Here is a 72,089-nt window from a genome sequence, read left to right as displayed (position 1 = left end):
GGCAGCAGAGCAGTTTGAAGGAAACGTTCGCTTTGTGTTTTAGACGGAGTTTTCCAGGTATTTTTTCAATGCTTGGATTCGGCCGGGAAAATGCTTTTTCCGCTTTTTCACAGAAAGGGTTTACAAACTCCTGCAAACACACATCAGCTTAACTCTCTAAGTTGATCGAACACATTGAAGAGCGTTCTGTTAGGCAGCTCCGTTTTGGTTTTAGAAGCAGATATTTCTCAATACAGCGTTTACTCCCATTCACTCTGGAAATCCAAAACGCAGCTCCTGGAAGAAACTGCTTCTCACTCTCTGCGTCTAAACGCGGATTCAACTCCCTTAGTTAGGCGAACACGCAGCAGAGCAGTTTGAAGGAAACGTTCTTTTTGTGTTTTAGACGGAGATTTCCAGCTATTTCTTAAATGCTTTGATTTGACCGGGAAAATGCTTTTTCCGCTTCTTCACAGAAAAATTTACAAACTCCTGCAAACACACATCAGCTTAACTCTCTAAGTTGAACGCACACATTGAAGAGCGTTCTGTTAAGTAGCTCCGTTTTGGTTTTAGAAGCAGATATTTCTCAATACAGCGTTTACTCCCATTCACTCTGGAATACCAAAACGCAGCTCCTGGAAGAAACTGCTTCTCACTCTCTGCGTCTAAACGCGGATTCAACTCCCTTAGTTAGGCGAACACGCAGCAGAGCAGTTTGAAGGAAACGTTCCTTTTGTGTTTTAGACGGAGATTTCCAGCTATTTCTTCAATGCTTGGATTTGGCCGGGAAAATGCTTTTTCCGCTTCTTCACAGAAAGGGTTTACAAACTCCTGCAAACACAGATCAGCTTAACTCTGTAAGGTGAACGCACACATTGAAGAGCGTTCTGTTAGGTAGCTCCGTTTTGGTTTTAGAAGCAGATATTTCTCAATACAGCGTTTACTCCCATTCACTCTGGAATACCAAAACGCAGCTCCTGGAAGAAACTGCTTCTCACTCTCTGCGTCTAAACGCGGATTCAACTCCCTTAGTTAGGCGAACACGCAGCAGAGCAGTTTGAAGGAAACGTTCGTTTTGTGTTTTAGACGGAGATCTCCAGCTATTTCTTCAATGCTTGGATTTGGCCGGGAAAATGCTTTTTCCGCTTCTTCACAGAAAGGGTTTACAAACTCCTGCAAACACACATGAGCTTACCTCTCTAAGTTGAACGCACACATTGAAGAGCGTTCTGTTAGGTAGCTCCGTTTTGGTTTTAGAAGCAGATATTTCTCAATACAGCGTTTACTCCCATTCACTCTGGAATACCAAAACGCAGCTCCTGGAAGAAACTGCTTCTCACTCTCTGCGTCTAAACGCGGATTCAACTCCCTTAGTTAGGCGAACACGCAGCAGAGCAGTTTGAAGGAAACGTTCGTTTTGTGTTTTAGACGCAGATTTCCAGCTATTTCTTCAATGCTTGGATTTGGCCGGGAAAATGCTTTTGCCGCTTCTTCACAGAAAGGGTTTACAAACTCCTGCAAACACACATCAGCTTAACTCTCTAAGTTGAACGCACACATTGAAGAGCGTTCTGTTAGGTAGCTCCGTTTTGGTTTTAGAAGCAGATATTTCTCAATACAGCGTTTACTCCCATTCACTCTGGAATACCAAAACGCAGCTCCTGGAAGAAACTGCTTCTCACTCTCTGCGTCTAAACGCGGATTCAACTCCCTTAGTTAGGCGAACACGCAGCAGAGCAGTTTGAAGGAAACGTTCGTTTTGTGTTTTAGACGGAGATTTCCAGCAATTTCTTAAATGCTTGGATTTGGCTGGGAAAATGCTTTTTCCTCTTCTTCACAGAAAGGGTTTACAAACTCCTGCAAACACACATCAGCTTAACTCTGTAAGGTGAACGCAAACATTGAAGAGCGTTCTGTTAAGTAGCTCCGTTTTGGTTTTAGAAGCAGATATTTCTCAATACAGCGTTTACGCCCATTCACTCTGGAATACCAAAACGCAGCTCCTAGAAGAAACTGCTTCTCCTCTCTGCGTCTAAACACGGATTCAACTCCCTTAGTTAGGCGAACACGCATAAGGGCACTTTGAAAGAAACGTTCGTTTTGTGTTTTAGACGAAGATTTCCAGCTATTTCTTATATGCTTTGATTTGGCCGGGAAAATGCTGTTTCTGCTTCTTCACAGAAAGGGTTTACAAACTCCTGCAAACACACATCAGCTTAACTCTGTAAGTTGAACTCACACATTGAAGACCGTTCTGTTAGGTAGCTCCGTTTTGGTTTTAGAAGCAGATATTTCTCAATACAGAGTTTACTCCCATTCACTCTGGAATACCAAAACGCAGCTCCTGGAAGAAACTGCTTCTCCTCTCTGCGTCTAAACGCGGATTCAACTCCCTTAGTTAGGCCAACACACAGCAGAGCAGTTTGAAGGAAACGTTCGTTTTGTGTTTTAGACGGAGATTTCCAGCAATTTCTTAAATGCATGGATTTTGCCAAGAAAATGCTTTTTCCCCTTCTTCACAGAAAGGTTTTAAGAACTCCTGCAAACACACATCAGCTTAACTCTGTAAGTTGAACGCACACATTGAAGACCGTTGTGTTATGTAGCTCCGTTTTGGTTTTAGAAGCAGATATTTCTCAATACAGCGTTTACTCCCATTCACTCTGGAATACCAAAGCGCAGCTCCTGGAAGAAAGTGCTTCTCACTCTCTGCGTCTATACGCAAATTCACCTCCCTTAGTTAGGCGAACACGCAGCAGAGCACTTTGAAGGAAACGTTCGTTTTGTGTTTTAGACGGAGATTTCCAGCTATTTCTTAAATGCTTGGATTTGGCCGGGAAAATGCTTTTTCCGCTTCTTCCCAGAAAGCGTTTACAAACTCCTGCAACCACACATCAGCTTACCTCTGTAAGTTGAACGCACACATTGAAGACCGTTCTGTTAGGTAGCTCCGTTTTGGTTTTAGAGACAGATATTTCTCAATACAGCCTTTACTCCAATTCACTCTGGAATACCAAAACGCAGCTCCTGGAAGAAACTGCTTCTCACTCTCTGCGTCTAAACGGGGATTCAACTCTTTTAGTTAAGCGAACACGCAGCAGAGCAGTTTGAAGGAAACGTTCGTTTTGTGTTTTAGACGGAGATTTCCAGATATTTCTTAAATGCTTGGATTTGTCCGGGAAAATGCTTTTTCCGCTTATTTACAGAAAGGGTTTACAAACTCCTGCAAACACACATCAGCTTAACTCTCTAAGTTGAACGCACACATTGAAGAGCGTTCTGTTAGGTAGTTTTGTTTTGGTTTTAGAAGCAGATATTTCTCAATACGGCGTTTACTTCCATTCACTCTGGAATACCAAAACGCGGCTCCTGGAAGAAAGTGCTTCTCACTCTCTGCGTCTAAACGCGGATTCAACTCCCTTGGTTAGGCGAACACGCAGCAGAGCAGTTTGAAGGAAACGTTCGTTTTGTGTTTTAGACGGAATTTCCAGCTATGTCTTAAATGCCTGGATTTGGCCGGGAAAATGCTTTTTCCGCTTCTTCACAGAAAGAGCTTACAAACTCCTGCAAACACACATCACCTTAACTCTCTAAGTTGAACGCACACATTGAAGACCGTTCTGTTAGGTAGCTCCGTTTTAATTTTAAAGACAGATATTTCTAAATACAGCGTTTATTCTTATTCACTCTGGAATACCAAAACGCAGCTCCTGGAAGAAACTGCTTCTCACTCTGTGCGTATTAGCGCGTGTTCAACTCCCTTAGTTAGGCAAACACGCAGAAGAGCAGTTTGAAGGAAACGTTCGTTTTGTGTTTTAGACGGAGATTTTCAGCTATTTCTTAAATGCTTGAATTTGGCTGGGAAAATGCTTTTTCCGCTTCTTCACAGAAAGGGTTTAAAAACTCCTGCAAGCACAGATCTGCTTAACTCTCTAAGTTGAAAGCACACATTGAGGACCGTTGTGTTAGGTAGCTCCGTTTTGGTTTTAGAAGCAGACATTTCTCAATACAGCGTCTAACCCCATTCACTCCGGAATACCAAAACGCAGCTCCTGGAAGAAACTGCTTCTCACTCTCTGCGTCTAAACGCGGATTCAACTCCCTTAGTTAGGTGAACAGGCAGCAGAGCAGTTTGAAGGAAACGTTCGTTTTGTGTTTTAGACATAGATTTCCAGCTATTTCTTAAATGCTTGGATTTGGCTGGGAAAATGCTTTTTCCGCTTCTTCAGAGAAAGGTTTTACACACCCCTGCAAACACACACCAGCTTAACTCTCTAAGGTGAATGTACACATTGAAGACCGTTCTGTTAGGTAGCTTTGTTTTGGTTTTACAAGCAGATATTTCTCAATACAGCGTTTACTCCCATTCACTCTGGAATATCAAAACGCAGCTCCTGGAAGAAACTGCTTCTCAGTCTCTGCGTCTAAACGCGGATTTAACTCCCTTAGTTAGGCGAACCCGCAGCAGAGCAGTTTGAAGGAAACGTTCATTTTGTGTTTTAGACGGAGATTTCCAGCTATTTCATAAATGCTTGGATTTGGCCGGGAAATTGCTTTTTCCGCTTCTTCAAAGAAAGGGTTTAAAACTTCTGCAAACACACATCAGCTTAACTCTGTAAGTTGAACGCACATATTGAAGACCGTTCTGTTAGGTAGCTCCGTTTTGGTTTTAGAAGCAGATATTTCTCAATACAGCGTTTACTCCCATTCACTCTGGAATACCAAAATGCAGCTCCTGGAAGAAACTGTTTCTCACTCTCTGCGTCTAAACGCGGATTCAACTCCCTTAGTTAGGCGAACACGCAGCAGAGCAGTTTGAAGGAAACGTTCGTCTTGTGTTTTAGACGAAATTTCCAGCTATTTCTTAAATGCTTGGATTTGGCCTGGAAAATGCTGTTTCCGCTTATTCACAGAAAGCGTTTAAAAACTCCTGGAAACAAACATCAGCTTAACTCTGTAAGTTAAACGCACACATGTAAGACCGTTCTGTTAAGTAGCTCCGTTTTGGTTTTAGAAGCACATATTTCTCAATACAGCGTTTACTCCCATTAACTCTGGAATACCAAAACGCAGCTCCTCGAAGAAACTGCTTCTCACTCTCTGCGTCTAAACGGGGATTCAACTCCCTTACTTAAGCGAACACGCAGCACAGCAGTTTGAAGGAAACGTTTGTTTTGTTTTTTAGACGGAGATTTCCAGATATTTCTTAAATGCTTGGATTTGTCCGGGAAAATACATTTTCTTCTTCTTTAAGAAAGAATTTACAAACTCCTGCAAACACACATCAGCTTAACTCTCTAAGTTGAACGCACACATTGAAGAGCGTTCTGTTAGGTAGCTCCGTTTTGGTTTTCAAAGCAGATATTTCTCAATACAGCGTTTACTCCCATTCACTCTGTAATACCAAAACGCAGCTCCTGGAAGAAACTGCTTCTCACTCTCTGCGTCTAAACGCGGATTCAGCTCCTTTAGTTAGGCGAACATGCAGCAGAGAAGTTTGAAGGAAACGTTCGTTTTGTGTTTTAGACGGAGATTTCCAGCTATGTCTTAAATGCTTGGATTTGGCCGGTAAAATGCTTTTTCCGCTTCTTCACAGAAAAAGTTTACACACTCCTGCAAACACACGTCAGCTAAACTCTGTAAGTTGAACGCACACATTAAAGACCGTTCTGTTAGGTAGCTCCGTTTTGGTTTTAGAAGCAGATATTTCTCAATACAGCGTTCACTCCCATTCACTTTAAAATACCAAAACGCAGCTCCTGGAAGAAACTGCTTCTCACTCTCTGCGTCTAAATGCGAATTCAACTCCCTTAGTTAGGCGAACACGCAGCAGAGCAGTTTGAAGGAAACGTTCGTTTTGTGTTTTAGTCGGAGATTTCCAGCTATTTCTTAAATGCTTTGATTTGGCCGGGAAAATGCTTTTTCCGCTCCTTCACAGAAAGGGTTTACAAACTCCTGCAAACACACATCAGCTTAACTCAATAAGTTGAACGCACACATTGCAGACCGTTCTGTTAGGTAGCTCCGTTTTGGTTTTAGAAGCAGATATTTTTTAATACATCGTTTATTCCCGTTAACTCTGGAATACCAAAACGTAGCTCCTGGAAGAAACTGCTTCTCACTCTCTGCGTCTAAACCCGGATTCAACTCCCTTAGTTAGGCGAACACGCAACAGAGCACTTTGAAGGAAACGCTCGTTTTGTGTTTTAGACGGAGATTTCCAGCTATGTCTTAAATGCCTGGATTTGGCCGGGAAAATGCTTTTTCCGCTTCTTCACAGAAAGTGTTTACAAACTCCTGCAAACACACAGCACCTTAAGTCTCTAAGTTGAACGCACACACTGAAGACCGTTCTGTTAGGTAGCTCCATTTTAATTTTAGAGACAGATATTTCTAAATACAGCGTTTACTCTCATTCACTCTGGAAAACCAAAACGCAGCTCCTGGAAGAAACTGCTTCTTTCTCTCTGCGTCTAAACGCGGATTCAACTCCCTTAGTTAGGCGAACACGCAACAGAGCAGTCTGAAGGAAACGTTCGTTTTGTGTTTTAGACGGAGATTTCCAGCTTCTTCTTAAATGCTTGGATTTGGCTGGGAAAATGCTTTTTCCGCTTGTTCACAGAAAGGGTTTAAAAACTCCTGCAAACACAGATCTGCTTAACTCTCTAAGTTGAACGCACACATTGAGGACCGTTGTGTTAGGTAGCTCCGTTTTGGTTTTAGAAGCAGATATTTCTCAATACAGCGTCTACTCCCATTCACTCTGGAATACCAAAACGCAGCTCCTGGAAGTAACTGCTTCTCACTCTCTGCATCTAAACGCGGATTCAACTTTCTTAGTTAGGTGAACAGGCAGCAGAGCAGTTTGAAGGAAACGTTCGTTTTGTGTTTTAGACAGAGATTTCCAGCTATTTCTTAAATGCTTGGATGTGGCCGGGAAAATGCTTTTTTTGCTTCTTCACATAAGGGGTTTACAAACTCCTGCGAACACACATCAGCTTAACTGTGTACGTTGAACGAACACATTGAAGACCGTTCTGTTAGGTAGCTCCATTTCGGTTGTAGAAGCAGATATTTCTCAATACAGCGTTTACTCATATTCACTCTGGAATACCAAAACGCAACTCATGGAAGAAACTGCTTCTCACTCTCTGCGTCTAAACGCGGATTCAACTTCCTTAGGCAAACACGCAGCAGAGCAGTTTAAAGGAAACGTTCGTTTTGTGTTTTAGACCCAGATTTCCAGCTATTTCTTCAATGCTTGGATTTGGCCGGGAAAATGCTTTTTCCGCTTCTTCACAGAAAGGGTTTAAAAACTTCTGGAAACACACATCAGCTTAACTCTCTAAGTTGAACGCACACATTGAAGAGCGTTCTGTTAGGCAGCTCCGTTTTGGTTTTAGAAGCAGATATTTCTCAATACAGCGTTTACACCCATTCACTCTGGAATACCAAAACGCAGCTCCTGGAAGAAACTGCGTCTCACTCTCTGCGTCTAAACGCTTATTCAACTCCCTTAGTTAGGCGAACACACAGCAGAGCAGTTTGAAGGAACCGTTCGTTTTGTGTTATAGACGGAGATTTCCAGCTATTTCTTAAATGCTTAAATTTGACCGGGAAAATGCTTTTTCCGCTTCTTCACAGAAAGGGTTTACAAACTCTTGCAAACACACATCAGTTAACTTTGTAAGGTGAACGCAAACATTGAAGAGCGTTCTGTTAGGTAGCTCCGTTTTGCTTTTAGAAGCAGATATTTCTCAATACAGCGTTTACTCCCATTCACTCTGGAATACCAAAACGCAGCTCCTAAAAGAAACTGCTTCACACTCTGCGTCTAAACGCGGATTCAACTCCCTTAGTTAGGCGAACACGCAGCAGAGCAGTTTGAAGGAAACGTTCGTTTTGTGTTTTAGACCGAGATTTCCAGCTATTTCTTAAATGCTTGGATTTGGCCGGGAAAATGCTTTTTCCGCTTTTTCACAAAAAAGTTTACAAACTCCTGCAAACACACGTCAGCTTAACTCTCTAAGTTGAACCCACACATTGAAGAGCGTTCTGTTAGGTAGCTCCGTTTTGGTTTTAGAAGCAGATATTTCTCAATACAGCGTTTACTCCCATTCACTCTGGAATACCAAAACGCAGCTCCTGGAAGAAACTGCTTCTCACTCTCTGCGTCTAAACGCGGATTCAACTCCCTTAGTTAGGCGAACACGCAGCAGAGCAGTTTGAAAGAAACGTTCGTTTTGTGTTTTAGACGGAGATTCCCAGCTATTTCTTCAATGCTTGGATTTGTCCGGGAAAATGCTTTTTCCGCTTCTTCACAGAAAGGGTTTACAAACTCCTGGAAACACACATCAGCTTAACTCTGTAAGGTGAACGCACACATTGAAGAGCGTTCTGTTAGGTAGCTCCGTTTTGGTTTTAGAAGCAGATATTTCTCAATACAGCGTTTACTCTCATTCACTCTGGAATACCAAAACGCAGCTCCTGGAAGAAACTGCTTCTCACTCTCTGCGTCTAAACGCAAATTCAACTCCCTTATTTCGGCGAACACGCAGCAGAGCAGGTTGAAGGAAAGGTTCGTTTTTTGTTTTAGACGGAGATTTCCAGCTATTTCTTCAGTGCTTGGATTTGGCCGAAAAAATGCTTTTTCCGCTTCTTCGTAGAAAGGGTTTAACAACTCCTGAAAACACACATCAGCTTAACTTTGTAAGGTGAACGCACACATTGAGGAGCGTTCTGTTAGGTAGCTCCGTTTTGGTTTTAGAAGCAGATATTTCTCAATAGAGCGTTTACTCCCATTCACTCTGGAATACCAAAACGCAGCTCCTGGAAGAAACTGCTTCTCACTCTCTGCGTCTAAACGCGGATTCAACTCCCTTAGTTAGGCGAACACGCAGCAGAGCAGTTTGAAGGAAACGTTCGTTTTCTGTTTTAGACGGAGATTTCCAGCTATTTCTTAAATGCTTGGATTTGGCCGGGAAAATGCTTTTTCCGCTTCTTCACAGAAAGGGTTTACAAACTCCTGCAAACACACATCAGCTTAACTCTCTAAGGTGAACGCACACATTGAAGAGCGTTCTGTTAGGTAGCTCCGTTTTGGTTTAAGAAGCAGATATATCTCAATACAGCGTTTACTCCCATTCACTCTGGAATACCAAAACGCAGCTCCTGGAAGAAACTGCTTCTCACTCTCTGCGTCTAATCGCGGATTCAACTCCCTTAGTTAGGCGAACACGCAGCAGAGCAGTTTGAATGAAACGTTCGTTTTGTGTTTTAGACGGAGATTTCCAGCTATTTCTTAAATGCTTGGATTTGGCCGAGAAAATGCTTTTCCCGCTTCTTCACAGAAAAGGTTTACAAACTCCTGCAAACACACATCAGGTTAACTCTGTAAGTTGAACGCACATATTGAAGAGCGTTCTGTTAGGTAGCTCCGTTTTGGTTTCAGAAGCAGATATTTCTCAATACAGCGTTTACTCCCATTCCCTATAGAATACCAAATCGCAGCTCCTGGAAGAAACTGCTTCTCACTCTCTGCGTCTAAACGCGGATTCAACTCCCTTAGTTAGGCGAACACGCAGCAGAGCAGTTTGAAGGAAACGTTCGTTTTGTGTTTTAGACGGAGATTTCCAGCTATTTCTTAAATGCTTGGATTTGGCCGGGAAAATGCTTTTTCCGCTTCTGCACAGAAAGGGTTTACAAACTCCTGTAAACACACATCAGCCTAACTCTCTAAGTTGAACGCACACATTGAAGAGCGTTCTGTTAGGTAGCTCCGTTTTGGTTTTAGAAGCAGATATTTCTCAATACAGCGTTTACTCCCATTCACTCTGGAATACCAAAACGCAGCTCCTGGAAGAAACTGCTTCTCACTCTCTGCGTCTAAACGCGGATTCAACTCCCTTAGTCAGGCGAACACGCAACAGAGCAGCTTGGAGGAAACGTTCGTTATCTGTTTTAGACAAAGATTTCCAGCTATTTCTTAAATGCTTAAATTTGGCTGGGAAAATGCTTTTTCTGCTTCTTCACAGAGAGGGTTTACAAACTCCTGCAAACACACATCAGCTTAACTCTCTACGTTGAACGCACACATTGGAGAGCGTTCTGTTAGGTAGCTCCGTTTTGGTTTTAGAAGCAGATATTTCTCAATACAGCGTTTACTCCCATTCACTCTGGAATACCAAAACGCAGCTCCTGGAAGAAACTGCTTCTCACTCTCTGCGTCTAAACGCGGATTCACCTCCCTTAGTTAGGCGAACACGCAGCAGAGCAGTTTGAAGGAAACGTTCGTTTTGTGTTTTAGACGGAGATTTCCAGCTATTTCTTCAATGCTTGGATTTGGCCGGAAGAATGCTTTTTCCGCTTCTTCACAGAAAGGGTTTACAAACTCCTGCAAACACACATCATCTTAACTCTCTAAGTTGAACGCACACATTGAAGAGCGTTCTGTTAGGTAGCTCCGTTTTGCTTTTAGAAGCAGATATTTCTCAATACAGCGTTTACTCCCATTCACTCTGGAATACCAAAACGCAGCTCCTGGAAGAAACTGCTTCTCACTCTCTGCGTCTAAACGCGGATTCAACTCCCTTAGTTAGGCGAACCCGCAGCAGAGCAGTTTGAAGGAAACGTTCGTTTTGTGTTTTAGACGGAGATTTCCAGCTATTTCTTCAATGCTTGGATTTTGCCGGGAAAATGCTTTTTCCGCTTCTTCACAGAAAAAGTTTACAAACTCCTGCAAACACACATCAGCTTAACTCTCTAAGTTGAACGAACACATTGAAGAGCGTTCTGTTAGGTAGCTCCATTTTGGTTTTAGAAACAGATATTTCTCAATACAGCGTTTACTCCCATTCACTCTGGAATACCAAAACGCAGCTCCTGGAAGAAACTGCTTCTCACTCTCTGCGTCTAAACGCGGATTCAACTCCCTTAGTTAGGCGAACACGCAGCAGAGCAGTTTGAAGGAAACGTTCGTTTTGTGTTTTAGACGGAGATTTCCAGCTATTTCTTAAATGCTTGGATTTTGCCGGGAATATGATTTTTCCACTTCTTCACAGAAAGGGTTTAAAAACTCCTGCAAACACACATCAGCTTAACTCTCTAAGTTGAACGCACACATTGAAGAGCGTTCTGTTAGGTAGCTCCGTTTTGCTTTTAGAAGCAGATATTTCTCAATACAGCGTTTACTCGCATTCACTCTGGAATACCAAAACGCAGCTCCTGGAAGAAACTGCTTCTCACTCTCTGCGTTTAAACGCGGATTCAACTCCCTTAGTTAAGCGAACACGCAGCAGAGCAGTTTGAAGGAAACGTTCGTTTTGTGTTTTAGACGGAGATTTCCAGCTATTTCTTCAATGCTTGGATTTGTCCGGGAAAATGCTTTTTCCGCTTCTTCACAGAAAGGGTTTACAAACTCCTGCAAACACACATCAGCTTAACTCTCTAAGTTGAACGCACACATTGAAGAGCGTTCTGTTAGGTAGCTCCGTTTTGGTTTTAGAAGCAGATATTTCTCAATACAGCGTTTACTCCCATTCACTCTGGAATACCAAAACGCAGCTCCTGGAAGAAACTGCTTCTCACTCTCTGCGTCTAAACGCGGATTCAACTCCCTTAGTTAGGCGAACACGCAGCAGAGCAGTTTGAAGGAAACGTTCGTTTTGTGTTTTAGACGGAGATTTCCAGCTATTTCTTCAATGCTTGGATTTGGCCCAGAAAATGCTTTTTCCACTTCTTCACAGAAAGGGTTTACAAACTCCTGTAAACACACATCAGCTTAACTCTGTAAGGTGAACGCACACATTGAAGAGCGTTCTGTTAGGTAGCTCCGTTATGGTTTTAGAAGCAGATATTTCTCAATACAGCATTTACTCCCATTCACTCTGGAATACCAAAACGCAGCTCCTGGAAGAAACTGCTTCTCACTCTCTGCGACTCAACGCGGATTCAACTCCCTTAGTTAGGCGAACACGCAGCAGAGCAGTTTGGAGGAAACGTTCGTTTTGTGTTGTAGACGGAGATTTCCAACTATTTCTTAAATGCTTGGATTTGGCTGGAAAATGCTTTTTTCTCTTCTCCACAGAAAGGGTTTACAAAATTCTGCAAACACACATCAGCTTAACTCTCTAAGTTGAACGCACACATTGAAGAGCGTTCTGTTAGGTAGCTCCGTTTTGGTTTTAGAAGCAGATATTTCTCAATACAGCGTTTACTCCCATTCACTCTGGAATATCAAATCGCAGCTCCTGGAAGAAACTGCTTCTCACTCTCTGCGTCTAAACGCGGATTCAACTCCCTTAGGCGAACACGCAGCAGAGCAGTTTGAAAAAAACGTTCGTTTTTTGTTTTAGACGGAGATTTCCAGCTATTTCTTTAATGCTTGGATTTGGCCGGGAAATTGCTTTATCCGCTTCTTCACAGAAAGGGTTTTGAAACTCCTGCAAACACACATCAGCTTAACTCTCTAAGTTGAACGCACACATTGAAGAGCGTTTTGTTAGGTAGCTCCGTTTTGGTTTTAGAAGCAGATATTTCTCAATACAGCGTTTACTCCCATTCACTCTGGAATACCAAAACGCAGCTCCTGGAAGAAACTGCTTCTCACTCTCTGCGTCTAAACGCGGATTCAACTCCCTTAGTTAGGCGAACACGCAGCAGAGCAGTTTGAAGGAAACTTTCGTTTTGTGTTATAGACGGAGATTTCCAGCTATTTCTTAAATGCTTGGATTTGGCCGGGAAAATGCTTTTTCCGCTCCTTCACAGAAAGGGTTTACAAACTCCTGCAAACACACATCAGCTTAACTCTCTAAGTTAAACGCACACATTGAAGAGCGTCCTGTTAGGTAGCTCCGTTTTGGTTTTAGAAGCAGATATTTCTCAATACAGCGTTTACTCCCATTCACTCTGGAATACCAAAACGCAGCTCCTGGAAGAAACTGCTTCTCACTCTCTGCGTCTAAACGCGGATCCAACTCCCTTAGTTAGGCGAACACGCAGCAGAGCAGTTTGAAGGAAACGTTCGCTTTGTGTTTTAGACGGAGTTTTCCAGCTATTTTTTCAATGCTTGGATTCGGCCGGGAAAATGCTTTTTCCGCTTCTTCACAGAAAGGGTTTACAAACTCCTGCAAACACACATCAGCTTAACTCTCTAAGTTGATCGAACACATTGAAGAGCGTTCTGTTAGGTAGCTCCGTTATGGTTTTAGAAGCAGATATTTCTCAATACAGCGTTTACTCCCATTCACTCTGGAATACCAAAACGCAGCTCCTGGAAGAAACTGCTTCTCACTCTCTGCGTCTAAACGCGGATTCAACTCCCTTAGTTAGGCGAACACGCAGCAGAGCAGTTTGAAGGAAACGTTCGTTTTGTGTTTTAGACGGAGATTTCCAGCTATTTCTTCAATGCTTGGATTTGGCCGGGAAAATGCTTTTTCCGCTTCTTCACAGAAAGGGTTTACCAACTCCTGCAAACACAAATCAGCTTAACTCTCTAAGTTGAACGCACACATTGAAGAGCGTTCTGTTAGGTAGCTCCGTTTTGGTTTTAGAAGCAGATATTTCTCAATACAGCGTTTACTCGCATTCACTCTGGAATACCAAAACGCAGCTCCTGGAAGAAACTGCTTCTCACTCTCTGCGTTTAAACGCGGATTCAACTCCCTTAGTTAAGCGAACACGCAGCAGAGCAGTTTGAAGGAAACGTTCGTTTTGTGTTTTAGACGGAGATTTCCAGCTATTTCTTCAATGCTTGGATTTGTCCGGGAAAATGCTTTTTCCGCTTCTTCACAGAAAGGGTTTACAAACTCCTGCAAACACACATCAGCTTAACTCTCTAAGTTGAACGCACACATTGAAGAGCGTTCTGTTAGGTAGCTCCGTTTTGGTTTTAGAAGCAGATATTTCTCAATACAGCGTTTACTCCCATTCACTCTGGAATACCAAAACGCAGCTCCTGGAAGAAACTGCTTCTCACTCTCTGCGTCTAAACGCGGATTCAACTCCCTTAGTTAGGCGAACACGCAGCAGAGCAGTTTGAAGGAAACGTTCGTTTTGTGTTTTAGACGGAGATTTCCAGCTATTTCTTCAATGCTTGGATTTGGCCCAGAAAATGCTTTTTCCACTTCTTCACAGAAAGGGTTTACAAACTCCTGTAAACACACATCAGCTTAACTCTGTAAGGTGAACGCACACATTGAAGAGCGTTCTGTTAGGTAGCTCCGTTATGGTTTTAGAAGCAGGTATTTCTCAATACAGCATTTACTCCCATTCACTCTGGAATACCAAAACGCAGCTCCTGGAAGAAACTGCTTCTCACTCTCTGCGTCTCAACGCGGATTCAACTCCCTTAGTTAGGCGAACACGCAGCAGAGCAGTTTGGAGGTAACGTTCATTTTGTGTTTTAGACGGAGATTTCCAGCTATTTCTTAAATGCTTGGATTTGGCTGGAAAAAGCTTTTTCCTCTTCTCCACAGATAGGGTTTACAAAATTCTGCAAACACACATCAGCTTAACTCTCTAAGTTGAACGCACACATTGAAGAGCGTTCTGTTAGGTAGCTCCGTTTTGGTTTTAGAAGCAGATATTTCTCAATACAGCGTTTACTCCCATTCACTCTGGAATATCAAATCGCAGCTCCTGGAAGAAACTGCTTCTCACTCTCTGCGTCTAAACGCGGATTCAACTCCCTTAGGCGAACACGCAGCAGAGCAGTTTGAAAAAAACGTTCGTTTTTTGTTTTAGACGGAGATTTCCAGCTATTTCTTTAATGCTTGGATTTGGCCGGGAAATTGCTTTTTCCGCTTCTTCACAGAAAGGGTTTAGCAACTCCTGCAAACACACATCAGCTTAACTCTCTAAGTTGAACGCACACATTGAAGAGCGTTCTGTTAGGTAGCTCCGTTTTGGTTTTAGAAGCAGATATTTCTCAATACAGCGTTTACTCCCATTCACTCTGGAATACCAAAACGCAGCTCCCGGAAGAAACTGCTTCTCACTCTCTGCGTCTAAACGCGGATTCAACTCCCTTAGTTAGGCGAACACGCAGCAGAGCAGTTTGAAGGAAACTTTCGTTTTGTGTTATAGACGGAGATTTCCAGCTATTTCTTAAATGCTTGGATTTGGCCGGGAAAATGCTTTTTCCGCTCCTTCACAGAAAGGGTTTACAAACTCCTGCAAACACACATCAGCTTAACTCTCTAAGTTAAACGCACACATTGAAGAGCGTCCTGTTAGGTAGCTCCGTTTTGGTTTTAGAAGCAGATATTTCTCAATACAGCGTTTACTCCCATTCACTCTGGAATACCAAAACGCAGCTCCTGGAAGAAACTGCTTCTCACTCTCTGCGTCTAAACGCGGATCCAACTCCCTTAGTTAGGCGAACACGCAGCAGAGCAGTTTGAAGGAAACGTTCGCTTTGTGTTTTAGACGGAGTTTTCCAGCTATTTTTTCAATGCTTGGATTCGGCCGGGAAAATGCTTTTTCCGCTTCTTCACAGAAAGGGTTTACAAACTCCTGCAAACACACATCAGCTTAACTCTCTAAGTTGATCGAACACATTAAAGAGCGTTCTGTTAGGTAGCTCCGTTTTGGTTTTAGAAGCAGATATTTCTCAATACAGCGTTTACTCCCATTCACTCTGGAATACCAAAACGCAGCTCCTGGAAGAAACTGCTTCTCACTCTCTGCGTCTAAACGCGGATTCACCTCCCTTAGTTAGGCGAACACGCAGCAGAGCAGTTTGAAGGAAACGTTCGTTTTGTGTTCTAGACGGAGATTTCCAGCTATTTCTTCAATGCTTGGATTCGGCCGGAAGAATGCTTTTTCCGCTTCTTCACAGAAAGGGTTTACAAACTCCTGCAAACACACATCAGCTTAACTCTCTAAGTTGAACGCACACATTGAAGAGCGTTCTGTTAGGCAGCTCCGTTTTGCTTTTAGAAGCAGATATTTCTCAATACAGCGTTTACTCCCATTCACTCTGGAATACCAAAACGCAGCTCCTGGAAGAAACTGCTTCTCACTCTCTGCGTCTAAACGCGGATTCAACTCCCTTAGTTAGGCGAACACGCAGCAGAGCAGTTTGAAGGAAACGTTCGTTTTGTGTTTTAGACGGAGATTTCCAGCTATTTCTTCAATGCTTGGATTTGGCCCAGAAAATGCTTTTTCCACTTCTTCACAGAAAGGGTTTACAAACTCCTGTAAACACACATCAGCTTAACTCTGTAAGGTGAACGCACACATTGAAGAGCGTTCTGTTAGGTAGCTCCGTTATGGTTTTAGAAGCAGATATTTCTCAATACAGCATTTACTCCCATTCACTCTGGAATACCAAAACGCAGCTCCTGGAAGAAACTGCTTCTCACTCTCTGCGTCTCAACGCGGATTCAACTCCCTTAGTTAGGCGAACACGCAGCAGAGCAGTTTGGAGGAAACGTTCGTTTTGTGTTTTAGACGGAGATTTCCAGCTATTTCTTAAACGCTTGGATTTGGCTGGAAAATGCTTTTTCCTCTTCTCCACAGAAAGGGTTTACAAAATTCTGCAAACACACATCAGCTTAACTCTCTAAGTTTAACGCACACATTGAAGAGCGTTCTGTTAGGTAGCTCCGTTTTGGTTTTAGAAGCAGATATTTCTCAATACAGCGTTTACTCCCATTCACTCTGGAATATAAAATCGCAGCTCCTGGAAGAAACTGCTTCTCACTCTCTGCGTCTAAACGCGGATTCAACTCCCTTAGGCGAACACGCAGCAGAGCAGTTTGAAAAAAACGTTCGTTTTTTGTTTTAGACGGAGATTTCCAGCTATTTCTTTAATGCTTGGATTTGGCCGGGAAATTGCTTTTTCCGCTTCTTCACAGAAAGGGTTTAGAAACTCCTGCAAACACACATCAGCTTAAATCTCTAAGTTGAACGCACACATTGAAGAGCGTTTTGTTAGGTAGCTCCGTTTTGGTTTTAGAAGCAGATATTTCTCAATACAGCGTTTACTCCCATTCACTCTGGAATACCAAAACGCAGCTCCTGGAAGAAACTGCTTCTCACTCTCTGCGTCTAAACGCGGATTCAACTCCCTTAGTTAGGCGAACACGCAGCAGAGCAGTTTGAAGGAAACTTTCGTTTTGTGTTATAGACGGAGATTTCCAGCTATTTCTTAAATGCTTGGATTTGGCCGGGAAAATGCTTTTTCCGCTCCTTCACAGAAAGGGTTTACAAACTCCTGCAAACACACATCAGCTTAACTCTCTAAGTTAAACGCACACATTGAAGAGCGTCCTGTTAGGTAGCTCCGTTTTGGTTTTAGAAGCAGATATTTCTCAATACAGCGTTTACTCCCATTCACTCTGGAATACCAAAACGCAGCTCCTGGAAGAAACTGCTTCTCACTCTCTGCGTCTAAACGCGGATCCAACTCCCTTAGTTAGGCGAACACGCAGCAGAGCAGTTTGAAGGAAACGTTCGCTTTGTGTTTTAGACGGAGTTTTCCAGCTATTTTTTCAATGCTTGGATTCGGCCGGGAAAATGCTTTTTCCGCTTCTTCACAGAAAGGGTTTACAAACTCCTGCAAACACACATCAGCTTAACTCTCTAAGTTGATCGAACACATTGAAGAGCGTTCTGTTAGGTAGCTCCGTTTTGGTTTTAGAAGCAGATATTTCTCAATACAGCGTTTACTCCCATTCACTCTGGAATACCAAAACGCAGCTCCTGGAAGAAACTGCTTCTCACTCTCTGCGTCTAAACGCGGATTCAACTCCCTTAGTTAGGCGAACACGCAGCAGAGCAGTTTGAAGGAAACGTTCGTTTTGTGTTTTAGACGGAGATTTCCAGCTATTTCTTCAATGCTTGGATTTGGCCGGGAAAATGCTTTTTCCGCTTCTGCACAGAAAGGGTTTACCAACTCCTGCAAACACAAATCAGCTTAACTCTCTAAGTTGAACGCACACATTGAAGAGCGTTCTGTTAGGTAGCTCCGTTTTGGTTTTAGAAGCAGATATTTCTCAATACAGCGTTTACTCGCATTCACTCTGGAATACCAAAACGCAGCTCCTGGAAGAAACTGCTTCTCACTCTCTGCGTCTAAACGCGGATTCAACTCCCTTAGTTAGACGAACACGCAGCAGAGCAGTTTGAAGGAAACGTTCGTTTTTTGTTTTAGACGGAGATTTCCAGCTATTTCTTCAATGCTTGGATTTGGCCCAGAAAATGCTTTTTCCACTTCTTCACAGAAAGGGTTTACAAACTCCTGTAAACACACATCAGCTTAACTCTGTAAGGTGAACGCACACATTGAAGAGCGTTCTGTTAGGTAGCTCCATTATGGTTTTAGAAGCAGATATTTCTCAATACAGCATTTACTCCCATTCACTCTGGAATACCAAAACGCAGCTCCTGGAAGAAACTGCTTCTCACTCTCTGCGTCTCAACGCGGATTCAACTCCCTTAGTTAGGCGAACACGCAGCAGAGCAGTTTGGAGGAAACGTTCGTTTTGTGTTTTAGACGGAGATTTCCAGCTATTTCTTAAATGCTTGGATTTGGCTGGAAAAAGCTTTTTCCTCTTCTCCACAGAAAGGGTTTACAAAATTCTGCAAACACACATCAGCTTAACTCTCTAAGTTGAACGCACACATTGAAGAGCGTTCTGTTAGGTAGCTCCGTTTTGGTTTTAGAAGCAGATATTTCTCAATACAGCGTTTACTCCCATTCACTCTGGAATATCAAATCGCAGCTCCTGGAAGAAACTGCTTCTCACTCTCTGCGTCTAAACGCGGATTCAACTCCCTTAGGCGAACACGCAGCAGAGCAGTTTGAAAAAAACGTTCGTTTTTTGTTTTAGACGGAGATTTCCAGCTATTTCTTTAATGCTTGGATTTGGCCGGGAAATTGCTTTTTCCGCTTCTTCACAGAAAGGGTTTAGCAACTCCTGCAAACACACATCAGCTTAACTCTCTAAGTTGAACGCACACATTGAAGAGCGTTCTGTTAGGTAGCTCCGTTTTGGTTTTAGAAGCAGATATTTCTCAATACAGCGTTTACTCCCATTCACTCTGGAATACCAAAACGCAGCTCCCGGAAGAAACTGCTTCTCACTCTCTGCGTCTAAACGCGGATTCAACTCCCTTAGTTAGGCGAACACGCAGCAGAGCAGTTTGAAGGAAACTTTCGTTTTGTGTTATAGACGGAGATTTCCAGCTATTTCTTAAATGCTTGGATTTGGCCGGGAAAATGCTTTTTCCGCTCCTTCACAGAAAGGGTTTACAAACTCCTGCAAACACACATCAGCTTAACTCTCTAAGTTAAACGCACACATTGAAGAGCGTCCTGTTAGGTAGCTCCGTTTTGGTTTTAGAAGCAGATATTTCTCAATACAGCGTTTACTCCCATTCACTCTGGAATACCAAAACGCAGCTCCTGGAAGAAACTGCTTCTCACTCTCTGCGTCTAAACGCGGATCCAACTCCCTTAGTTAGGCGAACACGCAGCAGAGCAGTTTGAAGGAAACGTTCGCTTTGTGTTTTAGACGGAGTTTTCCAGCTATTTTTTCAATGCTTGGATTCGGCCGGGAAAATGCTTTTTCCGCTTCTTCACAGAAAGGGTTTACAAACTCCTGCAAACACACATCAGCTTAACTCTCTAAGTTGATCGAACACATTAAAGAGCGTTCTGTTAGGTAGCTCCGTTTTGGTTTTAGAAGCAGATATTTCTCAATACAGCGTTTACTCCCATTCACTCTGGAATACCAAAACGCAGCTCCTGGAAGAAACTGCTTCTCACTCTCTGCGTCTAAACGCGGATTCACCTCCCTTAGTTAGGCGAACACGCAGCAGAGCAGTTTGAAGGAAACGTTCGTTTTGTGTTCTAGACGGAGATTTCCAGCTATTTCTTCAATGCTTGGATTTGGCCGGAAGAATGCTTTTTCCGCTTCTTCACAGAAAGGGTTTACAAACTCCTGCAAACACACATCAGCTTAACTCTCTAAGTTGAACGCACACATTGAAGAGCGTTCTGTTAGGCAGCTCCGTTTTGCTTTTAGAAGCAGATATTTCTCAATACAGCGTTTACTCCCATTCACTCTGGAATACCAAAACGCAGCTCCTGGAAGAAACTGCTTCTCACTCTCTGCGTCTAAACGCGGATTCAACTCCCTTAGTTAGGCGAACACGCAGCAGAGCAGTTTGAAGGAAACGTTCGTTTTGTGTTTTAGACGGAGATTTCCAGCTATTTCTTCAATGCTTGGATTTGGCCCAGAAAATGCTTTTTCCACTTCTTCACAGAAAGGGTTTACAAACTCCTGTAAACACACATCAGCTTAACTCTGTAAGGTGAACGCACACATTGAAGAGCGTTCTGTTAGGTAGCTCCGTTTTGGTTTTAGAAGCAGATATTTCTCAATACAGCGTTTACTCCCATTCACTCTGGAATACCAAAACGCAGCTCCTGGAAGAAACTGCTTCTCACTCTCTGCGTCTAAACGCGGATTCAACTCCCTTAGTTAGGCGAACACGCAGCAGAGCCGTTTGAAGGAAACTTTCGTTTTGTGTTATAGACGGAGATTTCCAGCTATTTCTTAAATGCTTGGATTTGGCCGGGAAAATGCTTCTTCCGCTCTTTCACAGAAAGGGTTTACAAACTCCTGCAAACACACATCAGCTTAACTCTCTAAGTTAAACGCACACATTGAAGAGCGTCCTGTTAGGTAGCTCCGTTTTGGTTTTAGAAGCAGATATTTCTCAATACAGCGTTCACTCCCATTCACTTTAAAATACCAAAACGCAGCTCCTGGAAGAAACTGCTTCTCACTCTCTGCGTCTAAACGCGGATCCAACTCCCTTAGTTAGGCGAACAGGCAGCAGAGCAGTTTGAAGGAAACGTTCGCTTTGTGTTTTAGACGGAGTTTTCCAGGTATTTTTTCAATGCTTGGATTCGGCCGGGAAAATGCTTTTTCCGCTTTTTCACAGAAAGGGTTTACAAACTCCTGCAAACACACATCAGCTTAACTCTCTAAGTTGATCGAACACATTGAAGAGCGTTCTGTTAGGCAGCTCCGTTTTGGTTTTAGAAGCAGATATTTCTCACTACAGCGTTTACTCCCATTCACTCTGGAATACCAAAACGCAGCTCCTGGAAGAAACTGCTTCTCACTCTCTGCGTCTAAACGCGGATTCAACTCCCTTAGTTAGGCGAACACGCAGCAGAGCAGTTTGAAGGAAACGTTCGTTTTGTGTTTTAGACGGAGATTTCCAGCTATTTCTTCAATGCTTGGATTTGGCCGGGAAAATGCTTTTTCCGCTTCTTCACAGAAAGGGTTTACAAACTCCTGCAAACACAGATCAGCTTAACTCTGTAAGGTGAACGCACACATTGAAGAGCGTTCTGTTAGGTATCTCCGTTTTGGTTTTAGAAGCAGATATTTCTCAATACAGCGTTTACTCCCATTCACTCTGGAATACCAAAACGCAGCTCCTGGAAGAAACTGCTTCTCACTCTCTGCGTCTAAACGCGGATTCAACTCCCTTAGTTAGGCGAACACGAGGCAGAGCAGTTTGAAGGAAACGTTCGTTTTGTGTTTTAGACGGAGATCTCCAGCTATTTCTTCAATGCTTGGATTTGGCCGGGAAAATGCTTTTTCCGCTTCTTCACAGAAAGGGTTTACAAACTTCTGCAAACACACATGAGCTTACCTCTCTAAGTTGAACGCACACATTGAAGAGCGTTCTGTTAGGTAGCTCCGTTTTGGTTTTAGAAGCAGATATTTCTCAATAAAGCGTTTACTCCCATTCACTCTGGAATACCAAAACGCAGCTCCTGGAAGAAACTGCTTCTCACTCTCTGCGTCTAAACGCGGATTCAACTCCCTTAGTTAGGCGAACACGCAGCAGAGCAGTTTGAAGGAAACGTTCGTTTTGTGTTTTAGACGGAGATTTCCAGCTATTTCTTCAATGCTTGGATTTGGCCGGAAAAATGCTTTTGCCGCTTCTTCACAGAAAGTGTTTACACACTCCTGCAAACACACATCAGCTTAACTCTCTAAGTTGAACGCACACATTGAAGAGCGTTCTGTTAGGTAGCTCCGTTTTGGTTTTAGAAGCAGATATTTCTCAATACAGCGTTTACTCCCATTCACTCTGGAATACCAAAACGCAGCTCCTCGAAGAAACTGCTTCTCACTCTCTGCGTCTAAACGCGGATTCAACTCCCTTAGTTAGGCGAACACGTAGCAGAGCAGTTTGAAGGAAACGATCGTTTTGTGTTATAGACCGAGATTTCCAGCTATGTCTTAAATGCTTGGATTTGGCCGGGAAAATGCTTTTTCCGCTTCTTCACAGAAAGTGTTTACAAACTCCTGCAAACACACATCAGCTTAACTCTCTAAGTTGAACGAACACATTGAAGAGCGTTCTGTTAGGTAGCTCCGTTTTGGTTTTAGAAGCAGATATTTCTCAATACAGCGTTTACTCCCATTCACTCTGGAATACCAAAACGCAGCTCCTGGAAGAAACTGCTTCTCACTCTCTGCGTCTAAACGCGGATTCAACTCCCTTAGTTAGGCGAACACGAGGCAGAGCAGTTTGAAGGAAACGTTCGTTTTGTGTTTTAGACGGAGATCTCCAGCTATTTCTTCAATGCTTGGATTTGGCCGGGAAAATGCTTTTTCCGCTTCTTCACAGAAAGGGTTTACAAACTTCTGCAAACACACATGAGCTTACCTCTCTAAGTTGAACGCACACATTGAAGAGCGTTCTGTTAGGTAGCTCCGTTTTGGTTTTAGAAGCAGATATTTCTCAATAAAGCGTTTACTACCATTCACTCTGGAATACCAAAACGCAGCTCCTGGAAGAAACTGCTTCTCACTCTCTGCGTCTAAACGCGGATTCAACTCCCTTAGTTAGGCGAACACGCAGCAGAGCAGTTTGAAGGAAACGTTCGTTTTGTGTTTTAGACGGAGATCTCCAGCTATTTCTTCAATGCTTGGATTTGGCCGGAAAAATGCTTTTGCCGCTTCTTCACAGAAAGTGTTTACAAACTCCTGCAAACACACATCAGCTTAACTCTCTAAGTTGAACGCACACATTGAAGAGCGTTCTGTTAGGTAGCTCCGTTTTGGTTTTAGAAGCAGATATTTCTCAATACAGCGTTTACTCCCATTCACTCTGGAATACCAAAACGCAGCTCCTCGAAGAAACTGCTTCTCACTCTCTGCGTCTAAACGCGGATTCAACTCCCTTAGTTAGGCGAACACGTAGCAGAGCAGTTTGAAGGAAACGTTCGTTTTGTGTTATAGACGGAGATTTCCAGCTATGTCTTAAATGCTTGGATTTGGCCGGGAAAATGCTTTTTCCGCTTCTTCACAGAAAGTGTTTACAAACTCCTGCAAACACACATCAGCTTAACTCTCTAAGTTGAACGAACACATTGAAGAGCGTTCTGTTAGGTAGCTCCGTTTTGGTTTTAGAAGCAGATATTTCTCAATACAGCGTTTACTCCCATTCACTCTGGAATACCAAAACGCAGCTCCTGGAAGAAACTGCTTCTCACTCTCTGCGTCTAAACGCGGATTCAACTCCCTTAGGTAGGCGAACACGCAGCAGAGCAGTTTGAAGCAAACGTTCGTTTTGTGTTTTAGACCGAGATTTCCAGCTATTTCTTAAATGCTTGGATTTGGCTGGGAACATGCTTTTTCCGCTTCTTCACAGAAAGGGTTTACAATCTCCTGCAAACACACATCAGCTTAACTCTCAAAGTTGAACGCATACATTGAAGAGCGTTCTGTTAGGTAGCTCCGTTTTGTTTTAGAAGCAGATATTTCTCAATACAGCGTTTACTCCCATTCACTCTGGAAATCCAAAACGCAGCTCCTGGAAGAAACTGCTTCTCACTCTCTGCGTCTAAACGCGGATTCAACTCCCTTAGTTAGGCGAACACGCAGCAGAGCAGTTTGAAGGAAACGTTCTTTTTGTGTTTTAGACGGAGATTTCCAGCTATTTCTTAAATGCTTTGATTTGACCGGGAAAATGCTTTTTCCGCTTCTTCACAGAAAAATTTACAAACTCCTGCAAACACACATCAGCTTAACTCTCTAAGTTGAACGCACACATTGAAGAGCGTTCTGTTAAGTAGCTCCGTTTTGGTTTTAGAAGCAGATATTTCTCAATACAGCGTTTACTCCCATTCACTCTGGAATACCAAAACGCAGCTCCTGGAAGAAACTGCTTCTCACTCTCTGGGTCTAAACGCGGATTCAACTCCCTTAGTTAGGCGAACACGCAGCAGAGCAGTTTGAAGGAAACGTTCCTTTTGTGTTTTAGACGGAGATTTCCAGCTATTTCTTCAATGCTTGGATTTGGCCGGGAAAATGCTTTTTCCGCTTCTTCACAGAAAGGGTTTACAAACTCCTGCAAACACAGATCAGCTTAACTCTGTAAGGTGAACGCACACATTGAAGAGCGTTCTGTTAGGTAGCTCCGTTTTGGTTTTAGAAGCAGATATTTCTCAATACAGCGTTTACTCCCATTCACTCTGGAATACCAAAACGCAGCTCCTGGAAGAAACTGCTTCTCACTCTCTGCGTCTAAACGCGGATTCAACTCCCTTAGTTAGGCGAACACGCAGCAGAGCAGTTTGAAGGAAACGTTCGTTTTGTGTTTTAGACGGAGATCTCCAGCTATTTCTTCAATGCTTGGATTTGGCCGGGAAAATGCTTTTTCCGCTTCTTCACAGAAAGGGTTTACAAACTCCTGCAAACACACATGAGCTTACCTCTCTAAGTTGAACGCACACATTGAAGAGCGTTCTGTTAGGTAGCTCCGTTTTGGTTTTAGAAGCAGATATTTCTCAATACAGCGTTTACTCCCATTCACTCTGGAATACCAAAACGCAGCTCCTGGAAGAAACTGCTTCTCACTCTCTGCGTCTAAACGCGGATTCAACTCCCTTAGTTAGGCGAACACGCAGCAGAGCAGTTTGAAGGAAACGTTCGTTTTGTGTTTTAGACGCAGATTTCCAGCTATTTCTTCAATGCTTGGATTTGGCCGGGAAAATGCTTTTGCCGCTTCTTCACAGAAAGGGTTTACAAACTCCTGCAAACACACATCAGCTTAACTCTCTAAGTTGAACGCACACATTGAAGAGCGTTCTGTTAGGTAGCTCCGTTTTGGTTTTAGAAGCAGATATTTCTCAATACAGCGTTTACTCCCATTCACTCTGGAATACCAAAACGCAGCTCCTGGAAGAAACTGCTTCTCACTCTCTGCGTCTAAACGCGGATTCAACTCCCTTAGTTAGGCGAACACGCAGCAGAGCAGTTTGAAGGAAACGTTCGTTTTTTGTTTTAGACGGAGATTTCCAGCAATTTCTTAAATGCTTGGATTTGGCTGGGAAAATGCTTTTTCCTCTTCTTCACAGAAAGGGTTTACAAACTCCTGCAAACACACATCAGCTTAACTCTCTAAGTTGACCGAACACATTGACGAGCGTTCTGTTAGGTAGCTCCGTTTTGGTTTTAGAAGCAGATATTTTTCAATACAGCGTTTACTCCCATTCACTCTGGAATACCAAAACGCAGCTCCTGGAAGAAACTGCTTCTCACTCTCTGCGTCTAAACGCGGATTCAACTCCCTTAGTTAGGCGAACACGCAGCAGAGCAGTTTGAAGGAAACGTTCGTTTTGTGTTTTCGACGGAGATATCCAGCTATTTCTTCAATGCTTGGATTTGGCCGGGAAAATGCTTTTTCCGCTTCTTCAGAGAAAGGGTTTACAAACTCCTGCAAACACATCAGCTTAACTCTCTAAGTTGAACGCACACATTGAAGAGCGTTCTGTTAGGTAGCTCCGTTTTGCTTTTCGAAGCAGATATTTCTCAATACAGCGTTTACTCCCATTCACTCTGGAATACCAAAACGCAGCTCCTGGAAGAAACTGCTTCTCACTCTCTGCGTCTAAACGCGGATTCAACTCCCTTAGTTAGGCGAACACGCAGCAGAGCAGTTTGAAGGAAACGTTCGTTTTGTGTTTTAGACGGAGATTTCCAGCTATTTCTTCAATGCTTGGATTTGGCCGGGAAAATGCTTTTTCCGCTTCTTCACAGAAAAGGTTTACAAACTCCTGCAAACACAGATCAGCTTAACTCTGTAAGGTGAACGCCCACATTGAAGAGCGTTCTGTTAGGTAGCTCCGTTTTGGTTTTAGAAGCAGATATTTCTCAATACAGCGTTTACTCCCATTCACTCTGGAAAACCAAAACGCAGCTCCTGGAAGAACCTGCTTCTCACTCTCTGCGTCTAAACGCGGATTCAACTCCCTTAGTTAGGCGAACACGCAGCAGAGCAGTTTGAAGGAAACGTTCGTTTTGTGTTTTAGACGGAGATCTCCAGCTATTTCTTCAATGCTTGGATTTGGCCGGGAAAATGCTTTTTCCGCTTCTTCACAGAAAGGGTTTACAAACTCCTGCAAACACAGATCAGCTTAACTCTGTAAGGTGAACGCACACATTGAAGAGCGTTCTGTTAGGTAGCTCCGTTTTGGTTTTAGAAGCAGATATTTCTCAATACAGCGTTTACTCCCATTCACTCTGGAATACCAAAACGCAGCTCCTGGAAGAAACTGCTTCTCACTCTCTGCGTCTAAACGCGGATTCAACTCCCTTAGTTAGGCGAACACGAGGCAGAGCAGTTTGAAGGAAACGTTCGTTTTGTGTTTTAGACGGAGATCTCCAGCTATTTCTTCAATGCTTGGATTTGGCCGGGAGAATGCTTTTTCCGCTTCTTCACAGAAAGGGTTTACAAACTTCTGCAAACACACATGAGCTTACCTCTCTAAGTTGAACGCACACATTGAAGAGCGTTCTGTTAGGTAGCTCCGTTTTGGTTTTAGAAGCAGATATTTCTCAATAAAGCGTTTACTCCCATTCACTCTGGAATACCAAAACGCAGCTCCTGGAAGAAACTGCTTCTCACTCTCTGCGTCTAAACGCGGATTCAACTCCCTTAGTTAGGCGAACACGCAGCAGAGCAGTTTGAAGGAAACGTTCGTTTTGTGTTTTAGACGGAGATTTCCAGCTATTTCTTCAATGCTTGGATTTGGCCGGAAAAATGCTTTTGCCGCTTCTTCACAGAAAGTGTTTACACACTCCTGCAAACACACATCAGCTTAACTCTCTAAGTTGAACGCACACATTGAAGAGCGTTCTGTTAGGTAGCTCCGTTTTGGTTTTAGAAGCAGATATTTCTCAATACAGCGTTTACTCCCATTCACTCTGGAATACCAAAACGCAGCTCCTCGAAGAAACTGCTTCTCACTCTCTGCGTCTAAACGCGGATTCAACTCCCTTAGTTAGGCGAACACGTAGCAGAGCAGTTTGAAGGAAACGTTCGTTTTGTGTTATAGACGGAGTTTCCAGCTATGTCTTACATGCTTGGATTTGGCCGGGAAAATGCTTTTTCCGCTTCTTCACAGAAAGTGTTTACAAACTCCTGCAAACACACATCAGCTTAACTCTCTAAGTTGAACGAACACATTGAAGAGCGTTCTGTTAGGTAGCTCCGTTTTGGTTTTAGAAGCAGATATTTCTCAATACAGCGTTTACTCCCATTCACTCTGGAATACCAAAACGCAGCTCCTGGAAGAAACTGCTTCTCACTCTCTGCGTCTAAACGCGGATTCAACTCCCTTAGGTAGGCGAACACGCAGCAGAGCAGTTTGAAGCAAACGTTCGTTTTGTGTTTTAGACCGAGATTTCCAGCTATTTCTTAAATGCTTGGATTTGGCTGGGAACATGCTTTTTCCGCTTCTTCACAGAAAGGGTTTACAATCTCCTGCAAACACACATCAGCTTAACTCTCAAAGTTGAACGCATACATTGAAGAGCGTTCTGTTAGGTAGCTCCGTTTTGTTTTAGAAGCAGATATTTCTCAATACAGCGTTTACTCCCATTCACTCTGGAATACCAAAATGCAGCTCCTGGAAGAAACTGCTTCTCACTCTCTGCGTCTAAACGCGGATTCAACTCCCTTAGTTAGGCGAACACGCAGCAGAGCAGTTTGAAGGAAACGTTCTTTTTGTGTTTTAGACGGAGATTTCCAGCTATTTCTTAAATGCTTTGATTTGACCGGGAAAATGCTTTTTCCGCTTCTTCACAGAAAAATTTACAAACTCCTGCAAACACACATCAGCTTAACTCTCTAAGTTGAACGCACACATTGAAGAGCGTTCTGTTAAGTAGCTCCGTTTTGGTTTTAGAAGCAGATATTTCTCAATACAGCGTTTACTCCCATTCACTCTGGAATACCAAAACGCAGCTCCTGGAAGAAACTGCTTCTCACTCTCTGCGTCTAAACGCGGATTCAACTCCCTTAGTTAGGCGAACACGCAGCAGAGCAGATTGAAGGAAACGTTCCTTTTGTGTTTTAGACGGAGATTTCCAGCTATTTCTTCAATGCTTGGATTTGGCCGGGAAAATGCTTTTTCCGCTTCTTCACAGAAAGGGTTTACAAACTCCTGCAAACACAGATCAGCTTAACTCTGTAAGGTGAACGCACACATTGAAGAGCGTTCTGTTAGGTAGCTCCGTTTTGGTTTTAGAAGCAGATATTTCTCAATACAGCGTTTACTCCCATTCACTCTGGAATACCAAAACGCAGCTCCTGGAAGAAACTGCTTCTCACTCTCTGCGTCTAAACGCGGATTCAACTCCCTTAGTTAGGCGAACACGCAGCAGAGCAGTTTGAAGGAAACGTTCGTTTTGTGTTTTAGACGGAGATCTCCAGCTATTTCTTCAATGCTTGGATTTGGCCGGGAAAATGCTTTTTCCGCTTCTTCACAGAAAGGGTTTACAAACTCCTGCAAACACACATCCGCTTAACTCTGTAAGGTGAACGCAAACATTGAAGAGCGTTCTGTTAAGTAGCTCCGTTTTGGTTTTAGAAGCAGATATTTCTCAATACAGCGTTTACTCCCATTCACTCTGGAATACCAAAACGCAGCTCCTAGTAGAAACTGCTTCTCCTCTCTTCGTCTAAACACGGATTCAACTCCCTTAGTTAGGCGAACACGCATAAGGGCAGTTTGAAAGAAACGTTCGTTTTGTGTTTTAGACGAAGATTTCCAGCTATTTCTTATATGCTTTGATTTGGCCGGGAAAATGCTGTTTCTGCTTCTTCACAGAAAGGGTTTACAAACTCCTGCAAACACACATCAGCTTAACTCTGTAAGTTGAACTCACACATTGAAGACCGTTCTGTTAGGTAGCTCCGTTTTGGTTTTAGAAGCAGATATTTCTCAATACAGAGTTTACTCCCATTCACTCTGGAATACCAAAACGCAGCTCCTGGAAGAAACTGCTTCTCCTCTCTGCGTCTAAACGCGGATTCAACTCCCTTAGTTAGGCCAACACACAGCAGAGCAGTTTGAAGGAAACGTTCGTTTTGTGTTTTAGACGGAGATTTCCAGCAATTTCTTAAATGCATGGATTTTGCCAAGAAAATGCTTTTTCCCCTTCTTCACAGAAAGGGTTTAAGAACTCCTGCAAACACACATCAGCTTAACTCTGTAAGTTGAACGCACACATTGAAGACCGTTGTGTTATGTAGCTCCGTTTTGGTTTTAGAAGCAGATATTTCTCAATACAGCGTTTACTCCCATTCACTCTGGAATACCAAAGCGCAGCTCCTGGAAGAAACTGCTTCTCACTCTCTGCGTCTATACGCAAATTCACCTCCCTTAGTTAGGCGAACACGCAGCAGAGCACTTTGAAGGAAACGTTCGTTTTGTGTTTTAGACGGAGATTTCCAGCTATTTCTTAAATGCTTGGATTTGGCCGGGAAAATGCTTTTTCCGCTTCTTCCCAGAAAGCGTTTACAAACTCCTGCAACCACACATCAGCTTACCTCTGTAAGTTGAACGCACACATTGAAGACCGTTCTGTTAGGTAGCTCCGTTTTGGTTTTAGAGACAGATATTTCTCAATACAGCCTTTACTCCAATTCACTCTGGAATACCAAAACGCAGCTCCTGGAAGAAACTGCTTCTCACTCTCTGCGTCTAAACGGGGATTCAACTCTTTTAGTTAAGCGAACACGCAGCAGAGCAGTTTGAAGGAAACGTTCGTTTTGTGTTTTAGACGGAGATTTCCAGATATTTCTTAAATGCTTGGATTTGTCCGGGAAAATGCTTTTTCCGCTTATTTACAGAAAGGGTTTACAAACTCCTGCAAACACACATCAGCTTAACTCTCTAAGTTGAACGCACACATTGAAGAGCGTTCTGTTAGGTAGTTTTGTTTTGGTTTTAGAAGCAGATATTTCTCAATACGGCGTTTACTTCCATTCACTCTGGAATACCAAAACGCGGCTCCTGGAAGAAAGTGCTTCTCACTCTCTGCGTCTAAACGCGGATTCAACTCCCTTGGTTAGGCGAACACGCAGCAGAGCAGTTTGAAGGAAACGTTCGTTTTGTGTTTTAGACGGAATTTCCAGCTATGTCTTAAATGCCTGGATTTGGCCGGGAAAATGCTTTTTCCGCTTCTTCACAGAAAGAGCTTACAAACTCCTGCAAACACACATCACCTTAACTCTCTAAGTTGAACGCACACATTGAAGACCGTTCTGTTAGGTAGCTCCGTTTTAATTTTAAAGACAGATATTTCTAAATACAGCGTTTATTCTTATTCACTCTGGAATACCAAAACGCAGCTCCTGGAAGAAACTGCTTCTCACTCTGTGCGTATTAGCGCGTGTTCAACTCCCTTAGTTAGGCAAACACGCAGAAGAGCAGTTTGAAGGAAACGTTCGTTTTGTGTTTTAGACGGAGATTTTCAGCTATTTCTTAAATGCTTGAATTTGGCTGGGAAAATGCTTTTTCCGCTTCTTCACAGAAAGGGTTTAAAAACTCCTGCAAGCACAGATCTGCTTAACTCTCTAAGTTGAAAGCACACATTGAGGACCGTTGTGTTAGGTAGCTCCGTTTTGGTTTTAGAAGCAGACATTTCTCAATACAGCGTCTAACCCCATTCACTCCGGAATACCAAAACGCAGCTCCTGGAAGAAACTGCTTCTCACTCTCTGCGTCTAAACGCGGATTCAACTCCCTTAGTTAGGTGAACAGGCAGCAGAGCAGTTTGAAGGAAACGTTCGTTTTGTGTTTTAGACATAGATTTCCAGCTATTTCTTAAATGCTTGGATTTGGCTGGGAAAATGCTTTTTCCGCTTCTTCAGAGAAAGGGTTTACACACCCCTGCAAACACACACCAGCTTAACTCTCTAAGGTGAATGTACACATTGAAGACCGTTCTGTTAGGTAGCTTTGTTTTGGTTTTACAAGCAGATATTTCTCAATACAGCGTTTACTCCCATTCACTCTGGAATATCAAAACGCAGCTCCTGGAAGAAACTGCTTCTCAGTCTCTGCGTCTAAACGCGGATTTAACTCCCTTAGTTAGGCGAACCCGCAGCAGAGCAGTTTGAAGGAAACGTTCATTTTGTGTTTTAGACGGAGATTTCCAGCTATTTCATAAATGCTTGGATTTGGCCGGGAAATTGCTTTTTCCGCTTCTTCAAAGAAAGGGTTTAAAACTTCTGCAAACACACATCAGCTTAACTCTGTAAGTTGAACGCACATATTGAAGACCGTTCTGTTAGGTAGCTCCGTTTTGGTTTTAGAAGCAGATATTTCTCAATACAGCGTTTACTCCCATTCACTCTGGAATACCAAAATGCAGCTCCTGGAAGAAACTGTTTCTCACTCTCTGCGTCTAAACGCGGATTCAACTCCCTTAGTTAGGCGAACACGCAGCAGAGCAGTTTGAAGGAAACGTTCGTCTTGTGTTTTAGACGAAATTTCCAGCTATTTCTTAAATGCTTGGTATTGGCCGGGAAAATGCTGTTTCCGCTTATTCACAGAAAGCGTTTAAAAACTCCTGGAAACAAACATCAGCTTAACTCTGTAAGTTAAACGCACACATGTAAGACCGTTCTGTTAAGTAGCTCCGTTTTGGTTTTAGAAGCACATATTTCTCAATACAGCGTTTACTCCCATTCACTCTGGAATACCAAAATGCAGCTCCTGGAAGAAACTGTTTCTCACTCTCTGCGTCTAAACGCGGATTCAACTCCCTTAGTTAGGCGAACACGCAGCAGAGCAGTTTGAAGGAAACGTTCGTCTTGTGTTTTAGACGAAATTTCCAGCTATTTCTTAAATGCTTGGTATTGGCCGGGAAAATGCTGTTTCCGCTTATTCACAGAAAGCGTTTAAAAACTCCTGGAAACAAACATCAGCTTAACTCTGTAAGTTAAACGCACACATGTAAGACCGTTCTGTTAAGTAGCTCCGTTTTGGTTTTAGAAGCACATATTTCTCAATACAGCGTTTACTCCCATTCACTCTGTAATACCAAAACGCAGCTCCTGGAAGAAACTGCTTCTCACTCTCTGCGTCTAAACGCGGATTCAGCTCCTTTAGTTAGGCGAACATGCAGCAGAGAAGTTTGAAGGAAACGTTCGTTTTGTGTTTTAGACGGAGATTTCCAGCTATGTCTTAAATGCTTGGATTTGGCCGGTAAAATGCTTTTTCCGCTTCTTCACAGAAAAAGTTTACACACTCCTGCAAACACACGTCAGCTAAACTCTGTAAGTTGAACGCACACATTAAAGACCGTTCTGTTAGGTAGCTCCGTTTTGGTTTTAGAAGCAGATATTTCTCAATACAGCGTTCACTCCCATTCACTTTAAAATACCAAAACGCAGCTCCTGGAAGAAACTGCTTCTCACTCTCTGCGTCTAAATGCGAATTCAACTCCCTTAGTTAGGCGAACACGCAGCAGAGCAGTTTGAAGGAAACGTTCGTTTTGTGTTTTAGTCGGAGATTTCCAGCTATTTCTTAAATGCTTTGATTTGGCCGGGAAAATGCTTTTTCCGCTCCTTCACAGAAAGGGTTTACAAACTCCTGCAAACACACATCAGCTTAACTCAATAAGTTGAACGCACACATTGCAGACCGTTCTGTTAGGTAGCTCCGTTTTGGTTTTAGAAGCAGATATTTTTTAATACATCGTTTATTCCCGTTAACTCTGGAATACCAAAACGTAGCTCCTGGAAGAAACTGCTTCTCACTCTCTGCGTCTAAACCCGGATTCAACTCCCTTAGTTAGGCGAACACGCAACAGAGCACTTTGAAGGAAACGCTCGTTTTGTGTTTTAGACGGAGATTTCCAGCTATGTCTTAAATGCCTGGATTTGGCCGGGAAAATGCTTTTTCCGCTTCTTCACAGAAAGTGTTTACAAACTCCTGCAAACACACAGCACCTTAAGTCTCTAAGTTGAACGCACACACTGAAGACCGTTCTGTTAGGTAGCTCCATTTTAATTTTAGAGACAGATATTTCTAAATACAGCGTTTACTCCCATTCACTCTGGAAAACCAAAACGCAGCTCCTGGAAGAAACTGCTTCTTTCTCTCTGCGTCTAAACGCGGATTCAACTCCCTTAGTTAGGCGAACACGCAACAGAGCAGTCTGAAGGAAACGTTCGTTTTGTGTTTTAGACGGAGATTTCCAGCTTCTTCTTAAATGCTTGGATTTGGCTGGGAAAATGCTTTTTCCGCTTGTTCACAGAAAGGGTTTAAAAACTCCTGCAAACACAGATCTGCTTAACTCTCTAAGTTGAACGCACACATTGAGAACCGTTGTGTTAGGTAGCTCCGTTTTGGTTTTAGAAGCAGATATTTCTCAATACAGCGTCTACTCCCATTCACTCTGGAATACCAAAACGCAGCTCCTGGAAGTAACTGCTTCTCACTCTCTGCATCTAAACGCGGATTCAACTTTCTTAGTTAGGTGAACAGGCAGCAGAGCAGTTTGAAGGAAACGTTCGTTTTGTGTTTTAGACAGAGATTTCCAGCTATTTCTTAAATGCTTGGATGTGGCCGGGAAAATGCTTTTTTTGCTTCTTCACATAACGGGTTTACAAACTCCTGCGAACACACATCAGCTTAACTGTGTACGTTGAACGAACACATTGAAGACCGTTCTGTTAGGTAGCTCCATTTCGGTTGTAGAAGCAGATATTTCTCAATACAGCGTTTACTCATATTCACTCTGGAATACCAAAACGCAACTCATGGAAGAAACTGCTTCTCACTCTCTGCGTCTAAACGCGGATTCAACTCCCTTAGGCAAACACGCAGCAGAGCAGTTTAAAGGAAACGTTCGTTTTGTGTTTTAGACCCAGATTTCCAGCTATTTCTTCAATGCTTGGATTTGGCCGGGAAAATGCTTTTTCCGCTTCTTCACAGAAAGGGTTTACAAACTTCTGGAAACACACATCAGCTTAACTCTCTAAGTTGAACGCACACATTGAAGAGCGTTCTGTTAGGTAGCTCCGTTTTGGTTTTAGAAGCAGATATTTCTCAATACAGCGTTTACACCCATTCACTCTGGAATACCAAAACGCAGCTCCTGGAAGAAACTGCTTCTCACTCTCTGCATCTAAACGCGGATTCAACTCCCTTAGTTAGGCGAACACGCAGCAGAGCAGTTTGAAGGAAACGTTCGTTTTGTGTTTTAAACGGAGATTTCCAGCTATTTCTTCAATGCTTGGATTTGTCCGGGAAAATGCTTTTTCCGCTTCTTCACAGAAAGGGTTTACAAACTCCTACAAACACACATCAGCTTAACTCTCTAAGTTGAACGCACACATTGAAGAGCGTTCTGTTAGGTAGCTCCGTTTTGGTTTTAGAAGCAGATATTTCTCAATACAGCGTTTACTCCCATTCACTCTGGAATACCAAAACGCAGCTCCTGGAAGAAACTGCTTCTCACTCTCTGCGACTAAACGCGGATTTAACTCCCTTAGTTAGGCGAACACGCAGCAGAGCAGTTTGAAGGAAACGTTCGTTTTGTGTTTTAGACGGAGATTTCCAGCTATTTCTTCAATGCTTGGATTTGGCCCAGAAAATGCTTTTTCCACTTCTTCACAGAAAGGGTTTACAAACTCCTGTAAACACACATCAGCTTAACTCTGTAAGGTGAACGCACACATTGAAGAGCGTTCTGTTAGGTAGCTCCGTTATGGTTTTAGAAGCAGATATTTCTCAATACAGCATTTACTCCCATTCACTCTGGAATACCAAAACGCAGCTCCTGGAAGAAACTGCTTCTCACTCTCTGCGTCTCAACGCGGATTCAACTCCCTTAGTTAGGCGAACACGCAGCAGAGCAGTTTGGAGGAAACGTTCGTTTTGTGTTTTAGACGGAGATTTCCAGCTATTTCTTAAATGCTTGGATTTGGCTGGAAAATGCTTTTTCCTCTTCTTCACAGAAAGGGTTTACAAAATTCTGCAAACACACATCAGCTTAACTCTCTAAGTTGAACGCACACATTGAAGAGCGTTCTGTTAGGTAGCTCCGTTTTGGTTTTAGAAGCAGATATTTCTCAATACAGCGTTTACTCCCATTCAATCTGGAATATCAAATCGCAGCTCCTGGAAGAAACTGCTTCTCACTCTCTGCGTCTAAACGCGGATTCAACTCTCTTAGGCGAACACGCAGCAGAGCAGTTTGAAAAAAACGTTCGTTTTTTGTTTTAGACGGAGATTTCCAGCTATTTCTTTAATGCTTGGATTTGGCCGGGAAATTGCTTTTTCCGCTTCTTCACAGAAAGGGTTTAGAAACTCCTGCAAACACACATCAGCTTAACTCTCTAAGTTGAACGCACACATTGAAGAGCGTTCTGTTAGGTAGCTCCGTTTTGGTTTTAGAAGCAGATATTTCTCAATACAGCGTTTACTCCCATTCACTCTGGAATACCAAAACGCAGCTCCTGGAAGAAACTGCTTCTCACTCTCTGCGTCTAAACGCGGATTCAACTCCCTTAGTTAGGCGAACACGCAGCAGAACCGTTTGAAGGAAACTTTCGTTTTGTGTTATAGACGGAGATTTCCAGCTATTTCTTAAATGCTTGGATTTGGCCGGGAAAATGCTTTTTCCGCTCTTTCACAGAAAGGGTTTACAAACTCCTGCAAACACACATCAGCTTAACTCTCTAAGTTAAACGCACACATTGAAGAGCGTCCTGTTAGGTAGCTCCGTTTTGGTTTTAGAAGCAGATATTTCTCAATACAGCGTTCACTCCCATTCACTTTAAAATACCAAAACGCAGCTCCTGGAAGAAACTGCTTCTCACTCTCTGCGTCTAAACGCGGATCCAACTCCCTTAGTTAGGCGAACAGGCAGCAGAGCAGTTTGAAGGAAACGTTCGCTTTGTGTTTTAGACGGAGTTTTCCAGGTATTTTTTCAATGCTTGGATTCGGCCGGGAAAATGCTTTTTCCGCTTTTTCACAGAAAGGGTTTACAAACTCCTGCAAACACACATCAGCTTAACTCTCTAAGTTGATCGAACACATTGAAGAGCGTTCTGTTAGGCAGCTCCGTTTTGGTTTTAGAAGCAGATATTTCTCAATACAGCGTTTACTCCCATTCACTCTGGATTACCAAAACGCAGCTCCTGGAAGAAACTGCTTCTCACTCTCTGCGTCTAAACGCGGATTCAACTCCCTTAGTTAGGGGAACACGCAGCAGAGCAGTTTGAAGGAAACGTTCGTTTTGTGTTTTAGACAAAGATTTCCAGCTATTTCTTCAATGCTTGGATTTGGCCGGGAAAATGCTTTTTCCGCTTCTTCACAGAAAGGGTTTACAAACTCCTGCAAACACAGATCAGCTTAACTCTGTAAGGTGAACGCACACATTGAAGAGCGTTCTGTTAGGTATCTCCGTTTTGGTTTTAGAAGCAGATATTTCTCAATACAGCGTTTACTCCCATTCACTCTGGAATACCAAAACGCAGCTCCTGGAAGAAACTGCTTCTCACTCTCTGCGTCTAAACGCGGATTCAACTCCCTTAGTTAGGCGAACACGAGGCAGAGCAGTTTGAAGGAAACGTTCGTTTTGTGTTTTAGACGGAGATCTCCAGCTATTTCTTCAATGCTTGGATTTGGCCGGGAAAATGCTTTTTCCGCTTCTTCACAGAAAGGGTTTACAAACTTCTGCAAACACACATGAGCTTACCTCTCTAAGTTGAACGCACACATTGAAGAGCGTTCTGTTAGGTAGCTCCGTTTTGGTTTTAGAAGCAGATATTTCTCAATAAAGCGTTTACTCCCATTCACTCTGGAATACCAAAACGCAGCTCCTGGAAGAAACTGCTTCTCACTCTCTGCGTCTAAACGCGGATTCAACTCCCTTAGTTAGGCGAACACGCAGCAGAGCAGTTTGAAGGAAACGTTCGTTTTGTGTTTTAGACGGAGATTTCCAGCTATTTCTTCAATGCTTGGATTTGGCCGGAAAAATGCTTTTGCCGCTTCTTCACAGAAAGTGTTTACAAACTCCTGCAAACACACATCAGCTTAACTCTCTAAGTTGAACGCACACATTGAAGAGCGTTCTGTTAGGTAGCTCCGTTTTGGTTTTAGAAGCAGATATTTCTCAATACAGCGTTTACTCCCATTCACTCTGGAATACCAAAACGCAGCTCCTCGAAGAAACTGCTTCTCACTCTCTGCGTCTAAACGCGGATTCAACTCCCTTAGTTAGGCGAACACGTAGCAGAGCAGTTTGAAGGAAACGTTCGTTTTGTGTTATAGACGGAGATTTCCAGCTATGTCTTAAATGCTTGGATTTGGCCGGGAAAATGCTTTTTCCGCTTCTTCACAGAAAGTGTTTACAAACTCCTGCAAACACACATCAGCTTAACTCTCTAAGTTGAACGAACACATTGAAGAGCGTTCTGTTAGGTAGCTCCGTTTTGGTTTTAGAAGCAGATATTTCTCAATACAGCGTTTACTCCCATTCACTCTGGAATACCAAAACGCAGCTCCTGGAAGAAACTGCTTCTCACTCTCTGCGTCTAAACGCGGATTCAACTCCCTTAGGTAGGCGAACACGCAGCAGAGCAGTTTGAAGCAAACGTTCGTTTTGTGTTTTAGACCGAGATTTCCAGCTATTTCTTAAATGCTTGGATTTGGCTGGGAACATGCTTTTTCCGCTTCTTCACAGAAAGGGTTTACAATCTCCTGCAAACACACATCAGCTTAACTCTCAAAGTTGAACGCATACATTGAAGAGCGTTCTGTTAGGTAGCTCCGTTTTGTTTTAGAAGCAGATATTTCTCAATACAGCGTTTACTCCCATTCACTCTGGAAATCCAAAACGCAGCTCCTGGAAGAAACTGCTTCTCACTCTCTGCGTCTAAACGCGGATTCAACTCCCTTAGTTAGGCGAACACGCAGCAGAGCAGTTTGAAGGAAACGTTCTTTTTGTGTTTTAGACGGAGATTTCCAGCTATTTCTTAAATGCTTTGATTTGACCGGGAAAATGCTTTTTCCGCTTCTTCACAGAAAAATTTACAAACTCCTGCAAACACACATCAGCTTAACTCTCTAAGTTGAACGCACACATTGAAGAGCGTTCTGTTAAGTAGCTCCGTTTTGGTTTTAGAAGCAGATATTTCTCAATACAGCGTTTACTCCCATTCACTCTGGAATACCAAAACGCAGCTCCTGGAAGAAACTGCTTCTCACTCTCTGCGTCTAAACGCGGATTCAACTCCCTTAGTTAGGCGAACACGCAGCAGAGCAGTTTGAAGGAAACGTTCCTTTTGTGTTTTAGACGGAGATTTCCAGCTATTTCTTCAATGCTTGGATTTGGCCGGGAAAATGCTTTTTCCGCTTCTTCACAGAAAGGGTTTACAAACTCCTGCAAACACAGATCAGCTTAACTCTGTAAGGTGAACGCACACATTGAAGAGCGTTCTGTTAGGTAGCTCCGTTTTGGTTTTAGAAGCAGATATTTCTCAATACAGCGTTTACTCCCATTCACTCTGGAATACCAAAACGCAGCTCCTGGAAGAAACTGCTTCTCACTCTCTGCGTCTAAACGCGGATTCAACTCCCTTAGTTAGGCGAACACGCAGCAGAGCAGTTTGAAGGAAACGTTCGTTTTGTGTTTTAGACGGAGATCTCCAGCTATTTCTTCAATGCTTGGATTTGGCCGGGAAAATGCTTTTTCCGCTTCTTCACAGAAAGGGTTTACAAACTCCTGCAAACACACATGAGCTTACCTCTCTAAGTTGAACGCACACATTGAAGAGCGTTCTGTTAGGTAGCTCCGTTTTGGTTTTAGAAGCAGATATTTCTCAATACAGCGTTTACTCCCATTCACTCTGGAATACCAAAACGCAGCTCCTGGAAGAAACTGCTTCTCACTCTCTGCGTCTAAACGCGGATTCAACTCCCTTAGTTAGGCGAACACGCAGCATAGCAGTTTGAAGGAAACGTTCGTTTTGTGTTTTAGACGCAGATTTCCAGCTATTTCTTCAATGCTTGGATTTGGCCGGGAAAATGCTTTTGCCGCTTCTTCACAGAAAGGGTTTACAAACTCCTGCAAACACACATCAGCTTAACTCTCTAAGTTGAACGCACACATTGAAGAGCGTTCTGTTAGGTAGCTCCGTTTTGGTTTTAGAAGCAGATATTTCTCAATACAGCGTTTACTCCCATTCACTCTGGAATACCAAAACGCAGCTCCTGGAAGAAACTGCTTCTCACTCTCTGCGTCTAAACGCGGATTCAACTCCCTTAGTTAGGCGAACACGCAGCAGAGCAGTTTGAAGGAAACGTTCGTTTTGTGTTTTAGACGGAGATTTCCAGCAATTTCTTAAATGCTTGGATTTGGCTGGGAAAATGCTTTTTCCTCTTCTTCACAGAAAGGGTTTACAAACTCCTGCAAACACACATCAGCTTAACTCTGTAAGGTGAACGCAAACATTGAAGAGCGTTCTGTTAAGTAGCTCCGTTTTGGTTTTAGAAGCAGATATTTCTCAATACAGCGTTTACGCCCATTCACTCTGGAATACCAAAACGCAGCTCCTAGAAGAAACTGCTTCTCCTCTCTGCGTCTAAACACGGATTCAACTCCCTTAGTTAGGCGAACACGCATAAGGGCACTTTGAAAGAAACGTTCGTTTTGTGTTTTAGACGAACATTTCCAGCTATTTCTTATATGCTTTGATTTGGCCGGGAAAATGCTGTTTCTGCTTCTTCACAGAAAGGGTTTACAAACTCCTGCAAACACACATCAGCTTAACTCTGTAAGTTGAACTCACACATTGAAGACCGTTCTGTTAGGTAGCTCCGTTTTGGTTTTAGAAGCAGATATTTCTCAATACAGAGTTTACTCCCATTCACTCTGGAATACCAAAACGCAGCTCCTGGAAGAAACTGCTTCTCCTCTCTGCGTCTAAACGCGGATTCAACTCCCTTAGTTAGGCCAACACACAGCAGAGCAGTTTGAAGGAAACGTTCGTTTTGTGTTTTAGACGGAGATTTCCAGCAATTTCTTAAATGCATGGATTTTGCCAAGAAAATGCTTTTTCCCCTTCTTCACAGAAAGGTTTTAAGAACTCCTGCAAACACACATCAGCTTAACTCTGTAAGTTGAACGCACACATTGAAGACCGTTGTGTTATGTAGCTCCGTTTTGGTTTTAGAAGCAGATATTTCTCAATACAGCGTTTACTCCCATTCACTCTGGAATACCAAAGCGCAGCTCCTGGAAGAAAGTGCTTCTCACTCTCTGCGTCTATACGCAAATTCACCTCCCTTAGTTAGGCGAACACGCAGCAGAGCACTTTGAAGGAAACGTTCGTTTTGTGTTTTAGACGGAGATTTCCAGCTATTTCTTAAATGCTTGGATTTGGCCGGGAAAATGCTTTTTCCGCTTCTTCCCAGAAAGCGTTTACAAACTCCTGCAACCACACATCAGCTTACCTCTGTAAGTTGAACGCACACATTGAAGACCGTTCTGTTAGGTAGCTCCGTTTTGGTTTTAGAGACAGATATTTCTCAATACAGCCTTTACTCCAATTCACTCTGGAATACCAAAACGCAGCTCCTGGAAGAAACTGCTTCTCACTCTCTGCGTCTAAACGGGGATTCAACTCTTTTAGTTAAGCGAACACGCAGCAGAGCAGTTTGAAGGAAACGTTCGTTTTGTGTTTTAGACGGAGATTTCCAGATATTTCTTAAATGCTTGGATTTGTCCGGGAAAATGCTTTTTCCGCTTATTTACAGAAAGGGTTTACAAACTCCTGCAAACACACATCAGCTTAACTCTCTAAGTTGAACGCACACATTGAAGAGCGTTCTGTTAGGTAGTTTTGTTTTGGTTTTAGAAGCAGATATTTCTCAATACGGCGTTTACTTCCATTCACTCTGGAATACCAAAACGCGGCTCCTGGAAGAAAGTGCTTCTCACTCTCTGCGTCTAAACGCGGATTCAACTCCCTTGGTTAGGCGAACACGCAGCAGAGCAGTTTGAAGGAAACGTTCGTTTTGTGTTTTAGACGGAATTTCCAGCTATGTCTTAAATGCCTGGATTTGGCCGGGAAAATGCTTTTTCCGCTTCTTCACAGAAAGAGCTTACAAACTCCTGCAAACACACATCACCTTAACTCTCTAAGTTGAACGCACACATTGAAGACCGTTCTGTTAGGTAGCTCCGTTTTAATTTTAAAGACAGATATTTCTAAATACAGCGTTTATTCTTATTCACTCTGGAATACCAAAACGCAGCTCCTGGAAGAAACTGCTTCTCACTCTGTGCGTATTAGCGCGTGTTCAACTCCCTTAGTTAGGCAAACACGCAGAAGAGCAGTTTGAAGGAAACGTTCGTTTTGTGTTTTAGACGGAGATTTTCAGCTATTTCTTAAATGCTTGAATTTGGCTGGGAAAATGCTTTTTCCGCTTCTTCACAGAAAGGGTTTAAAAACTCCTGCAAGCACAGATCTGCTTAACTCTCTAAGTTGAAAGCACACATTGAGGACCGTTGTGTTAGGTAGCTCCGTTTTGGTTTTAGAAGCAGACATTTCTCAATACAGCGTCTAACCCCATTCACTCCGGAATACCAAAACGCAGCTCCTGGAAGAAACTGCTTCTCACTCTCTGCGTCTAAACGCGGATTCAACTCCCTTAGTTAGGTGAACAGGCAGCAGAGCAGTTTGAAGGAAACGTTCGTTTTGTGTTTTAGACATAGATTTCCAGCTATTTCTTAAATGCTTGGATTTGGCTGGGAAAATGCTTTTTCCGCTTCTTCAGAGAAAGGTTTTACACACCCCTGCAAACACACACCAGCTTAACTCTCTAAGGTGAATGTACACATTGAAGACCGTTCTGTTAGGTAGCTTTGTTTTGGTTTTACAAGCAGATATTTCTCAATACAGCGTTTACTCCCATTCACTCTGGAATATCAAAACGCAGCTCCTGGAAGAAACTGCTTCTCAGTCTCTGCGTCTAAACGCGGATTTAACTCCCTTAGTTAGGCGAACCCGCAGCAGAGCAGTTTGAAGGAAACGTTCATTTTGTGTTTTAGACGGAGATTTCCAGCTATTTCATAAATGCTTGGATTTGGCCGGGAAATTGCTTTTTCCGCTTCTTCAAAGAAAGGGTTTAAAACTTCTGCAAACACACATCAGCTTAACTCTGTAAGTTGAACGCACATATTGAAGACCGTTCTGTTAGGTAGCTCCGTTTTGGTTTTAGAAGCAGATATTTCTCAATACAGCGTTTACTCCCATTCACTCTGGAATACCAAAATGCAGCTCCTGGAAGAAACTGTTTCTCACTCTCTGCGTCTAAACGCGGATTCAACTCCCTTAGTTAGGCGAACACGCAGCAGAGCAGTTTGAAGGAAACGTTCGTCTTGTGTTTTAGACGAAATTTCCAGCTATTTCTTAAATGCTTGGATTTGGCCGGGAAAATGCTGTTTCCGCTTATTCACAGAAAGCGTTTAAAAACTCCTGGAAACAAACATCAGCTTAACTCTGTAAGTTAAACGCACACATGTAAGACCGTTCTGTTAAGTAGCTCCGTTTTGGTTTTAGAAGCACATATTTCTCAATACAGCGTTTACTCCCATTAACTCTGGAATACCAAAACGCAGCTCCTCGAAGAAACTGCTTCTCACTCTCTGCGTCTAAACGGGGATTCAACTCCCTTACTTAAGCGAACACGCAGCACAGCAGTTTGAAGGAAACGTTTGTTTTGTTTTTTAGACGGAGATTTCCAGATATTTCTTAAATGCTTGGATTTGTCCGGGAAAATACATTTTCTTCTTCTTTAAGAAAGAATTTACAAACTCCTGCAAACACACATCAGCTTAACTCTCTAAGTTGAACGCACACATTGAAGAGCGTTCTGTTAGGTAGCTCCGTTTTGGTTTTCAAAGCAGATATTTCTCAATACAGCGTTTACTCCCATTCACTCTGTAATACCAAAACGCAGCTCCTGGAAGAAACTGCTTCTCACTCTCTGCGTCTAAACGCGGATTCAGCTCCTTTAGTTAGGCGAACATGCAGCAGAGAAGTTTGAAGGAAACGTTCGTTTTGTGTTTTAGACGGAGATTTCCAGCTATGTCTTAAATGCTTGGATTTGGCCGGTAAAATGCTTTTTCCGCTTCTTCACAGAAAAAGTTTACACACTCCTGCAAACACACGTCAGCTAAACTCTGTAAGTTGAACGCACACATTAAAGACCGTTCTGTTAGGTAGCTCCGTTTTGGTTTTAGAAGCAGATATTTCTCAATACAGCGTTCACTCCCATTCACTTTAAAATACCAAAACGCAGCTCCTGGAAGAAACTGCTTCTCACTCTCTGCGTCTAAATGCGAATTCAACTCCCTTAGTTAGGCGAACACGCAGCAGAGCAGTTTGAAGGAAACGTTCGTTTTGTGTTTTAGTCGGAGATTTCCAGCTATTTCTTAAATGCTTTGATTTGGCCGGGAAAATGCTTTTTCCGCTCCTTCACAGAAAGGGTTTACAAACTCCTGCAAACACACATCAGCTTAACTCAATAAGTTGAACGCACACATTGCAGACCGTTCTGTTAGGTAGCTCCGTTTTGGTTTTAGAAGCAGATATTTTTTAATACATCGTTTATTCCCGTTAACTCTGGAATACCAAAACGTAGCTCCTGGAAGAAACTGCTTCTCACTCTCTGCGTCTAAACCCGGATTCAACTCCCTTAGTTAGGCGAACACGCAACAGAGCACTTTGAAGGAAACGCTCGTTTTGTGTTTTAGACGGAGATTTCCAGCTATGTCTTAAATGCCTGGATTTGGCCGGGAAAATGCTTTTTCCGCTTCTTCACAGAAAGTGTTTACAAACTCCTGCAAACACACAGCACCTTAAGTCTCTAAGTTGAACGCACACACTGAAGACCGTTCTGTTAGGTAGCTCCATTTTAATTTTAGAGACAGATATTTCTAAATACAGCGTTTACTCCCATTCACTCTGGAAAACCAAAACGCAGCTCCTGGAAGAAACTGCTTCTTTCTCTCTGCGTCTAAACGCGGATTCAACTCCCTTAGTTAGGCGAACACGCAACAGAGCAGTCTGAAGGAAACGTTCGTTTTGTGTTTTAGACGGAGATTTCCAGCTTCTTCTTAAATGCTTGGATTTGGCTGGGAAAATGCTTTTTCCGCTTGTTCACAGAAAGGGTTTAAAAACTCCTGCAAACACAGATCTGCTTAACTCTCTAAGTTGAACGCACACATTGAGGACCGTTGTGTTAGGTAGCTCCGTTTTGGTTTTAGAAGCAGATATTTCTCAATACAGCGTCTACTCCCATTCACTCTGGAATACCAAAACGCAGCTCCTGGAAGTAACTGCTTCTCACTCTCTGCATCTAAACGCGGATTCAACTTTCTTAGTTAGGTGAACAGGCAGCAGAGCAGTTTGAAGGAAACGTTCGTTTTGTGTTTTAGACAGAGATTTCCAGCTATTTCTTAAATGCTTGGATGTGGCCGGGAAAATGCTTTTTTTGCTTCTTCACATAAGGGGTTTACAAACTCCTGCGAACACACATCAGCTTAACTGTGTACGTTGAACGAACACATTGAAGACCGTTCTGTTAGGTAGCTCCATTTCGGTTGTAGAAGCAGATATTTCTCAATACAGCGTTTACTCATATTCACTCTGGAATACCAAAACGCAACTCATGGAAGAAACTGCTTCTCACTCTCTGCGTCTAAACGCGGATTCAACTTCCTTAGGCAAACACGCAGCAGAGCAGTTTAAAGGAAACGTTCGTTTTGTGTTTTAGACCCAGATTTCCAGCTATTTCTTCAATGCTTGGATTTGGCCGGGAAAATGCTTTTTCCGCTTCTTCACAGAAAGGGTTTACAAACTTCTGGAAACACACATCAGCTTAACTCTCTAAGTTGAACGCACACATTGAAGAGCGTTCTGTTAGGCAGCTCCGTTTTGGTTTTAGAAGCAGATATTTCTCAATACAGCGTTTACACCCATTCACTCTGGAATACCAAAACGCAGCTCCTGGAAGAAACTGCGTCTCACTCTCTGCGTCTAAACGCTTATTCAACTCCCTTAGTTAGGCGAACACACAGCAGAGCAGTTTGAAGGAACCGTTCGTTTTGTGTTATAGACGGAGATTTCCAGCTATTTCTTAAATGCTTAAATTTGACCGGGAAAATGCTTTTTCCGCTTCTTCACAGAAAGGGTTTACAAACTCTTGCAAACACACATCAGTTAACTTTTTAAGGTGAACGCAAACATTGAAGAGCGTTCTGTTAGGTAGCTCCGTTTTGGTTTTAGAAGCAGATATTTCTCAATACAGCGTTTACTCCCATTCACTCTGGAATACCAAAACGCAGCTCCTAAAAGAAACTGCTTCACACTCTGCGTCTAAACGCGGATTCAACTCCCTTAGTTAGGCGAACACGCAGCAGAGCAGTTTGAAGGAAACGTTCGTTTTGTGTTTTAGACCGAGATTTCCAGCTATTTCTTAAATGCTTGGATTTGGCCGGGAAAATGCTTTTTCCGCTTTTTCACAAAAAAGGTTTACAAACTCCTGCAAACACACGTCAGCTTAACTCTCTAAGTTGAACCCACACATTGAAGAGCGTTCTGTTAGGTAGCTCCGTTTTGGTTTTAGAAGCAGATATTTCTCAATACAGCGTTTACTCCCATTCACTCTGGAATACCAAAACGCAGCTCCTGGAAGAAACTGCTTCTCACTCTCTGCGTCTAAACGCGGATTCAACTCCCTTAGTTAGGCGAACACGCAGCAGAGCAGTTTGAAAGAAACGTTCGTTTTGTGTTTTAGACGGAGATTCCCAGCTATTTCTTCAATGCTTGGATTTGTCCGGGAAAATGCTTTTTCCGCTTCTTCACAGAAAGGGTTTACAAACTCCTGGAAACACACATCAGCTTAACTCTGTAAGGTGAACGCACACATTGAAGAGCGTTCTGTTAGGTAGCTCCGTTTTGGTTTTAGAAGCAGATATTTCTCAATACAGCGTTTACTCTCATTCACTCTGGAATACCAAAACGCAGCTCCTGGAAGAAACTGCTTCTCACTCTCTGCGTCTAAACGCAAATTCAACTCCCTTACTTCGGCGAACACGCAGCAGAGCAGGTTGAAGGAAAGGTTCGTTTTTTGTTTTAGACGGAGATTTCCAGCTATTTCTTCAGTGCTTGGATTTGGCCGAAAAAATGCTTTTTCCGCTTCTTCGTAGAAAGGGTTTAACAACTCCTGAAAACACACATCAGCTTAACTTTGTAAGGTGAACGCACACATTGAGGAGCGTTCTGTTAGGTAGCTCCGTTTTGGTTTTAGAAGCAGATATTTCTCAATAGAGCGTTTACTCCCATTCACTCTGGAATACCAAAACGCAGCTCCTGGAAGAAACTGCTTCTCACTCTCTGCGTCTAAACGCGGATTCAACTCCCTTAGTTAGGCGAACACGCAGCAGAGCAGTTTGAAGGAAACGTTCGTTTTCTGTTTTAGACGGAGATTTCCAGCTATTTCTTAAATGCTTGGATTTGGCCGGGAAAATGCTTTTTCCGCTTCTTCACAGAAAGGGTTTACAAACTCCTGCAAACACACATCAGCTTAACTCTCTAAGGTGAACGCACACATTGAAGAGCGTTCTGTTAGGTAGCTCCGTTTTGGTTTAAGAAGCAGATATATCTCAATACAGCGTTTACTCCCATTCACTCTGGAATACCAAAACGCAGCTCCTGGAAGAAACTGCTTCTCACTCTCTGCGTCTAATCGCGGATTCAACTCCCTTAGTTAGGCGAACACGCAGCAGAGCAGTTTGAATGAAACGTTCGTTTTGTGTTTTAGACGGAGATTTCCAGCTATTTCTTAAATGCTTGGATTTGGCCGAGAAAATGCTTTTCCCGCTTCTTCACAGAAAAGGTTTACAAACTCCTGCAAACACACATCAGGTTAACTCTGTAAGTTGAACGCACATATTGAAGAGCGTTCTGTTAGGTAGCTCCGTTTTGGTTTCAGAAGCAGATATTTCTCAATACAGCGTTTACTCCCATTCCCTATAGAATACCAAATCGCAGCTCCTGGAAGAAACTGCTTCTCACTCTCTGCGTCTAAACGCGGATTCAACTCCCTTAGTTAGGCGAACACGCAGCAGAGCAGTTTGAAGGAAACGTTCGTTTTGTGTTTTAGACGGAGATTTCCAGCTATTTCTTAAATGCTTGGATTTGGCCGGGAAAATGCTTTTTCCGCTTCTGCACAGAAAGGGTTTACAAACTCCTGTAAACACACATCAGCCTAACTCTCTAAGTTGAACGCACACATTGAAGAGCGTTCTGTTAGGTAGCTCCGTTTTGGTTTTAGAAGCAGATATTTCTCAATACAGCGTTTACTCCCATTCACTCTGGAATACCAAAACGCAGCTCCTGGAAGAAACTGCTTCTCACTCTCTGCGTCTAAACGCGGATTCAACTCCCTTAGTCAGGCGAACACGCAACAGAGCAGCTTGGAGGAAACGTTCGTTATCTGTTTTAGACAAAGATTTCCAGCTATTTCTTAAATGCTTAAATTTGGCTGGGAAAATGCTTTTTCTGCTTCTTCACAGAGAGGGTTTACAAACTCCTGCAAACACACATCACCTTAACTCTCTAAGTTGAAACGCACACATTAAAGAGCCTTCTGTTAGGTAGCTCCGTTTTGGTTTTAGAAGCAGATATTTCTCAATATGGCGTTTACTCTCATTCACTCTGGAATACCAAAACGCAGCTCCTGGAAGAAACTTCTTCTCACTCTCTGCGTCTAAACGCGGATTCAACTCCCTTAGTTAGGCGAACACGCAGCAGAGCAGTTTGAAGGAAACGTTCGTTTTGTGTTTTCGACGGAGATTTCCAGCTATTTCTTAAATGCTTGGATTTAGCCGGGAAAATGCTCTTTCCGCTTCTTCACAGAAAGGGTTTACAAACTCCTGCAAACAGGCATCAGCTTAACTCTCTAAGTTGAACGCACACATTGAAGAGCGTTCTGTTAGGTAGATCCGTTTTGGTTTTAGAAGCAGATATTTCTCAATACAGCGTTTACTCCCATTCACTCTGGAATACCAAAACGCAGCTCCTGGAAGAAACTGCTTCTCACTCTCTGCGTCTAAACGCGGATTCAACTCCCTTAGTTAGGCGAACACGCAGCATAGCAGTTTGAAGGAAACGTTCGTTTTGTGGTTTAGACGGAGATTTCCAGCTATTTCGTAAATGCTTGGATTTGGCCGGGAAAATACTTTTTCCGCTTCTTCACAGAAAGGGTTTACAAACTCCTGCAAACACACATCAGCTTAACTTTGTAAGGTTAACGCACACATTGAAGAGCGTTCTGTTAGGTAGCTCCGTTTTGGTTTTAGAAGCAGATATTTCTCAATACAGCGTTTACTCCCATTCACTCTGGAATACAAAAACGCAGCTCCTGGAAGAAACTGCTTCTCACTCTCTGCGTCTAAACGCGGATTCAACTCCCTTAGTTAGGCGAACACGCAGCAGAGCAGTTTGAAGGAAACGTTCGTTTTGTGTTTTAGACGGAGATCTCCAGCTATTTCTTCAATGCTTGAATTTTGCCGGGAGAATGCTTTTTCCGCTTCTTCACAGAAAGGGTTTACAAACTCCTGCAAACACACATCAGCTTAACTCTCTACGTTGAACGCACACATTGGAGAGCGTTCTGTTAGGTAGCTCCGTTTTGGTTTTAGAAGCAGATATTTCTCAATACAGCGTTTACTCCCATTCACTCTGGAATACCAAAACGCAGCTCCTGGAAGAAACTGCTTCTCACTCTCTGCGTCTAAACGCGGATTCACCTCCCTTAGTTAGGCGAACACGCAGCAGAGCAGTTTGAAGGAAACGTTCGTTTTGTGTTTTAGACGGAGATTTCCAGCTATTTCTTCAATGCTTGGATTTGGCCGGAAGAATGCTTTTTCCGCTTCTTCACAGAAAGGGTTTACAAACTCCTGCAAACACACATCATCTTAACTCTCTAAGTTGAACGCACACATTGAAGAGCGTTCTGTTAGGTAGCTCCGTTTTGCTTTTAGAAGCAGATATTTCTCAATACAGCGTTTACTCCCATTCACTCTGGAATACCAAAACGCAGCTCCTGGAAGAAACTGCTTCTCACTCTCTGCGTCTAAACGCGGATTCAACTCCCTTAGTTAGGCGAACCCGCAGCAGAGCAGTTTGAAGGAAACGTTCGTTTTGTGTTTTAGACGGAGATTTCCAGCTATTTCTTCAATGCTTGGATTTTGCCGGGAAAATGCTTTTTCCGCTTCTTCACAGAAAAAGTTTACAAACTCCTGCAAACACACATCAGCTTAACTCTCTAAGTTGAACGAACACATTGAAGAGCGTTCTGTTAGGTAGCTCCATTTTGGTTTTAGAAACAGATATTTCTCAATACAGCGTTTACTCCCATTCACTCTGGAATACCAAAACGCAGCTCCTGGAAGAAACTGCTTCTCACTCTCTGCGTCTAAACGCGGATTCAACTCCCTTAGTTAGGCGAACACGCAGCAGAGCAGTTTGAAGGAAACGTTCGTTTTGTGTTTTAGACGGAGATTTCCAGCTATTTCTTAAATGCTTGGATTTTGCCGGGAATATGATTTTTCCACTTCTTCACAGAAAGGGTTTAAAAACTCCTGCAAACACACATCAGCTTAACTCTCTAAGTTGAACGCACACATTGAAGAGCGTTCTGTTAGGTAGCTCCGTTTTGCTTTTAGAAGCAGATATTTCTCAATACAGCGTTTACTCGCATTCACTCTGGAATACCAAAACGCAGCTCCTGGAAGAAACTGCTTCTCACTCTCTGCGTTTAAACGCGGATTCAACTCCCTTAGTTAAGCGAACACGCAGATGAGCAGTTTGAAGGAAACGTTCGTTTTGTGTTTTAGACGGAGATTTCCAGCTATTTCTTCAATGCTTGGATTTGTCCGGGAAAATGCTTTTTCCGCTTCTTCACAGAAAGGGTTTACAAACTCCTGCAAACACACATCAGCTTAACTCTCTAAGTTGAACGCACACATTGAAGAGCGTTCTGTTAGGTAGCTCCGTTTTGGTTTTAGAAGCAGATATTTCTCAATACAGCGTTTACTCCCATTCACTCTGGAATACCAAAACGCAGCTCCTGGAAGAAACTGCTTCTCACTCTCTGCGTCTAAACGCGGATTCAACTCCCTTAGTTAGGCGAACACGCAGCAGAGCAGTTTGAAGGAAACGTTCGTTTTGTGTTTTAGACGGAGATTTCCAGCTATTTCTTCAATGCTTGGATTTGGCCCAGAAAATGCTTTTTCCACTTCTTCACAGAAAGGGTTTACAAACTCCTGTAAACACACATCAGCTTAACTCTGTAAGGTGAACGCACACATTGAAGAGCGTTCTGTTAGGTAGCTCCGTTATGGTTTTAGAAGCAGATATTTCTCAATACAGCATTTACTCCCATTCACTCTGGAATACCAAAACGCAGCTCCTGGAAGAAACTGCTTCTCACTCTCTGCGACTCAACGCGGATTCAACTCCCTTAGTTAGGCGAACACGCAGCAGAGCAGTTTGGAGGAAACGTTCGTTTTGTGTTGTAGACGGAGATTTCCAACTATTTCTTAAATGCTTGGATTTGGCTGGAAAATGCTTTTTTCTCTTCTCCACAGAAAGGGTTTACAAAATTCTGCAAACACACATCAGCTTAACTCTCTAAGTTGAACGCACACATTGAAGAGCGTTCTGTTAGGTAGCTCCGTTTTGGTTTTAGAAGCAGATATTTCTCAATACAGCGTTTACTCCCATTCACTCTGGAATATCAAATCGCAGCTCCTGGAAGAAACTGCTTCTCACTCTCTGCGTCTAAACGCGGATTCAACTCCCTTAGGCGAACACGCAGCAGAGCAGTTTGAAAAAAACGTTCGTTTTTTGTTTTAGACGGAGATTTCCAGCTATTTCTTTAATGCTTGGATTTGGCCGGGAAATTGCTTTATCCGCTTCTTCACAGAAAGGGTTTTGAAACTCCTGCAAACACACATCAGCTTAACTCTCTAAGTTGAACGCACACATTGAAGAGCGTTTTGTTAGGTAGCTCCGTTTTGGTTTTAGAAGCAGATATTTCTCAATACAGCGTTTACTCCCATTCACTCTGGAATACCAAAACGCAGCTCCTGGAAGAAACTGCTTCTCACTCTCTGCGTCTAAACGCGGATTCAACTCCCTTAGTTAGGCGAACACGCAGCAGAGCAGTTTGAAGGAAACTTTCGTTTTGTGTTATAGACGGAGATTTCCAGCTATTTCTTAAATGCTTGGATTTGGCCGGGAAAATGCTTTTTCCGCTCCTTCACAGAAAGGGTTTACAAACTCCTGCAAACACACATCAGCTTAACTCTCTAAGTTAAACGCACACATTGAAGAGCGTCCTGTTAGGTAGCTCCGTTTTGGTTTTAGAAGCAGATATTTCTCAATACAGCGTTTACTCCCATTCACTCTGGAATACCAAAACGCAGCTCCTGGAAGAAACTGCTTCTCACTCTCTGCGTCTAAACGCGGATCCAACTCCCTTAGTTAGGCGAACACGCAGCAGAGCAGTTTGAAGGAAACGTTCGCTTTGTGTTTTAGACGGAGTTTTCCAGCTATTTTTTCAATGCTTGGATTCGGCCGGGAAAATGCTTTTTCCGCTTCTTCACAGAAAGGGTTTACAAACTCCTGCAAACACACATCAGCTTAACTCTCTAAGTTGATCGAACACATTGAAGAGCGTTCTGTTAGGTAGCTCCGTTATGGTTTTAGAAGCAGATATTTCTCAATACAGCGTTTACTCCCATTCACTCTGGAATACCAAAACGCAGCTCCTGGAAGAAACTGCTTCTCACTCTCTGCGTCTAAACGCGGATTCAACTCCCTTAGTTAGGCGAACACGCAGCAGAGCAGTTTGAAGGAAACGTTCGTTTTGTGTTTTAGACGGAGATTTCCAGCTATTTCTTCAATGCTTGGATTTGGCCGGGAAAATGCTTTTTCCGCTTCTTCACAGAAAGGGTTTACCAACTCCTGCAAACACAAATCAGCTTAACTCTCTAAGTTGAACGCACACATTGAAGAGCGTTCTGTTAGGTAGCTCCGTTTTGGTTTTAGAAGCAGATATTTCTCAATACAGCGTTTACTCGCATTCACTCTGGAATACCAAAACGCAGCTCCTGGAAGAAACTGCTTCTCACTCTCTGCGTTTAAACGCGGATTCAACTCCCTTAGTTAAGCGAACACGCAGCAGAGCAGTTTGAAGGAAACGTTCGTTTTGTGTTTTAGACGGAGATTTCCAGCTATTTCTTCAATGCTTGGATTTGTCCGGGAAAATGCTTTTTCCGCTTCTTCACAGAAAGGGTTTACAAACTCCTGCAAACACACATCAGCTTAACTCTCTAAGTTGAACGCACACATTGAAGAGCGTTCTGTTAGGTAGCTCCGTTTTGGTTTTAGAAGCAGATATTTCTCAATACAGCGTTTACTCCCATTCACTCTGGAATACCAAAACGCAGCTCCTGGAAGAAACTGCTTCTCACTCTCTGCGTCTAAACGCGGATTCAACTCCCTTAGTTAGGCGAACACGCAGCAGAGCAGTTTGAAGGAAACGTTCGTTTTGTGTTTTAGACGGAGATTTCCAGCTATTTCTTCAATGCTTGGATTTGGCCCAGAAAATGCTTTTTCCACTTCTTCACAGAAAGGGTTTACAAACTCCTGTAAACACACATCAGCTTAACTCTGTAAGGTGAACGCACACATTGAAGAGCGTTCTGTTAGGTAGCTCCGTTATGGTTTTAGAAGCAGGTATTTCTCAATACAGCATTTACTCCCATTCACTCTGGAATACCAAAACGCAGCTCCTGGAAGAAACTGCTTCTCACTCTCTGCGTCTCAACGCGGATTCAACTCCCTTAGTTAGGCGAACACGCAGCAGAGCAGTTTGGAGGTAACGTTCATTTTGTGTTTTAGACGGAGATTTCCAGCTATTTCTTAAATGCTTGGATTTGGCTGGAAAAAGCTTTTTCCTCTTCTCCACAGAAAGGGTTTACAAAATTCTGCAAACACACATCAGCTTAACTCTCTAAGTTGAACGCACACATTGAAGAGCGTTCTGTTAGGTAGCTCCGTTTTGGTTTTAGAAGCAGATATTTCTCAATACAGCGTTTACTCCCATTCACTCTGGAATATCAAATCGCAGCTCCTGGAAGAAACTGCTTCTCACTCTCTGCGTCTAAACGCGGATTCAACTCCCTTAGGCGAACACGCAGCAGAGCAGTTTGAAAAAAACGTTCGTTTTTTGTTTTAGACGGAGATTTCCAGCTATTTCTTTAATGCTTGGATTTGGCCGGGAAATTGCTTTTTCCGCTTCTTCACAGAAAGGGTTTAGCAACTCCTGCAAACACACATCAGCTTAACTCTCTAAGTTGAACGCACACATTGAAGAGCGTTCTGTTAGGTAGCTCCGTTTTGGTTTTAGAAGCAGATATTTCTCAATACAGCGTTTACTCCCATTCACTCTGGAATACCAAAACGCAGCTCCCGGAAGAAACTGCTTCTCACTCTCTGCGTCTAAACGCGGATTCAACTCCCTTAGTTAGGCGAACACGCAGCAGAGCAGTTTGAAGGAAACTTTCGTTTTGTGTTATAGACGGAGATTTCCAGCTATTTCTTAAATGCTTGGATTTGGCCGGGAAAATGCTTTTTCCGCTCCTTCACAGAAAGGGTTTACAAACTCCTGCAAACACACATCAGCTTAACTCTCTAAGTTAAACGCACACATTGAAGAGCGTCCTGTTAGGTAGCTCCGTTTTGGTTTTAGAAGCAGATATTTCTCAATACAGCGTTTACTCCCATTCACTCTGGAATACCAAAACGCAGCTCCTGGAAGAAACTGCTTCTCACTCTCTGCGTCTAAACGCGGATTCAACTCCCTTAGTTAGGCGAACACGCAGCAGAGCAGTTTGAAGGAAACGTTCGCTTTGTGTTTTAGACGGAGTTTTCCAGCTATTTTTTCAATGCTTGGATTCGGCCGGGAAAATGCTTTTTCCGCTTCTTCACAGAAAGGGTTTACAAACTCCTGCAAACACACATCAGCTTAACTCTCTAAGTTGATCGAACACATTAAAGAGCGTTCTGTTAGGTAGCTCCGTTTTGGTTTTAGAAGCAGATATTTCTCAATACAGCGTTTACTCCCATTCACTCTGGAATACCAAAACGCAGCTCCTGGAAGAAACTGCTTCTCACTCTCTGCGTCTAAACGCGGATTCACCTCCCTTAGTTAGGCGAACACGCAGCAGAGCAGTTTGAAGGAAACGTTCGTTTTGTGTTCTAGACGGAGATTTCCAGCTATTTCTTCAATGCTTGGATTCGGCCGGAAGAATGCTTTTTCCGCTTCTTCACAGAAAGGGTTTACAAACTCCTGCAAACACACATCAGCTTAACTCTCTAAGTTGAACGCACACATTGAAGAGCGTTCTGTTAGGCAGCTCCGTTTTGCTTTTAGAAGCAGATATTTCTCAATACAGCGTTTACTCCCATTCACTCTGGAATACCAAAACGCAGCTCCTGGAAGAAACTGCTTCTCACTCTCTGCGTCTAAACGCGGATTCAACTCCCTTAGTTAGGCGAACACGCAGCAGAGCAGTTTGAAGGAAACGTTCGTTTTGTGTTTTAGACGGAGATTTCCAGCTATTTCTTCAATGCTTGGATTTGGCCCAGAAAATGCTTTTTCCACTTCTTCACAGAAAGGGTTTACAAACTCCTGTAAACACACATCAGCTTAACTCTGTAAGGTGAACGCACACATTGAAGAGCGTTCTGTTAGGTAGCTCCGTTATGGTTTTAGAAGCAGATATTTCTCAATACAGCATTTACTCCCATTCACTCTGGAATACCAAAACGCAGCTCCTGGAAGAAACTGCTTCTCACTCTCTGCGTCTCAACGCGGATTCAACTCCCTTAGTTAGGCGAACACGCAGCAGAGCAGTTTGGAGGAAACGTTCGTTTTGTGTTTTAGACGGAGATTTCCAGCTATTTCTTAAACGCTTGGATTTGGCTGGAAAATGCTTTTTCCTCTTCTCCACAGAAAGGGTTTACAAAATTCTGCAAACACACATCAGCTTAACTCTCTAAGTTGAACGCACACATTGAAGAGCGTTCTGTTAGGTAGCTCCGTTTTGGTTTTAGAAGCAGATATTTCTCAATACAGCGTTTACTCCCATTCACTCTGGAATATAAAATCGCAGCTCCTGGAAGAAACTGCTTCTCACTCTCTGCGTCTAAACGCGGATTCAACTCCCTTAGGCGAACACGCAGCAGAGCAGTTTGAAAAAAACGTTCGTTTTTTGTTTTAGACGGAGATTTCCAGCTATTTCTTTAATGCTTGGATTTGGCCGGGAAATTGCTTTTTCCGCTTCTTCACAGAAAGGGTTTAGAAACTCCTGCAAACACACATCAGCTTAAATCTCTAAGTTGAACGCACACATTGAAGAGCGTTTTGTTAGGTAGCTCCGTTTTGGTTTTAGAAGCAGATATTTCTCAATACAGCGTTTACTCCCATTCACTCTGGAATACCAAAACGCAGCTCCTGGAAGAAACTGCTTCTCACTCTCTGCGTCTAAACGCGGATTCAACTCCCTTAGTTAGGCGAACACGCAGCAGAGCAGTTTGAAGGAAACTTTCGTTTTGTGTTATAGACGGAGATTTCCAGCTATTTCTTAAATGCTTGGATTTGGCCGGGAAAGTGCTTTTTCCGCTCCTTCACAGAAAGGGTTTACAAACTCCTGCAAACACACATCAGCTTAACTCTCTAAGTTAAACGCACACATTGAAGAGCGTCCTGTTAGGTAGCTCCGTTTTGGTTTTAGAAGCAGATATTTCTCAATACAGCGTTTACTCCCATTCACTCTGGAATACCAAAACGCAGCTCCTGGAAGAAACTGCTTCTCACTCTCTGCGTCTAAACGCGGATCCAACTCCCTTAGTTAGGCGAACACGCAGCAGAGCAGTTTGAAGGAAACGTTCGCTTTGTGTTTTAGACGGAGTTTTCCAGCTATTTTTTCAATGCTTGGATTCGGCCGGGAAAATGCTTTTTCCGCTTCTTCACAGAAAGGGTTTACAAACTCCTGCAAACACACATCAGCTTAACTCTCTAAGTTGATCGAACACATTGAAGAGCGTTCTGTTAGGTAGCTCCGTTTTGGTTTTAGAAGCAGATATTTCTCAATACAGCGTTTACTCCCATTCACTCTGGAATACCAAAACGCAGCTCCTGGAAGAAACTGCTTCTCACTCTCTGCGTCTAAACGCGGATTCAACTCCCTTAGTTAGGCGAACACGCAGCAGAGCAGTTTGAAGGAAACGTTCGTTTTGTGTTCTAGACGGAGATTTCCAGCTATTTCTTCAATGCTTGGATTTGGCCGGAAGAATGCTTTTTCCGCTTCTTCACAGAAAGGGTTTACAAACTCCTGCAAACACACATCAGCTTAACTCTCTAAGTTGAACGCACACATTGAAGAGCGTTCTGTTAGGCAGCTCCGTTTTGCTTTTAGAAGCAGATATTTCTCAATACAGCGTTTACTCCCATTCACTCTGGAATACCAAAACGCAGCTCCTGGAAGAAACTGCTTCTCACTCTCTGCGTCTAAACGCGGATTCAACTCCCTTAGTTAGGCGAACACGCAGCAGAGCAGTTTGAAGGAAACGTTCGTTTTGTGTTTTAGACGGAGATTTCCAGCTATTTCTTCAATGCTTGGATTTGGCCCAGAAAATGCTTTTTCCACTTCTTCACAGAAAGGGTTTACAAACTCCTGTAAACACACATCAGCTTAACTCTGTAAGGTGAACGCACACATTGAAGAGCGTTCTGTTAGGTAGCTCCGTTTTGGTTTTAGAAGCAGATATTTCTCAATACAGCGTTTACTCCCATTCACTCTGGAATACCAAAACGCAGCTCCTGGAAGAAACTGCTTCTCACTCTCTGCGTCTAAACGCGGATTCAACTCCCTTAGTTAGGCGAACACGCAGCAGAGCCGTTTGAAGGAAACTTTCGTTTTGTGTTATAGACGGAGATTTCCAGCTATTTCTTAAATGCTTGGATTTGGCCGGGAAAATGCTTCTTCCGCTCTTTCACAGAAAGGGTTTACAAACTCCTGCAAACACACATCAGCTTAACTCTCTAAGTTAAACGCACACATTGAAGAGCGTCCTGTTAGGTAGCTCCGTTTTGGTTTTAGAAGCAGATATTTCTCAATACAGCGTTCACTCCCATTCACTTTAAAATACCAAAACGCAGCTCCTGGAAGAAACTGCTTCTCACTCTCTGCGTCTAAACGCGGATCCAACTCCCTTAGTTAGGCGAACAGGCAGCAGAGCAGTTTGAAGGAAACGTTCGCTTTGTGTTTTAGACGGAGTTTTCCAGGTATTTTTTCAATGCTTGGATTCGGCCGGGAAAATGCTTTTTCCGCTTTTTCACAGAAAGGGTTTACAAACTCCTGCAAACACACATCAGCTTAACTCTCTAAGTTGATCGAACACATTGAAGAGCGTTCTGTTAGGCAGCTCCGTTTTGGTTTTAGAAGCAGATATTTCTCACTACAGCGTTTACTCCCATTCACTCTGGAATACCAAAACGCAGCTCCTGGAAGAAACTGCTTCTCACTCTCTGCGTCTAAACGCGGATTCAACTCCCTTAGTTAGGCGAACACGCAGCAGAGCAGTTTGAAGGAAACGTTCGTTTTGTGTTTTAGACGGAGATTTCCAGCTATTTCTTCAATGCTTGGATTTGGCCGGGAAAATGCTTTTTCCGCTTCTTCACAGAAAGGGTTTACAAACTCCTGCAAACACAGATCAGCTTAACTCTGTAAGGTGAACGCACACATTGAAGAGCGTTCTGTTAGGTATCTCCGTTTTGGTTTTAGAAGCAGATATTTCTCAATACAGCGTTTACTCCCATTCACTCTGGAATACCAAAACGCAGCTCCTGGAAGAAACTGCTTCTCACTCTCTGCGTCTAAACGCGGATTCAACTCCCTTAGTTAGGCGAACACGAGGCAGAGCAGTTTGAAGGAAACGTTCGTTTTGTGTTTTAGACGGAGATCTCCAGCTATTTCTTCAATGCTTGGATTTGGCCGGGAAAATGCTTTTTCCGCTTCTTCACAGAAAGGGTTTACAAACTTCTGCAAACACACATGAGCTTACCTCTCTAAGTTGAACGCACACATTGAAGAGCGTTCTGTTAGGTAGCTCCGTTTTGGTTTTAGAAGCAGATATTTCTCAATAAAGCGTTTACTCCCATTCACTCTGGAATACCAAAACGCAGCTCCTGGAAGAAACTGCTTCTCACTCTCTGCGTCTAAACGCGGATTCAACTCCCTTAGTTAGGCGAACACGCAGCAGAGCAGTTTGAAGGAAACGTTCGTTTTGTGTTTTAGACGGAGATTTCCAGCTATTTCTTCAATGCTTGGATTTGGCCGGAAAAATGCTTTTGCCGCTTCTTCACAGAAAGTGTTTACACACTCCTGCAAACACACATCAGCTTAACTCTCTAAGTTGAACGCACACATTGAAGAGCGTTCTGTTAGGTAGCTCCGTTTTGGTTTTAGAAGCAGATATTTCTCAATACAGCGTTTACTCCCATTCACTCTGGAATACCAAAACGCAGCTCCTCGAAGAAACTGCTTCTCACTCTCTGCGTCTAAACGCGGATTCAACTCCCTTAGTTAGGCGAACACGTAGCAGAGCAGTTTGAAGGAAACGATCGTTTTGTGTTATAGACGGAGATTTCCAGCTATGTCTTAAATGCTTGGATTTGGCCGGGAAAATGCTTTTTCCGCTTCTTCACAGAAAGTGTTTACAAACTCCTGCAAACACACATCAGCTTAACTCTCTAAGTTGAACGAACACATTGAAGAGCGTTCTGTTAGGTAGCTCCGTTTTGGTTTTAGAAGCAGATATTTCTCAATACAGCGTTTACTCCCATTCACTCTGGAATACCAAAACGCAGCTCCTGGAAGAAACTGCTTCTCACTCTCTGCGTCTAAACGCGGATTCAACTCCCTTAGGTAGGCGAACACGCAGCAGAGCAGTTTGAAGCAAACGTTCGTTTTGTGTTTTAGACCGAGATTTCCAGCTATTTCTTAAATGCTTGGATTTGGCTGGGAACATGCTTTTTCCGCTTCTTCACAGAAAGGGTTTACAATCTCCTGCAAACACACATCAGCTTAACTCTCAAAGTTGAACGCATACATTGAAGAGCGTTCTGTTAGGTAGCTCCGTTTTGTTTTAGAAGCAGATATTTCTCAATACAGCGTTTACTCCCATTCACTCTGGAAATCCAAAACGCAGCTCCTGGAAGAAACTGCTTCTCACTCTCTGCGTCTAAACGCGGATTCAACTCCCTTAGTTAGGCGAACACGCAGCAGAGCAGTTTGAAGGAAACGTTCTTTTTGTGTTTTAGACGGAGATTTCCAGCTATTTCTTAAATGCTTTGATTTGACCGGGAAAATGCTTTTTCCGCTTCTTCACAGAAAAATTTACAAACTCCTGCAAACACACATCAGCTTAACTCTCTAAGTTGAACGCACACATTGAAGAGCGTTCTGTTAAGTAGCTCCGTTTTGGTTTTAGAAGCAGATATTTCTCAATACAGCGTTTACTCCCATTCACTCTGGAATACCAAAACGCAGCTCCTGGAAGAAACTGCTTCTCACTCTCTGCGTCTAAACGCGGATTCAACTCCCTTAGTTAGGCGAACACGCAGCAGAGCAGTTTGAAGGAAACGTTCCTTTTGTGTTTTAGACGGAGATTTCCAGCTATTTCTTCAATGCTTGGATTTGGCCGGGAAAATGCTTTTTCCGCTTCTTCACAGAAAGGGTTTACAAACTCCTGCAAACACAGATCAGCTTAACTCTGTATGGTGAACGCACACATTGAAGAGCGTTCTGTTAGGTAGCTCCGTTTTGGTTTTAGAAGCAGATATTTCTCAATACAGCGTTTACTCCCATTCACTCTGGAATACCAAAACGCAGCTCCTGGAAGAAACTGCTTCTCACTCTCTGCGTCTAAACGCGGATTCAACTCCCTTAGTTAGGCGAACACGCAGCAGAGCAGTTTGAAGGAAACGTTCGTTTTGTGTTTTAGACGGAGATTTCCAGCTATTTCTTCAATGCTTGGATTTGGCCGGAAAAATGCTTTTGCCGCTTCTTCACAGAAAGTGTTTACACACTCCTGCAAACACACATCAGCTTAACTCTCTAAGTTGAACGCACACATTGAAGAGCGTTCTGTTAGGTAGCTCCGTTTTGGTTTTAGAAGCAGATATTTCTCAATACAGCGTTTACTCCCATTCACTCTGGAATACCAAAACGCAGCTCCTCGAAGAAACTGCTTCTCACTCTCTGCGTCTAAACGCGGATTCAACTCCCTTAGTTAGGCGAACACGTAGCAGAGCAGTTTGAAGGAAACGATCGTTTTGTGTTATAGACGGAGATTTCCAGCTATGTCTTAAATGCTTGGAATTGCCCGGGAAAATGCTTTTTCCGCTTCTTCACAGAAAGTGTTTACAAACTCCTGCAAACACACATCAGCTTAACTCTCTAAGTTGAACGAACACATTGAAGAGCGTTCTGTTAGGTAGCTCCGTTTTGGTTTTAGAAGCAGATATTTCTCAATACAGCGTTTACTCCCATTCACTCTAAAATACCAAAACGCAGCTCCTGGAAGAAACTGCTTCTCACTCTCTGCGTCTAAACGCGGATTCAACTCCCTTAGGTAGGCGAACACGCAGCAGAGCAGTTTGAAGGAAACGTTCCTTTTGTGTTTTAGACGGAGATTTCCAGCTATTTCTTCAATGCTTGGATTTGGCCGGGAAAATGCTTTTTCCGCTTCTTCACAGAAAGGGTTTACAAACTCCTGCAAACACAGATCAGCTTAACTCTGTATGGTGAACGCACACATTGAAGAGCGTTCTGTTAGGTAGCTCCGTTTTGGTTTTAGAAGCAGATATTTCTCAATACAGCGTTTACTCCCATTCACTCTGGAATACCAAAACGCAGCTCCTGGAAGAAACTGCTTCTCACTCTCTGCGTCTAAACGCGGATTCAACTCCCTTAGTTAGGCGAACACGCAGCAGAGCAGTTTGAAGGAAACGTTCGTTTTGTGTTTTAGACGGAGATCTCCAGCTATTTCTTCAATGCTTGGATTTGGCCGGGAAAATGCTTTTTCCGCTTCTTCACAGAAAGGGTTTACAAACTCCTGCAAACACACATGAGCTTACCTCTCTAAGTTGAACGCACACATTGAAGAGCGTTCTGTTAGGTAGCTCCGTTTTGGTTTTAGAAGCAGATATTTCTCAATACAGCGTTTACTCCCATTCACTGTGGAATACCAAAACGCAGCTCCTGGAAGAAACTGCTTCTCACTCTCTGCGTCTAAACGCGGATTCAACTCCCTTAGTTAGGCGAACACGCAGCAGAGCAGTTTGAAGGAAACGTTCGTTTTGTGTTTTAGACGCAGATTTCCAGCTATTTCTTCAATGCTTGGATTTGGCCGGGAAAATGCTTTTGCCGCTTCTTCACAGAAAGGGTTTACAAACTCCTGCAAACACACATCAGCTTAACTCTCTAAGTTGAACGCACACATTGAAGAGCGTTCTGTTAGGTAGCTCCGTTTTGGTTTTAGAAGCAGATATTTCTCAATACAGCGTTTACTCCCATTCACTCTGGAATACCAAAACGCAGCTCCTGGAAGAAACTGCTTCTCACTCTCTGCGTCTAAACGCGGATTCAACTCCCTTAGTTAGGCGAACACGCAGCAGAGCAGTTTGAAGGAAACGTTCGTTTTGTGTTTTAGACGGAGATTTCCAGCAATTTCTTAAATGCTTGGATTTGGCTGGGAAAATGCTTTTTCCTCTTCTTCACAGAAAGGGTTTACAAACTCCTGCAAACACACATCAGCTTAACTCTCTAAGTTGACCGAACACATTGAAGAGCGTTCTGTTAGGTAGCTCCGTTTTGGTTTTAGAAGCAGATATTTTTCAATACAGCGTTTACTCCCATTCACTCTGGAATACCAAAACGCAGCTCCTGGAAGAAACTGCTTCTCACTCTCTGCGTCTAAACGCGGATTCAACTCCCTTAGTTAGGCGAACACGAAGCAGAGCAGTTTGAAGGAAACGTTCGTTTTGTGTTTTAGACGGAGATCTCCAGCTATTTCTTCAATGCTTGGATTTGGCCGGGAAAATGCTTTTTCCGCTTCTTCACAGAAAGGGTTTACAAACTCCTGCAAACACACATGAGCTTACCTCTCTAAGTTGAACGCACACATTGAAGAGCGTTCTGTTAGGTAGCTCCGTTTTGGTTTTAGAAGCAGATATTTCTCAATACAGCGTTTACTCCCATTCACTCTGGAATACCAAAACGCAGCTCCTGGAAGAAACTGCTTCTCACTCTCTGCGTCTAAACGCGGATTCAACTCCCTTAGTTAGGCGAACACGCAGCAGAGCAGTTTGAAGGAAACGTTCGTTTTGTGTTTTAGACGCAGATTTCCAGCTATATCTTCAATGCTTGGATTTGGCCGGGAAAATGCTTTTGCCGCTTCTTCACAGAAAGGGTTTACAAACTCCTGCAAACACACATCAGCTTAACTCTCTAAGTTGACCGAACACATTGAAGAGCGTTCTGTTAGGTAGCTCCGTTTTGGTTTTAGAAGCAGATATTTCTCAATACAGCGTTTACTCCCATTCACTCTGGAATACCAAAACGCAGCTCCTGGAAGAAACTGCTTCTCACTCTCTGCGTCTAAACGCGGATTCAACTTTCTTAGTTAGGCGAACACGCAGCAGAGCAGTTTGAAGGAAACGTTCGTTTTGTGTTTTCGACGGAGATTTTCAGCTATTTCTTCAATGCTTGGATTTGGCCGGGAAAATGCTTTTGCCGCTTCTTCACAGAAAGGGTTTACAAACTCCTGCAAACACACATCAGCTTAACTCTCTAAGTTGAACGAACACATTGAAGAGCGTTCTGTTAGGTAGCTCCGTTTTGGTTTTAGAAGCAGATATTTCTCAATACAGCGTTTACTCCCATTCACTCTGGAATACCAAAACGCAGCTCCTGGAAGAAACTGCTTCTCACTCTCTGCGTCTAAACGCGGATTCAACTCCCTTAGTTAGGCGAACACGAAGCAGAGCAGTTTGAAGGAAACGTTCGTTTTGTGTTTTAGACGGAGATTTCCAGCTATTTCTTCAATGCTTGGATTTGGCCGGGAAAATGCTTTTTCCGCTTCTTCACAAAAAGGGTTTACAAACTCCTGCAAACACATCAGCTTAACTCTTTAAGTTGAACGCACACATGGAAGAGCGTTCTGTTAGGTAGCTCTGTTTTGGTTTTAGAAGCAGATATTTCTCAATACAGCGTTTACTCCCATTCACTCTGGAATACCAAAACGCAGCTCCTGGAAGAAACTGCTTCTCACTCTCTCCGTCTAAATGCGGAATCAACTCCCTTAGTTAGGCGAACACGCAGCAGAGCAGTTTGAAGGAAACGTTCGTTTTGTGTTTTAGACGGAGATTTCCAGCTATTTCGTAAATGCTTGGATTTGGCCGGGAAAATGCTTTTTCCGCTTCTTCACAGAAAGTGTTTACAATCTTCTGCAAACACACATCAGCTTAACTCTCTAAGTTGAACGAACACATTGAAGAGCGTTCTGTTAGGTAGCTCCGTTTTGGTTTTAGAAGCAGATATTTCTCAATACAGCGTTTACTCCCATTCACTCTGGAATACCAAAACGCAGCTCCTGGAAGAAACTGCTTCTCACTCTCTGCGTCTAAACGCGGATTCAACTCCCTTAGTTAGGCGAACACGCAGCAGAGCAGTTTGAAGGAAACGATCGTTTCGTGTTTTAGACAGAGATTTCCAGCTATTTCTTCAATGCTTAAATTTGGCCGTGAAAATGCTTTTTCCGCTTCTTCACAGAAAGGGTTTACAAACTCCTGCAAACACACATCAGCTTAACTCTCTAAGTTGAACGCACACATTGAAGAGCGTTCTGTTAGGTAGCTCCGTTTTGGTTTTAGAAGCAGATATTTCTCAATACAGCGTTTACTCCCATTCACTCTGGAATACCAAAACGCAGCTCCTGGAAGAAACTGCTTCTCACTCTCTGCGTCTAAACGCGGATTCAACTCCCTTAGTTAGGCGAACACGCAGCAGAGCAGTTTGAAGGAAACGTTCGTTTTGTGTTTTAGACGGAGATTTCCAACAATTTCTTAAATGCTTTGATTTGGCCGGGAAAATGCTTTTTCCGCTTCTTCACAGAAAGGGTTTACAAACTCCTGCAAACACACATCAGCTTAACTCTCTAAGTTGAACGCACACATTGAAGAGCGTTCTGTTAGGTAGCTCTGTTTTGATTTTAGAAGCAGATATTTCTCAATACAGTGTTTACTCCCATTCACTCTGGAATACCAAAACGCAGCTCCTGGAAGAAACTGCTTCTCACTCTCTGCGTCTAAACGCGGATTCAACTCCCTTAGTTAGGCGAACACGCAGCAGAGCAGTTTGAAGGAAACGTTCGTTTTGTGGTTTAGACGGAGATTTCCAGCTATTTCTTCAATGCTTGGATTTGGCCGGGAAAATGCTTCTTCCGCTTCTTCACAGAAAGGGTTTACAAACTCCTGCAAACACACATCAGCTTAACTCTCTAAGTTGAACGCACACATTGAAGAGCGTTCTGTTAGGTAGCTCCGTTTTGGTTTTAGAAGCAGATATTTCTCAATACAGCGTTTACTTCCATTCACTCTGGAATACCAAAACGCAGCTCCTGGAAGAAACTGCTTCTCACTCTCTGCGTTTAAACGCGGATTCAACTCCCTTAGTTAAGCGAACACGCAGCAGAGCAGTTTGAAGGAAACGTTCGTTTTGTGTTTTAGACGGAGATTTCCAGCTATTTCTTCAATGCTTTGATTTGGCCGGGAAAATGCTTTTTCCGCTTCTTCACAGAAAGGGTTTACAAACTCCTGCAAACACACATCAGCTTAAATTTGTAAGGTGAACGCACACATTGAAGAGCGTTCTGTTAGGTAGCTCCGTTTTGGTTTTAGAAGCAGATATTTCTCAATACAGCGTTTACTCCCATTCACTCTGGAATAACAAAACGCAGCTCCTTGAAGAAACTGCTTCTCACTCTCTGCGTCTAAACGCGGATTCAACTCCCTTAGTTAGGCGAACACGCAGCAGAGCAGTTTGAAGGAAACGTTCGTTTTGTGTTTTAGACGGAGATCTCCAGCTATTTCTTCAATGCTTGAATTTGGCCGGGAGAATGCTTTTTCCGCTTCTTCACAGAAAGCGTTTACAAATTCCTGCCAACACACATCAGCTTAACTCTGTAAGGTGAACGCAGACATTGAAGAGCGTTCTGTTAGGTAGCTCCGTTTTGGTTTTAGAAGCAGATATTTCTCAATACAGCGTTTACTCCCATTCACTCTGGAATACCAAAACGCAGCTCCTGGAAGAAACTGCTTCTCACTCTCTGCGTCTAAACGCGGATTCAACTGCCTTAGTTAGGGGAACACGCAGCAGAGCAGTTTGAAGAAAACGTTCGTTTTGTGTTTTAGACGGAGATCTCCAGCTATTTCTTCAATGCTTAAATTTGGCCGGGAAAATGCTTTTTCCGCTTCTTCACAGAAAGGGTTTACAAACTCCTGCAAACACACATGAGCTTACCTCTCTAAGTTGAACGCACACATTGAAGAGCGTTCTGTTAGGTAGCTCCGTTTTGGTTTTAGAAGCAGATATTTCTCAATACAGCGTTTACTCCCATTCACTCTGGAATACCAAAACGCAGCTCCTGGAAGAAACTGCTTCTCACTCTCTGCGTCTAAACGCGGATTCAACTCCCTTAGTTAGGCGAACACGCAGCAGAGCAGTTTGAAGGAAACGTTCGTTTTGTGTTTTAGACGCAGATTTCCAGCTATTTCTTCAATGCTTGGATTTGGCCGGGAAAATGCTTTTGCCGCTTCTTCACAGAAAGGGTTTACAAACTCCTGCAAACACACATCAGCTTAACTCTCTAAGTTGAACGCACACATTGAAGAGCGTTCTGTTAGGTAGCTCCGTTTTGCTTTTAGAAGCAGATATTTCTCAATACAGCGTTTACTCCCATTCACTCTGGAATACCAAAACGCAGCTCCTGGAAGAAACTGCTTCTCACTCTCTGCGTCTAAACGCGGATTCAACTCCCTTAGTTAGGCGAACACGCAGCAGAGCAGTTTGAAGGAAACGTTCGTTTTGTGTTTTAGACGGAGATTTCCAGCTATTTCTTCAATGCTTGGATTTGGCCGGGAAAATGCTTTTTCCGCTTCTTAACAGAAAGGGTTTACAAACTCCTGCAAACACATCAGCTTAACTCTTTAAGTTGAACGCACACATTGAAGAGCGTTCTGTTAGGTAGCTCTGTTTTGGTTTTAGAAGCAGATATTTCTCAATACAGCGTTTACTCCCATTCACTCTGGAATACCAAAACGCAGCTCCTGGAAGAAACTGCTTCTCACTCTCTCCGTCTAAATGCGGAATCAACTCCCTTAGTTAGGCGAACACGCAGCAGAGCTGTTTGAAGGAAACGTTCGTTTTGTGTTTTAGACGGAGATTTCCAGCTATTTCGTAAATGCTTGGATTTGGCCGGGAAAATGCTTTTTCCGCTTCTTCACAGAAAGTGTTTACAATCTTCTGCAAACACACATCAGCTTAACTCTCTAAGTTGAACGCACACATTGAAGAGCGTTCTGTTAGGTAGCTCCGTTTTGGTTTTAGAAGCAGATATTTCTCAATACAGCGTTTACTCCCATTCACTCTGGAATACCAAAACGCAGCTCCTGGAAGAAACTGCTTCTCACTCTCTGCGTCTAAACGCGGATTCAACTCCCTTAGTTAGGCGAACACGCAGCAGAGCAGTTTGAAGGAAACGTTCGTTTTGTGTTTTAGACGGAGATTTCCAACAATTTCTTAAATGCTTTGATTTGGCCGGGAAAATGCTTTTTCCGCTTCTTCACAGAAAGGGTTTACAAACTCCTGCAAACACACATCAGCTTAACTCTCTAAGTTGAACGCACACATTGAAGAGCGTTCTGTTAGGTAGCTCCGTTTTGGTTTTAGAAGCAGATATTTCTCAATACAGCGTTTACTCCCATTCACTCTGGAATACCAAAACGCAGCTCCTGGAAGAAACTGCTTCTCACTCTCTGCGTCTAAACGCGGATTCAACTCCCTTAGTTAGGCGAACACGCAGCAGAGCAGTTTGAAGGAAACGTTCGTTTTGTGGTTTAGACGGAGATTTCCAGCTATTTCTTCAATGCTTGGATTTGGCCGGGAAAATGCTTTTTCCGCTTCTTCACAGAAAGGGTTTACAAACTCCAGCAAACACACATCAGCTTAAATTTGTAAGGTGAACGCACACATTGAAGAGCGTTCTGTTAGGTAGCTCCGTTTTGGTTTTAGAAGCAGATATTTCTCAATATAGCTTTTACTCCCATTCACTCTGGAATAACAAAACGCAGCTCCTTGAAGAAACAGCTTCTCACTCTCTGCGTCTAAACGCGGATTCAACTCCCTTAGTTAGGCGAACACGCAGCAGAGCAGTTTGAAGGAAACGTTCGTTTTGTGTTTTAGACGGAGATCTCCAGCTATTTCTTCAATGCTTGAATTTGGCCGGGAGAATGCTTTTTCCGCTTCTTCACAGAAAGAATTTACAAACTCCTGCAAACACACATCAGCTTAACTCTCTAAGTTGAACGCACACATTGAAGAGCGTTCTGTTAGGTAGCTCCGTTTTGGTTTTAGAAGCAGATATTTCTCAATACAGCGTTTACTCCCATTCACTCTGGAATACCAAAACGCAGCTCCTGGAAGAAACTGCTTCTCACTCTCTGCGTCTAAACGCGGATTCAACTCCCTTAGTTAGGCGAACACGCAGCAGAGCAGTTTGAAGGAAACGTTCGTTTTGTGTTTTAGACGGAGATCTCCAGCTATTTCTTCAATGCTTTAATTTTGCCGGAAGAATGCTTTTTCCGCTTCTTCACAGAAAGGGTTTACAAACTCCTGCAAACACACATCAGCTTAACTCTCTACGTTGAACGCACACATTGAAGAGCGTTCTGTTAGGTAGCTCCGTTTTGGTTTTAGAAGCAGATATTTCTCAATACAGCGTTTACTCCCATTCACTCTGGAATACCAAAACGCAGCTCCTGGAAGAAACTGCTTCTCACTCTCTGCGTCTAAACGCGGATTCAACTCCCTTAGTTAGGCGAACACGCAGCAGAGCAGTTTGAAGGAAACGTTCGTTTTCTGTTTTAGACGGAGATTTCCAGCAATTTCTTAAATGCTTGGAATTGGCCGGGAATATGCTTTTTGTGCTTCTTCACAGAAAGGGTTTACAAACTCCTGCAAACACACATCAGCTTATCTCTCTAAGTTGAACGCACACATTGAAGAGCGTTCTGTTAGGTAGCTCCGTTTTGGTTTTAGAAGCAGATATTCCTCAATACAGCGTTTACTTCCATTCACTCTGGAATACCAAAACGCAGCTCCTGGAAGAAACTGCTTCTCACTCTCTGCGTCTAAACGCGGATTCAACTCCCTTAGTTAGGCGAACACGCCGCAGAGAAGTTTGAAGGAAACGTTCGTTTTGTGTTTTAGACGGAGATTTCCAGCAATTTCTTAAATGCTTGGATTTGGCTGGGAAAATGCTTTTCCCTCTTCTTCACAGAAAGGGTTTACAAACTCCTGAAAACACACATCAGCTTAACTCTCTAAGTTGAACGAACACATTGAAGAGCATTCTGTTAGGTAGCTCCGTTTTGGTTTTAGAAGCAGATATTTCTCAATACAGCGTTTACTCCCATTCACTCTGGAATACCAAAACGCAGCTCCTGGAAGAAACTGCTTCTCACTCTCTGCGTCTAAACGCGGATTCAACTTTCTTAGTTAGGCGAACACGCAGCAGAGCAGGTTGAAGGAAACGTTCGTTTTGTGGTTTAGACGGAGATTTCCAGCTATTTCTTCAATGCTTGGATTTGGCCGGGAAAATGCTTTTTCCGCTTCTTCACAGAAAGGGTTTACAAACTCCTGCAAACACACATCAGCTTAACTCTCTAAGTTGAACGCACACATTGAAGAGCGTTCTGTTAGGTAGCTCCGTTTTGCTTTTAGAAGCAGATATTTCTCAATACAGCGTTTACTCCCATTCACTCTGGAATACCAAAACGCAGCTCCTGGAAGAAACTGCTTCTCACTCTCTGCGTTTAAACGCGGATTCAACTCCCTTAGTTAAGCGAACACGCAGCAGAGCAGTTTGAAGGAAACGTTCGTTTTGTGTTTTAGACGGAGATTTCCAGCTATTTCTTCAATGCTTGCATTTGTCCAAGAAAATGCTTTTTCCGCTTCTTCACAGAAAGGGTTTACAAACTCCTGCAAACACACATCAGCTTAACTCTCTAAGTTGAACGCACACATTGAAGAGCGTTCTGTTAGGTAGCTCCGTTTTGCTTTTAGAAGCAGATATTTCTCAATACAGCGTTTACTCCCATTCACTCTGGAATACCAAAACGCAGCTCCTGGAAGAAACTGCTTCTCACTCTCTGCGTCTAAACGCGGATTCAACTCCCTTAGTTAGGCGAACACGCAGCAGAGTAGTTTGAAGGAAACGTTCGTTTTGTGTTTTAGACGAAGATTTCCAGCTATTTCTTAAATGCTTGGATTTTGCCGGGAAAATGATTTTTCCGCGTCTTCACAGAAAGCGTTTACAAACTCCTGCAAACACACATCAGCTTAACTCTCTAAGTTGAACGCACACATTGAAGAGCGTTCTGTTAGGTAGTTCCGTTTTGGTTTTAGAAGCAGATATTTCTCAATACAGCGTTTACTCCTATTCACTCTGGAATACCAAAACGCAGCTCCTGGAAGAAACTGCTTCTCACTCTCTGCGTCTAAACGCGGATTCAACTCCCTTATTTAGGCGAACACGCAGCAGAGCAGTTTGAAGGAAGCGTTCGTTTTGTGGTTTAGACGGAGGTTTCCAGCTATTTCGTAAATGCTTGGATTTGGCCGGGAAAATGCTTTATCCGCTTCTTCACAGAAAGGGTTTACAAACTCCTGCAAACACACATCAGCTCAACTCTCTAAGTTGAACGCACACATTGAAGAGCGTTCTGTTACGTAGCTCCGTTTTGGTGTTAGAAGCAGATATTTCTCAATACAACGTTTACTCGCATTCACTCTGGAATACCAAAACGCAGCTCCTGGAAGAAACTGCTTATCACTCTCTGCGTTTAAACGCGGATTCAACTCCCTTAGTTAAGCGAACACGCAGCAGAGCAGTTTGAAGGAAACGTTCGTTTTGTGTTTTAGACGCAGATTTCCAGCTATTTCTTCAATGCTTGGATTTGGCCGGGAAAAGGCTTTTTCCGCTTCTTCACAGAAAGGGTTTACAAACTCCTGCAAACACACATCAGCTTAACTCTCTAAGTTGAACGCACACATTGAAGAGCGTTCTGTTAGGTAGCTCCGTTTTGGTTTTAGAAGGAGATATTTCTCAATACAGCGTTTACTCCCATTCACTCTGGAATACCAAAACGCAGCTCCTGGAAGAAACTGCTTCTCACTCTCTGGGTCTAAACGCGGATTCAACTCCCTTAGGCGAACACGCAGCAGAGCAGTTTGAAGGAAACGTTCGTTTTGTGTTTTAGACGGAGATTTCCAGCTATTTCTTAAATGCTTGGATTTTGCAGGGAAAATGATTTTTCCGCTTCTTTACAGAAAGGGTTTACAAACTCCTGCAAACACACATGAGCTTAACTCTCTAAGTTGAACGCACACATTGAAGAGCGTTCTGTTAGGTAGCTCCGTTTTGGTTTTAGAAGCAGATATTTCTCAATACAGCGTTTACTCCCATTCACTCTGGAATACCAAAACGCAGCTCCTGGAAGAAACTGCTTCTCACTCTCTGCGTCTAAACGCGGATTCAACTCCCTTAGTTAGGCGAACACGCAGCAGAGCAGTTTGAAGGAAACGTTCGTTTTGTGTTTTAGACGCAGATTTCCAGCTATTTCTTCAATGCTTGGATTTGGCCGGGAAAATGCTTTTGCCGCTTCTTCACAGAAAGGGTTTACAAACTCCTGCAAACACACATCAGCTTAACTCTCTAAGTTGACCGAACACATTGAAGAGCGTTCTGTTAGGTAGCTCCGTTTTGGTTTTAGAAGCAGATATTTCTCAATACAGCGTTTACTCCCATTCACTCTGGAATACCAAAACGCAGCTCCTGGAAGAAACTGCTTCTCACTCTCTGCGTCTAAACGCGGATTCAACTCCCTTAGTTAGGCAAACACGCAGCAGAGCAGTTTGAAGGAAACGTTCGTTTTGTGTTTTCGACCAAGATTTCCAGCTATTTCTTCAATGCTTGTATTTGGCCGGGAAAATGCTTTTTCCGCTTCTTCAGAGAAAGGGTTTACAAACTCCTGCAAACACATCAGCTTAACTCTCTAAGTTGAACGCACACATTGAAGAGCGTTCTGTTAGGTAGCTCCGTTTTGCTTTTAGAAGCAGATATTTCTCAATACAGCGTTTACTCCCATTCACTCTGGAATACCAAAACGCAGCTCCTGGAAGAAACTGCTTCTCACTCTCTGCGTCTAAACGCGGATTCAACTCCCTTAGTTAGGCGAACACGCAGCAGAGCAGTTTGAAGGAAAC

Source organism: Callithrix jacchus, chromosome 9 (genome assembly GCF_049354715.1).
Source record: "Callithrix jacchus isolate 240 chromosome 9, calJac240_pri, whole genome shotgun sequence".
Lineage (NCBI taxonomy): Eukaryota > Metazoa > Chordata > Mammalia > Primates > Cebidae > Callithrix > Callithrix jacchus.
The sequence above is the reverse complement of the archived record's forward strand: the minus strand, read 5'-3'. Positions refer to the sequence as shown.